General features: G+C 36.5%; 2 protein-coding genes across 5 annotated transcripts in view; both read left to right on the top strand.

Moving 5' to 3' along the window:
- The window catches only part of LOC149794413 (uncharacterized), a 22,077-nt gene extending 17,253 nt beyond the window's left edge, over positions 1-4,824 (top strand). The window contains exon 2 of the mRNA XM_089968608.1: positions 1-4,824. This exon is cut by the window's left edge and continues 6,814 nt beyond it. The gene's annotated coding sequence lies outside the window, so the exon portion shown is untranslated.
- Positions 4,825-20,362: 15,538 nt separating this feature from the next.
- Positions 20,363-68,638, top strand: LOC149794412 (lathosterol oxidase-like). Of its 4 annotated transcripts, XM_089968603.1 has the most exons (5): positions 26,186-26,329; positions 26,490-26,542; positions 28,622-28,841; positions 48,497-48,629; positions 67,205-68,638. In XM_089968603.1, the coding sequence occupies exons 3-5, from the start codon at positions 28,632-28,634 to the stop codon at positions 67,747-67,749; spliced, it is 888 nt and encodes a 295-aa protein (XP_089824729.1). In that variant the 5' UTR covers positions 26,186-26,329; positions 26,490-26,542; positions 28,622-28,631; the 3' UTR covers positions 67,750-68,638. The 4 variants fall into 4 exon arrangements, with proteins under 4 accessions (XP_089824728.1, XP_089824727.1, XP_089824729.1 ...); XM_089968602.1 differs by lacking the exons at positions 26,186-26,329; positions 26,490-26,542 and adding an exon at positions 20,363-20,910; XM_089968601.1 differs by lacking the exon at positions 26,490-26,542 and having other exon boundaries at positions 26,176-26,329.
- The last annotated feature ends 3,451 nt before the right edge of the window (positions 68,639-72,089 follow it).

Below are 72,089 nucleotides of genomic sequence, written 5' to 3'. Positions count from 1 at the left end.
TACATTAACCACCCCATCCCTTGACCAGATAAGTTGTAGTTGTATAACTACGTCTGGCAACATCATATTCCTTGGCAAGTGTAACATGGCCAGCCCCTTTTTGTTTTTCAGTACATACATTATTGAACCAGTGCTTTTGGGTTTAAGTACATGTCATCTGATGTAACATTAATCATGACAGGTGTACACACAACACTAAATTGCACTCAATAACACTCCATTAGCACAAGTGTAATTGGACAAACACAAACTGTTCAGGATTCTCCTTTACAGTCTGTTGATATTGAATATGTTTGTTTCATAACCTGTATATAATTGGTCACACATGTATTGTTGTTCATTACTATATTGTGGTATCCTGGACTGTGTAATACATACATAGATATCTATATGGTTCTTTTTTAGAATAAAAATGTTATACAAGACAGATTTATCAGTCTAGTGTGATCTCTTGATTGTCTCTGCTTGCTGTGGTATATTTTGTTTTGATTGGTCTCTCTATCAGTGGTTAAAGAGTTATATGTTTCTTTACATTTACTTTTAGGTTAACTGCTCTAGTGGCCTAGTGGTTAGAGTGTCCGCCTCGGATGCGGGAGGTCGTAGGTTGAACCATGGCTGAGTCATATCAAAGACTTACAAAAATGGTACTAACAGCTGCCTCGCTTGGCACTCAGCATTAAGAGTTTAGTGTTAGGATACTTTGGCCTGGTGTCAGGATAATGTGACTGAGTGGGACATCATGCTACATGTCTGCGGCTTGATGCCCCAGTGCTGGACATCAATATAAACTGCCTCACTGCAGACATCGTAGTGATACGACTGAAAAATTCTTGAAGCTACATTGAAAATCTTAACCAAACACACACACTATCAGTGGGGTTTTTTTATAAAAAAAATTGAAATAACTATTGCAGCACCCCCTCCCCTTCATTTTAACTCTGTTCCAGCTATAAGAAATGGTCATGGATCCAGTTTCATTAAGCCAAATTATGTGTTACTTACTTCATTATTAGGTGGTATAGTCCATAGCGCCCATGGACAGTGTTGTTATGATCAAGTATGATACCGACATGCATGTAAGAAACTAATATTAACTAAAAATGTTAACAGTGTATAATAAAAAAAATATATTTACCACAAAAGAGAGTAATTTGAGGAAATATTGTTGTCATAAGTCATCATAATTTTCCAGTTTTCAGTATTTGGTCTACACAGAACGGTGAAATAAAGTTCTGTTGACTTTAAACATATTTCTGAGTGAAGATATAATGGTAGAGAATGTTGACGTAGTGTATGAAAATAAACTTCGTTATGGCAACTTTATTTGGCAACCCCCTGTTCTTATCACAGGAGATGTACAGTTTTGATTGTACAGTTTAAGATGTACAGTATATAGGTTGGTTAAAGTTAGCAGTGAGTTTTATTGTCATTTGTGTCATAAAATCTGTCTTACTTAGTAATAGCATTTAGATAGATTAATAATAGTAATAAAGTTCAATGCATATTGTGTGATGTATGTTTGTTAATCCACTTTATAATATTGATACTTAAATTGTATATAAACCTTTTCATTTTGTAGATACTCCTGTAACATGGTTCGGTTTATATCCATTAATCTAGCTGTTAATTTTATTCAACATTTTTGTTTTGTGTTATATTTCTTGGTGAAGTCATAAAGCTTTACCCATGTCAGTCTTTCTGCATATGCATTCAGTATAAATGTCTAGCCTGTTTTTAGCTTGCCCTAGGTTTTGGTATGGCCCTGTATCATCATCATCATGTTATCTTAAACTTCTCATAAACCACTGGACACATTTCAAAACAAATTGACTTAATCCCAGATGGGCCTTGTCAAGTAGATGTCACCTTGGTGGTTAACTTAATCCCAGATGGACCTTGTCAAGTAGATGTCAGCTTGGTGGATCAACTTAATCCCAGATGGGTTTTGTTAAGTAGATGTCAGCTTGGTGGATTGATTTAACCCGAGATGGACCTTGTCAAGTAGATGTTAGCTTGGTGGATCGACTTAATCACAAATGGGCCTTGTCAGGTAGATGTCAGCTTGGTGGATTGACTTAATCCCAGATGGGCCTTGTCAAGTAGAATGTCAGCTTGTTGGGTAGACTTAATCCCAGATGGACCTTGGGAAGTAGATGACAGCTTGGTGGATTAACTTAATCCCAGATGGGCCTTGTCAGGTAAATGTCAGCTTGTTGAGTAGACTTAATCCCAGATGAGCCTTGCAAAGTAGATGTCAGCTTGGTGGTTCAACTTAATCCCAGATGGGCCTTATCAAATAGATGACAACTTGGTGGCTTGACTTAATCCCAGATGGGTCTTGTCAAGTAGATGACAGCTTGGTGGCTTGACTTAATCCCAGATGGACCTTGTGAAGTAGATGTCAGCTTGGTGAGCAGACTTGATCCCACATAGGCTTCCTTTTAATTTGTGCCTTAAAATTTGGTTATATCTAATGTTTTATTGTCTTACTGAATTTACATGTAAGCCAAATTTGATAATAAGTCTAAAGATAATTTGTCTATCTTGGAGATTGTCAGTTTCAGCCAGTTTATCTTTGCCAAAATTTACCTATTGCGACACATTTTTATATGCCAGTCACAAAGTGGAGTGTATTTCTGTCCATCCTTTACCAATCTGGTTCCTGTGTAGCAACGCAAGTTGTGCTGAATATACACCGTACCTTCACATGGTTGGATTCCATGTACAAGACCCTTTGAATTTGGTGGTCATAAGGTAAGAGATCAAGGTCACTGTGACTGACCATAGGAAAATTATTTACGTGAAGTAAAATTTGTTCAGTTTGAAATACCATTACCAGATTTTAAACACTGGTTGCCTTATGGAAAAGCATATTGATCTGGAGTGGAAAGGTCTGTGGTCATAGTTTTGGTTTGGTTAACTGTTTTACGGCACAGCAACACAGGTAGGTTATTTATTACTGAAGCAATTGTAGTAAAGTGCGTTGACCAAGGACACATTACGGTAGCTGAAACATTCTGGTCATATAGTAGGATTCAAATCTGCACCCTTTCAGTCCTGAGTCCAGTTTGCTAATCATGAGCTCCTGTTTATGGTGATTGTGATGGTGATAATGATCTGAGACAGTTTCCATGCAGTAACTCTTTTATTAATTGTCACAGCCTCACTAAAACTTGTAATGAAGGTCAAGCTCACTATCTGAGAAAGGGAAGAACTTTGCACAAAGACTTTAGTTGTACTAAGTATACCTTTACCAGACTTCAAAGGTGTATAGCCATTGATGTAAAAAAAAGCTAGACAGTTCCAGGATGAAATGGCCCAGGTCATCTTGAACACTAACAAGATGACATTATGCATGTTTTTGATATTTGTATTGATATAGAAATTGGCCTTTGCACAATATTACATTGGCATCTGGACCACATGGTCATGTCTGTTTTCTGATGGAACAGATGTCAGTTCAACAAGACTAAATAGGTATTAAAATAAAAGGTCTTTTTTAATTTTATTTGTTTTTATTGATGATTTTCTCTGCTTCATCTAAATTTTGTTTATACGTTTTCATAAATCATGTGCAGCATTATGCACATTGCAGAGTACATATTGGATTACTAGAAGCCTTCATATGTGTCAACATTATGCACATTGCAGAGTACATATTGGATTACTAGAAGCCTTCATATGTGTCAGATTTGGATAGGAAAATCCCACATAATGTTCATAATTTTGCATCAGACTCCAGGCTTTGCCAAATGTCTTTGCAGAATTCTGATCCTGCATGGAAATTTTTGTAACAGTATCGGTCATAGTGGAGGATTATTTTACTGACATTGCTAGTTAGGAAGCACAGGTTATAAACAAAATGGTGACCACTAAGCACAGATAAAGCATGAAAAGGAAAAGAATGTGCATTAAACATGTTTGGATTTTTAAGGTGTATAATGTTTGGTTTGTAATGAAATTTTCGGTGAACATTTGGAAATGTGCTTACAGTGCAAACAGATTTGTTAACTATTGAAATTTAAAGCAATGGAATAATGTATGATGTTGTGCAAACAAGACAGAAGTGTCATTACATCAATCAGAATGTAATTTTAACAAGTGATAAAAGAGATGCACTTGTTAGGTTTACATAAAAATATAATTACACGCAATATAGGAATGTGAGAAATGCTTACTTTCATCTGTAATACAGTTTGTATATTGCTCATAAACAGGAATGCTGGCGAGTTTCAAGTTTTATCTCCCTTTTTTGTGAAGCATTATACATGTGTTATGGCCACTTTTCCTTTTATCAGGAATATTTTATATAGTTTCACAGTGAATAACAGTTAAAGTTGTCCATTTTAATACCAAACACCTCACACTTCTTACGATTAAAGTTGGTGCTGGATCCACCCTACAAAGTGGGCAAAAGATCTTTAATTTTTCTTTATATTTTAAAATTACAGGCAAGTAACAAAAAGATGTATGAGAGCAACAAAAATATTATGTACTGATGAGTTAAGATTCAATCCCACTGTCCCCTAGTAGGAACAAAGCAGTGAATTGGAAGTGTTTTTATATTTTTATGGGGGAGGGGCGTTTTTCCATTTTAGAGAGGGTGGAATGTCTTTTTAAATTTAAAAGCAGCTGCTGTAAAGTTATTAAATAGTCAAATCTGTTTTCATCAGCCTTGAAACAGTGGCCGTTTCAGATGGGTGGTTGTTGAATAATAGATATGATATGTAATGTTGGTTTGACTTGGTTTAATTTTTCCTATATGTTGTAAATCTTATATGCTGATCATGTTGCAATTCTTATTAAAAATATGGAAAACAAAAATAGCATTTTTTTTTTTATTTGTACAAGCTGCAAGTCAGAAAAAGGTTTGCTTTAGAGGTGTATGTTTATGGGAAAGTATTATTGATAAATGTCTTTTGAAAGAAAATGTTTGAAAACAAATCCCTATACGGGTTGTGTTAACAAAACCCATAAATTTGCATTGTTTATATCATTTTATTTTCTGTTGATAGCTAATCCTGGCTTAAGGTTGCATAATTAACTAATGAGGTATACCTCAAACAGGAGAATAACAATACTTGCAACTGATGACACTATTAGAACGACAAATGAATATTATACGAAATGATAAAAGCATCTATTTTTATCTAATTTGGACATAACTATTACATAAAATAATCGATAATCTCTCCCCACCACTCATTTAAATGATGTCCTCCACCATAATTGAAATCATGGCTTTTTAAATTGATTCAGGAATACAGTATATTTTTTAAAAAATGCAGTATATAGAGGTATGTAGGGAGGCAGTTCTGCTAAAGGGAAAAGAATGCGAACTTCAAATCAAGGTACTGTGTCTTAATTTCATACATAATTTTTTGTTAATATGAGTCTTGAGGTAAGTGTTTGAATTTATTTGTCTTAAGGGATATATTAATTATGTATGCTAAGAATTGACCATTATTCTGTAGAATGCTTTGTGTGGATGAATTTTTATAAATAGTACAGGCGAAGAAATCAATTTTGTTTGATTTATTTTTTATCTACAAGGTGAATTATTTTATCTTATGATGGAATATACGGCTATTTCCTGTCAGCCATATGTGTGCCTGTGTTAGACATTTATTTAAAGACTGATTAATAGTTCACACTACAGGGGCTTAATTGTCATTAAGCAAGAGCAGACTGTTATCAATCAATTAGTAGTAGTAACTAGTTCTGTCTGAGAAATATTTATTTTACCTGTACTATGTCAACTGTTTATGGAGAGAGATAAATCAAGTATGTAAACAAATAGGACATGGTTGTGTTGTAGGGTTTTCTTGTGAGTTATGATACTGGCTAATTTTGTTTTGGAGAGGGAATATATACTCAGTTCAGTGCGTTCGAAACTATCAAAGAATTATGCCGCATTTTATTTTTAAAAAAGAAATCACCTCCCACGGCTGAATGTAAGAGTGAGCGGCTGAATGTAAGAGTGGACGACCAATAAGATACAACAAAACAGAGGCCATGATAGGTGGTGATGCAGGAGTAGGCCAAAGGGAAGAAGAGTGCCGTGTTCCTGTGCAAGTCGAACCCATCCGACAAGTTATATTGATTTTGGAGTGTGACCAGCAACCAGTTATCAGGTTATGCCAACATGCCAGACAATAGTTAGAAACGCGTACTCGATTTGGTGATGAAATTTGCCATATCTGTGAAAATGAACTGCTAATTGTATATTCAAACATTGAGATTATTTTTCTGGCAGAGGTGCATTCTACAATTGGTCTTGTACAATTTTATTTTGCTTAGCTAATAATTAGATTGTTTTTTTTTTCTGTATATGGGTGCTCATGTTGTTCTGTTCAGATTTCCATTTATCCCATTCATTAATTTCATATTTATTTTACATATTCGCTCGATCCTGGTTAAAACACCATGGTCATTCAATTTCTATACATGTACATCAATCACAACCATGAAAAGAATAATCCACTGCAAACAACTGCAGACATCACATAATCCCCAGAGGTCATCCATGAAGGTGCTTTAGTCATTTGACTAGAACGCAGTTTTGCGGGAACAGGCATGAAATTCTGCTTAGGTCTTAATTGATCGTTAGCTATTATGTTATTGGTGTTTGTTATCATGGCTACAGACATGATTTGTTGTCCCGATGAAAAATTCTCCAGTTGGCCACTATGAATTACTAATTTGTGGCGGCGGTGGGCCTCCTGACAGTTGTGGTCCCCTAGAATTGTGTCTTGTCCTACCCTGTCCGCAGCTCTGGTTATGCGTATCTATATTATGTGTATTATTTTCATAATAATAGTTTTGTAAGGGTTATTTAGTTAATAACAAATTAAATACTAACTTTCCCACAATGATGATAGTACTTTAAAGATGAGTTATGTGTGTATCAAGTATGTAGATTTATTCACAAAGTTCCAAGGTTGAGATGTACTAAACTTCAGGTAGACATCTCATCATCCAATTTCAGGACATGAATTCTAATGAGAGGCCAAACTGACAAATCCCTGATTAGTCGGTGTTAAAATAGCTGATCTGTTTGCTTACAGCGTGAATTTAAAATGCGAAGATGATTCATTCAAGCCACGTTTTGCATTCTTTCTATTGAGATTTAGTAATCTATATAAGAGAATTATTATGTAGAATTAGGCATTCTTATTAGTAACCACCAGCCTTGTAAGTTATTATGAGAGGAATTCATTTATTTATTTCAGTCATTCGTTGGAATTACTGTGCTCGAAATATTTCAGATCATTCCAGTTACTCAGTACTTTCGGAATTGATGGAATATTTATGACAAAAGGATTTCATTGACAAAACTAAGTTATGTTTACTTCGTAGTTCGGGAAATAAATGAATATTTCCAGTTATACAAAACTTGTTGGTTTTCGCTCTTTCTTGTTACTTATTTTAAGACCACAGAGTCTTACTAGAGCTATCAAGCCAGGTGTGATCTAGTACTGCAGGGTTGTTATCATTGCTGTTCTCGGTGTGCTTTGGATTAATAGTTCCAGACTGCACGGCAGCATGACCACTCCTCAGTATCATCAGTTGCACTAGACCAGCAAGTAGTTGTCCGCCTTTTTGTGACATTACTCATGGCAGAGACCAATGTTGCTTGGCACTTTTTGTGCTGGAGTTTTCATGACACATGGTACTAAATGTATGAAGGAAAAATGGGAACCAGTCTGGAAATGGGTGAACGTAAAATAGAATATATGGGTTTGGCTGGCCCTGATTGTTTAATAATACATGTTCTTTTTTAGGAAAAAGAATATTTTGAGACCTTATCCTAGTTGTAACTGAAAAAAGTAGAAACACTGTTTTATTGGTGGAATTCAGTCCTTTAACAGTCTTGAGTTTGGAACACCCAATTACTGAACTTAGCTCCGCTCCGGTGGCTTAGTGGTTAGAGCGTCCGCCTCGGATGCGGGAGGTCGTGGGTTTGATCCCCGGCCGAGTCATACCAGAGACTTACAAAAATGGTACTAACAACTGCCTCGCTTGGCGTTCAGCATTAAAAGGTTAGTATTAGGACTGGTGTCAGGATAATGTGACTGGGTGGGACACCATGCTACATGTCTGCGGCATGATGCCCCAGTGCTAGACCACTATAAACTGGCACATTGCAGACATCGTAGCGATATGACTGAAACATTGTTAAAGCTACGTTAAAAATCAAAATCACATCACACACACATCACTGAACTTAGCACCTGACTCTTTGGTGCGGAATTGAAAGCACATTTATGTCCAGAAAATGCTGCGGCTCATATCCTTCTCTCTACACAGAAGCTGACATCCATGTTTCATCTATACTGATAAAAATGTTTGCTCATGAGCACTCAGAAATTTAAAGTTTTTGAATTTTTAATATGGTGTTTGCATAGGTTTACTACTATGGGAACTGTATTAGTACCGTGAGCCCTTCAGCCTTTGTCTCTCGCAAACTACACTGGACAACAAATTTTTACAAAAGTCATGTTACTGAAATAAAATTAGTCAATTCTTATCAATTTTTATGTGCTGAACACGAATATGACAGTCAAATTGCAAAATTGGCTCTAGTTTTTTTGTAATCTGCAAGAAATTAATGTTTACATAACGAAATGCATTCCAATAGTAAAAGGTCAACTGTAATAGCCTACCTATAAAAAATCAAGTCATTGACTACATCTTAGATTTCTTCGCCTGTCTCTTGTACAGCTGTTCGGGAGCATCTCTGAGGAGTGTCCAGCAGTAGTCAGCCAGCATTGTAGTGGACCATTTTCCCTGGTATCTTTGTTCCATTGTTGCGATATCTTGATGAAAACGTTCGCCGTGTTCATCACTAACAATACCACAGTTGCTAGGAAAGAAATCCAAATGGGAATGAAGGAAGTGAATCTTTAGAGACATATTGCAGCCAAGTTTCTTATACTTCATCAACATGTCTTCTACTAGTTCCTTATAGTTTTCTGCCCTAACATTTCCGAGGAAGTTTGTAGAAACTAGGCGAAAAGCATTCCATGCTTGTTTCGCGTCACCTTCCAGCAAGTTGTTGAACCGGTCATCTTTGAAAAGCTCTCGAATCTGAGGACCCACAAAAACTCCCTCTTTAATCTTTGCTTCGCTGAGTCGAGGGAATTTTTCATGCAGGTATCGGAATGCTGGCAAAGTCCGGTCAATGGCTTTCACGAAGTTCTTCATCAAACCTAGTTTGATGTGAAGGGGTGGTAGCAAGATTTTCTGAGCCTCAACCAGAGCTGGGTGTTGGATATTCTTCTCTCCAATGGCTACATTCTGCCTGTGAGTCCATTCCTTCCTCATGTAGTGCATTTCCCTTGCTCGGCTATCCCACTCGCATAAGAAACACATGTATTTTGTATATCCTTGCTGCAGTCCCATTAAAAGGGCAACTACCTTCAAATCATCATAGACGTGCCAACTGTACTTGTTATACTCAATGGAATTCAGTAGCTGCCTTAAGTTATCGTATGTCTCTTTCATGTGGACAGCATACGCTACTGGAATAGATGGAAGAATGTTTCCATTGTGCAAAAGCACAGCCTTGAGACTCAGTTTCGAAGAGTCCACAAATAGTCTCCATTCTTGTGGGTCATGAGTGATTTTTAAAGCATTCATGAGGCCCTCAATATCGGAACAGAATATCAGATTACTTTCCTTTCTGAAGAAAGGCTTCAATTGCTGGTGGCGCTTTCGATATGCAGTAATTGTGACATCTTCTTCTAGAAGATTCCATTGTTGGAGTCTTGATCCTAGCAATTCTGCCTTGTTCTTTGATAAGTCCAAATCACGAATCAGGTCATTTAGTTCTTCCTGTGTTATTCTGTGTGGGGTTGATGATGCACCACAGTGAAAATCTGGATCACTGCATGCTGATATACCAGGAGAAGAACAGGTCGACTCACCTTTGTCTTCGTCAGATGAATCAAGAGAATATTCTGCTGGAGGTTCTGGAATAGGAAGTCCCTCACCATGTGGAACTGGTCTCAATGCAGACGGAATGTTTGGGTAGACTATTCTCGACTTCTTTCGCTTCGTTATTCCGCCGGAAAGAGGAGGAACCAAGCAGAAGTAACAGTCATTTAGGTGGTTGCTTGGCTCTCTCCACACCATTGGGACTGCAAACGGCATTGATGACCTTTTGCAATTCAACCACTGTGAAAGCTGTGTTGTACATGTAGCACAGCATATATGCGGAGCCCAAGGCTTGTCTTGGTCACCAACCTTGCATCCGAAGTAAAGATGATATGCCTTCTTCACTTGAGAATTGATACTTTTCTTCTGGTTGGCAAATGTCACTTCCCCACAAATATAGCAAAAATTGTCCGCGGTATTAACACACTTTCGAGGCATTACTGTTCTTTATTGTACGTAAATGGATAAAATAATAAGTTTTATGTAACAGTAGCTTGAACTGTCTCGCACAACGTCTAAAATATTTTAAATGCTGAACCTATCTGATTGGGCTTTATATAGTACACTGCTTACGTCAGCTTCAGCAGCCGCCTGGCATTAGTATAATAGGCCTACACATGTATAGTACACTGCTGACGTCAACTTACTTCAGCAGCCGCATGGCATTAGTATTGCATTGCATCAGAAAATGATGCAATCAACTGTGGATGATGTGAGCATGATGGTATTATGCAATGTTACATCATTATTCCGGATGTTGCTGCAGTCCTACTGGAGAAATTTACACAGTGAAACATAGAAAATGAGGTATATGAATATCTTCAAAACGAGAGCCAATACAAATTTTTCACGGTTATATTCGTGTTCGGCACACCAAAATACTACAGATTAGGGCCTTTTCAAGTCAGTAATGATTTCACTGTTGACCAGTGCTATCGGGCCACTCGCTTCTATGCATACATCAACAATTTAAAATTCGTACAAAGATTCCCTTCAGCCTTTGTTTCTCGCAAACTATCGGGCCACTCGCTTCTATGCATACATCAACAATTTAAAATTCGCACAAAGCATTAAATGATGGATACACATGTGTCATGTTCTGAATTGGATTAATTATATATATATATATATATATATATATATATATATATATATATATATATATATATATATATATATATATATATATATATATATATAATCATTACACTTTTAGCCATGAATAAAAACTACACATAATATAAACACAATCACCTGACAAATTTCACTGTACATCTGACACTAACAGATTTCACATATATATCAAACATTAATGTAACAAACTTTACATGTTCATCAGACACCATATTGAAAACAACATGTACGTCAGATACTAAATTGACCAAAAAAATCACAAGTATATCAGATACTAAACTCATGAAATCACTATTATTTATAGTATTATGCTGTATTAAGGATATACCACAAGACGTATACATTTTTCATTAAAAGGAAATGAGGCTTGCCGAGTTTCCGTTCAATGATAAATTTACACAACGAGTAGTGTATCATTCATACAGCGTACATACTCTAGTTATATTTTATTTATATCACATACAAATACACATATTTGCCCTTTGAGCGGAGTTAAGTTATCCTCCTGACAACTGTGTAATGACCAAAATGAATGAACTCCTCGCATCCTGCGAGTGTGTCCGCTACAAAATGCAGTTCGTTGCCTTTTCTTGTCTAGAATCACGTTTGCAAATTGATAAGTTGATTGTTTTCTTTTTAAGCTTCTATTTTTAATCACATTGATAAAATCAATATAAGAAACACTTTATGATTTCAAAATGAAAGATTGTTTTTATGAAGAAAGTAGAGCACTACAAACATGTTAGCTTTTTGTACAAACCGAACGCTCAGGCATTCACGTACTGGCGTATGGAAATTAGCATGGAATAGAAACTAAGCTAAATGACAAATCAACAAGAGGTAATTAAAATATTTTAATATATTTACAGTTGATCTAAGTCATTATTCTACCCTAAATAACATTACTACTGACCATAAAATTCTCTCTCTCTGTCTCTCTCTCTCTCCCCCCCCCCTCGTTTGGACGGTTTGACTTGACTTTACCATTATTCGTAAGTCCACATCATTGTACGATACAAGCGAAAGTCTCCAGTGCTCGTATTTTCATGGATTTTCGCCTGTATCTTGCTACGATGGTCCAGAGGGGTGGGGGTAGGGGGGTGGCATTGGACATTTTCATATTTAATTAATAATAATTGATTTTTAGAACAATATAATATGTTTAAGAGGCAACAACACCAATAAAGGATTAAATACCTTACATTATGTGTGCCTCATAACCGACAAATTTAACATATCGTGTCGACAGGCTATTGCAACGATGTATTATTGATAATACAAACATTGTAGATAGATCCCGGGTTAAGTGTAAACATACCGTTACGATGAACCATATTCTTGTAGGATGCATGGTGCATGTTCAGATTTAAGGTTTTCGGCGAAACCAAATTGTTTTTTTTTTCTCTCACTCCATAGTTCTACATATGTTGCTCCTTATGCATGATAGGGGAGAGGGAGCGGAAAAAAGAAAGGATTGCGATGAAATTGTGTAACATGTTAAATTCATTTAGAAAACAGGCACTATTCATACTTTTTATCGATATTTTTATACATCATTAATGATTTATGAGTGGAAATAAATCATTGACCTATAGGCCTGCAGTTGAAAGAATGTTTATATATTCGTATTATTGCGCCATAGGCGGGTCACAATTTGATATGCCAATATTACTGGTCTATCAATTTGCTCTATACCAACATAACAACGCTTTAAATGCCATGTAATTTTTAATGTATTTTGTATGTATGTATATATATTCTTATGTTACATGTTTAGGCTCTAATCAACAGTAACAAAGAAAAAGTGAAAACAACAAGCCTTGTAAAATTTAACAAATATTATGTATATTTGATTTAATTATATCTGATTTAATATATATTTATTTCAATTTAATTGTATCAGTTTTAATTTTTTTATTTTGATTGCATGATATTGTAATGTAAATTTATTCACTAGAGATGATACTTTTTTTTGAAAATAGTATGACCTTGACTTAGTTTATAAACACCAGGTGTTGATCTAAATCATGACCTTGTTTCAGAATTTGTAGCAACCGTCGTAAACAAGTTCTATTTTATTTTAAAATGATTGGTTGTTTCCAAGGTCATGCTGGGACTTTGTCTTTAAGATATAAACAATTTTTTATTTTTGTTATTTCTTAGAGTGAAAATGATTGTTTTCGTCAGGGTCACACTGGGTAAACTTGATCTGTAACAAGCACTTGCTCCTATAAATTTCCAGAAAATGATCACGTGACCCTTGTTTACGTTTTAGAAAGCCCATATAACCCATGTTTTGGAGAATAAATCTCAGAATAAGCGTGGCTGTTAAACTGTTAGTTGTATGTTGTGCTGTTTGGAGTTATTTCAAATTACTTGACTCAAAATGAGTAATTCCATTGTTTATCTGGAAAATACGTGTGCTCATGTAATATTGTGGAAGAAGGACAGTTTTTTATTATTATAAAATTCTATTCAGCTATCAGAAACCGGAGTGATAATTTTTATTTCTACAAGGAAATGTAGACTTCAACACTACAGATTGCAGCATACGTCATCGTCTTCCATCTTGGACTCTTCGTCGGGATTCGAACGTGAAATCAGTAGAACATTTTGTTATTAGGACTACTAAAATTTTATTCTCGGATTATTTTTGGATTTGATTCTATAAAACCTTAAGTTCATATTTTCTTTTTCTTCATTTTTACAGAATTTTTCCAGGGAAATAAATTATTGTATTTTTAAAAGCTTATTGTTTTTACTCTTTCTTGTGTTACTGTTTATTCGAGCCTAAACAAGTGACAAGAAATTGGGCGCTCTTCCTAAGGATAATTTTGAATTTTGGATAGAATATTTCCTAAAGCTTTGTTGTTTTTTTTTAATTTGAATTCCCCTAGTTTTTGAAATTTTTAGTGAAATCGGCAAGCTTTTTCTAAAATGTCGTCAAAAGAAGAAATCTTTCTTTCACATCATACCCAGGAACAATTTTTATTCAACACGCCAGAAAATACGACCTTTCTGAAGTAACGGCTTCTTTAACGAAACAGAAAATGAGAAATATTTTGGTTCAGTATTTGGAAGAAAGAATGTTTTGGATAAAAGTGCTTTGGTTTCAATCAGTAAGTCTGTATCAGACTCTGACAAAAAACTGAAGGAATTATAATTAAAATACAAAATGGAATTGGAGTAGAGGAAGCTGGAACTTCAGAAAGATAAAGAGGAAAAACAAATGCAAAAGGACGAAAGAGGGAAAGAGAGAGAGATGCAAATGCAATTACAAGAAAAACAATGCAGTTACAATATGAGAAAGAGGAGAGAGAGAGAGACTGGAAAGAGAGAAAGAAAGACAAATGCAGTTACAAAAAGAACAAACACAGTTACAGAAAGAGCAAATGCATTTACAGTTGGAGAAAGAGAAGCAAGAGACGGAATACCAATGTAGAATGAAAGAAATAGAACTATCAAGTGAAAAGCACATTCATACTTCAAATCCAAATTTAAGTTTTGATCTTGCAAAGAATATTAGATTAGTGCCCCCTTTCAGACAAAAAGAAGTAGACAAATATTTTACTCGTTTTGAAAAAGTTGCTGAAAACTTGAAATGGCCAAGGGATCATTGGTCTCAGTTATTACAATGTGTACTCACTGGTAAAGCTAGTAATATTTACCGTTCACTGTCAGTTCAACAAAGTGGTGACTATGATACGGTCAATTAGTGCATCTTAAGGGGTTATGAGTTAGTCCCTGAAACTTATAGGCAAAAATCCAGAAACTATAGAAAAGAAGCTCGACAAACTCATGTCAAATTTGCTAGAGAAAAAGAGCAGTTATCTGATAGGTGGTGTTTAGCCAAGAAAGTTGAACAAGATTATTAAAGTCTTAAACAACTTATATTACTTGAAGAGTTCAAAAACTGTGTACATAGTGACATTAAGTCTTATCTTGACGAGCATCAGACTGAAACCTTGGGAAATGATGCTCGTGCTGCTGATGAGTATTCTTTAACTCATAAAGTTCCTTTTGTAGATAAGACTTCTACTCGACAGTCTTTTGGCAGAAAAGTATTTATGCCTAATACAAGCCCTTCTAAAACTCAAACTGGCACAACTTCTAAAAATCAAACTTCGGAGAAACTTGATTCAAGAACTTTGTCTCTTCCTACGTGTACCTATTGCAAGAAAAAAAGACATGTTTTTTTATTGCTACCAATTGAAAAATAGACATCAGAATCAAGACAGACCTATTCCAAACGCTCTTATTTCTAAGAGGTCAAGGTCACGGTCATGTATTGAAAGCAATACATTTGTTGGGTCTAATAAACCCCAGTCTGATTTGATTATGGAGAATTATGAACCATTCATATCGAAGGGTTCTATATCACTCTTGGGTGATTCGGCCAATCCTATCCCTATTAAATTTTTAAAGGGCATAGTAGCTTCTCAGTCTTTTATTGTCGGGTACTTTGCCTTTTTCTGAGAAGTCTTCTTCTAATGAGAGTGTTCTTATTCAGGGAGTAGAATGCGGCTTTGTTAATGTTCCTCTCCATTGTGCAAATTTGTCATCAGACTTAGTCTCAGGACCAGTGACAGTCGAAACGGTCTCTGTTTTACCCATTGAGGGCATTCATTTATCACTAGGCAACGACCTAGCTGGATACAAGGTTGTGGTTAATCCACTTGTAACTGACAAGTCTTGCTCATATCGGAAAGTCGATCCAACTGAAAAAGAATTCCCTGATGTATTTCCAGCTTGTGCATTTACCATTGATATGGCAAAGAAAGCTCTTGAGAATAATGTTGATAAGGAAAGTATTCCTTTAGCTGACACATGTATTCGTCAGGCTTTTGATGAGTTATTTCAAATTATTTGTTTGGAGTTATTTCGAATTACCTGGATTCAAAAGGATTAATTCCATTATTTTTCTGGAAAATAGTGTGCTCATGTAATATTGTAGAACAAGGATAGTTTTTAAATAAAAATTTATTCAGCTATCAGAAACCGGAGTAATAATTGTTATTCCTACAAGGAACTGTAGACTTCAACACTACAAATTGCAGCATACGTCATCGTCTTCCATCTTGGACTCTTCGTCGGGATTCGAACGTGAAATCAGTAGAACATTTTGTTATTAGGACTACAAAAATTTTATTCTCGGATTATTTTTGGATTTATTCTATAAAACTTTAAGTTCATATTTTATTTCATTTTTACAGAATTTTTCCAGGGAAATAAATTATTGTATTTTTAAAAGCTTGTTTTCACTTTTTCTTGTGTTACTGTTTATTCGAGCCTAAATATGTGACATAAGACAAATAATTTTTTTTCCCTCGAAAAACAATGTAAAAATGAGGAAAAGAATGTACGGTTTTAAGAATAAGATCTAAAATTAATCCAAGAATAATCCAAGAATTATTAAATTAGAAGTCCTCATAATAAAATGTTCCAATGAAATTTGAGTTCGAGTCACGACGAAAATCCAAAATGGAAAGCGATGACATGTACCGTAGCTAATACAGTGCTGGTGTGTCTACAGTTCTTTGTTGTCCCACAGACAATAATATTCCGGTGTTCGAATTCCCCAAAAATTTAAAGAAATGTCTTTGTCCAAGAATTCTGTATAAGCACTAAAATATTTAAAGGAAAATGAATTCATCTTTTAGAATCCAAATAAATTGAATAAAAATTAAAATGTAACTCGAAACGGGTCGCAACAAGACGAACATCTTGACATCAAGTGTTTAAACGCCCAAACTGACTAAATTCTCTATGCACATCGGTATTAAACCTGACTACTGTGCAATTCCGGTAAAACCAGAATTTCGAAATAGAGGCTGTTTACATCTAAAGTCACGTATTCCCAGTATGAATTTGACAACAACCAATCCATTTACTCTAAGAATATGATAAAAATAGAAAATTGCTTGCTTGACTCACTGGTTTCTGAATCAAGGTCAGGAACTAGGTCAGTTTTAGGATTTTACGACAAAAAGTTCAGGTCAAACTTCGTTCTAAAGTCTACATATATTTAGAGGAAACATCACCCAAGTCCACGCCCTATCAAACTATAGTCAAGTCCCTAACTCTGTCAGTCATTATAACGAAAATGTTAAGAAGACGGGCCATTTATAGTACTCTTATTTCAATCTGCTAGCTAGCATACATTGATTTATAGGTTTACCTTTTTCGTACAGCATCCATGTTAGATAGAAAGACAATGATATATTGATTTTAAAAACTGATTATCTGCTTGATTTTAATTCCCATTTAATAATGATTACTTCCTAAATTTTTATGCAATTAATTTTAAATGTTGTTCGAACTTACCCTTTTTCTGGCACTGCATAGACATTTCTGTGCCCAGGTTCCGCAAAATACTTCATACATTGTAATAGTGCAAAATTTTTTTAAATATTTGTCACAGCACATCTTGTCGTGGTCAGCGTGACACGTAAAAATTAAGACATACGTATGGGCAAAGCTGTCAATAAATTGGTAGCTTGCGATGGTTAACCTCTCTTGTTTGGGGTGGTGGTGAGTGAATTTTAATTAGAGTGCGTCCGGATAACGGTCAGAGAGAAAAAGTTAACGTAAAGTCAAATAGCGGAAGATGACAAAGATGAGACAAGCCATAAAAAATCTTGGCATTTAGAAATAGGTGTCATAAAAATTAAATTGTCCAGAAATATTTATTAATAAAGGCGGAGGATATAATTTGTCTGACTTCGACTGGAGTGTTAATGTTTTGGCGGTTAGAAAAAGTTAATCCTGACTGGCTAAGCTAAACGGAGGGGGAGGGTCCCAGACGAGATTCAATTTTTAGTTATCTCTCACGCGAAATTAGTCAAAGTTTCTGTGGGAAACCAGAATTTTTCTCCGGGAAATAAGAAGTATTTCTCGTTAAATTGTCCGAGGGACGGAGGTATGGAAGAATTTGAGAGGCCAGGAACCGGAGGGAGATTCGGCTGCATAGAAAGAGCGAGTCTCGAAGGGGCACAAATGTATTGTCTCTATCACGTACAATATGCTCATTGATGTATTTTTGTGATTGGCAATTATTCGTTTTAAATTAATACTTCAATTTTTCTTGACTTAAGAAGTTAATCGTGCATTCATTGTCATTAGTGTTATACAATTCATGTCTTGTAAGAATGTCATACAATATTTCATTGAATCAATGTTCTTGGATTTAGTATTTTATATGTAATAGAAATCATGTATTGTAGGAATTTCATGCCTTTCTTTGATACGACTTGTGAGAATTTATTTATTTGTCTTAAATGTTATGTTGTATGTATGCTAAGAATTGGTTTTATTATATCTATGAATCGCTAATTAGCAAACATTGTAGTTAAGACAAGACGTGAAGTCCGTTAATTCATTTGTGTAATTAGGCAATGAATTTTTTTCAACCGAGAATCGATGGCGTTAGCATTAGGACCGCATGTCGACCGAGAACGTTTAGCTAGGGATTTATAGCCCAAAGTTGGACGTAGCAGTTTATCTAAGAGGTTAGTTATGTCACGGCTAAAGTTAGGAGTGCGAGTAACCGCTAGTGAGAAATTAATTTTATGTTATGTTAACAGGATCGTGTATCAGTATCAGTTAGCGAACTGACAATATCATCCTTGTCTGTTGAGGGACGTTAAGGCTATATCTGTCGTTGAAAGACGGAGAATATTGTCAGATCACAGGAGAAGAAAAGCCGGACAAATACTTTGGCTGCGCTTTATATTTATTTGAAGGGAGAAAATAGCCCCATACATTATGCTACATAGTGAGAATGAGTACAGAGTACAACCAAGTTACAGTTGATGACCCAAAATTGTGGACAGTGAGAGAGAAGGAAAAGAAATAAAGCAACGCTGACCTGCCACCAACAGTAATTTGGAAAGGACCGAAAACAACCAGGTTGTGCTGACTTTCCGACAATTTTAGTTCGATCATTCTCTCGAATCTATGATGAAATTTGTTTCATCAGAACGGATAATTGCATTGCGCATAAATTTTGTACTTCTATTTCTAAGAGAAAGTGAAACATTCAAATTTTGTTTATGTAATTGATTAAATTGTTTAATTTACATAGGGGGGCACATGCTGTTCTATTCTATATTTTTGCTCAGATCTCTGTTATTCCATTCATTAACTTCATATTTGATTGTATTATTTGCTCGATCCGGGCAATAACACCATGGTCAATCATCTCCTAGATAATGATAACCAAAGCACCATAACAAGTGGGGGATCCTATCACCCACCCCCGAACATACATACATACATACGTGCGTACGCACGTACGTACATGCATACATACATACATACATACATACATACATACATGCTGTTACTGTATATTCCCAGCCAATTTTTTATGTTCACCTAAGCTAGGGCTCAAAGACGACTGCCCTTTACAGAGAACACTTTTTTTAGTTTTACACCAGGGCAATAGTTTATCAAAACAACAGTGATGACAAATGCAGACTCCAACTCCTATGGGTCAGAATCTTTATCAGTATCACATGTGAACTAGGTAGAATTTGTTTCTAACATTACCATATCTGACCGCTTAAAATCCGTTAAACTAAAACTACCATGTACACCACTGTCTCTTATCTTAATGATAATCAATATTTGTACAATAAATTGGAGGGAAATGTTAAGCATTAATATGACGGCATACATACATACAAGTCTTTCTCCAGTGAACATTAAAACCATTACAATTCCAAAGTATATATATCACCAAAGAGAATAAACTTTTTTTGTTGTATTTGGCTTTTACAAAAGGGAAAATTTATTTTTACGGCAAAGTCATAAATAATGGCACCAAATATGTCCTTAATATATAATGCTATTTCGACAAATAGCGATACGTGGGTACGTGAGAAAGCTTGCCAGTAGCTTCTCGTGGGTCGGTGGTTCTTCCCGGGGATTTCCAGGTTCTTCCTCCACCAGTTATACTGGTCGCCTTGTATAGCCTATCTTGTACTGAAAAATGGCGTTAAACCCTACAACAACAACAACAACAACAAATAGGTATGTGAAGCCCAACCCTAAGATTACTCTCTCTCTTTATCTTGTCATTGTCCTACAGTTATTTTTAACAGCGGTGCTTATGTAGCCCTGCGCCGTGTTGCGAGTACGTGCCTACGCTCATTAGTGCTTGCGTGCTTAATGTATTGTAACTCCTCCTTCACCATTTAAAGTCAAAGGTGTTATCATATGAACAATTATTAAACAGGGACGTAACATTGGGCACATGACTCAAGCAGAGGGGTGATTGGCAAGGGTGGGTGGATGCGGTAGACTGAGAGAAGCGTCGGGTTATGCTACTTTGCAACTGTTTCATGGCTCAGAGGATAGAGTGGACAGACACCAATTACATTTAAGTGCAGATTGTTTTGTTAGTAATAATCGCTGGGTACACAGAGTATCGAACTGCAACTGAAGCGCTCTCAATATACATTTAAAACTGCATCGAGAATGGAAACTGTTAAGATTAAACAAATAGTATTCTTTGTTGGAATAACTGCAAACTACCCAATTGCAATGTTCTGTATACAAAACACATTTTGGTAGCCATGACCCGGCGATCATATAAAAAGCCTACGCTTAGTTATTGATTGTATCGTAGTACAGAAGACAAAAATAGTCCCGACTAATTGTATAACGTGTTGACCGAGTCCTATTCAAAACGTTGTATACCTGCTTTCCACATGGGTTCATCTTAATAGTTATCAACGCAAATCCAGTTTCTTATGTCCGCCTTGTGAATAATGGCAGCGACAGAAAACAGGACATTGTGCTTTTGAAATTTTCAGTTTGGAGTTTTCCTACAAGGTGAGTTCTACTTAGTCACTATTGTTAGAATTCGACAAATAGGACTGCTAAATCTCCCTTACCAGATGAAAGGTTTTTGCTGGCATACTTAAGACTTGAGATATCGTGGTTCCTTTGATCCATCAGTTATGATACTAAAATATGGAGTAAAATGAACGTAATTAATCCGCTTGATGCCATTACAATTCAATTTTACTAGTGCTATCGCGTAACCATGACGATCTTATTTCCTCAATGTCGCGGAAGCTCCTTTGAATTAAAACTTCAAAATAGACATTTTCAGTTAATTTTGTGAATAATTTTCCGAATTTTACTGGAATGAGTTGAATATATAAAGATGATAATAAATAAATTGCTTGCTATGAAGACATGTCAGATACCACAACAATGAGAGTACATTATAAATATCGGATGAGGCTGACTCTTAAGTGGAATGACATACAGACGGATGGGCGAACACTGAGGCGGACGGACACCAGTACCGATTACAACAAGGACTATCGGACGTATATTTATTGTGTATGTTCTTGAATATAAGTTATATATATATATATATATATATATATATATATATATATATATATATATATATATATATATATATATATATATATATAAAGTTATTCCTGTAAAACAATAAATTTTGATGGTTTGCTATTGCAAATCACCATGCCTTTAACATCAAGAAGAGCAACAACTTTAGAGTATAAAGATTGAGGTTTAAAGTTTTTAAATTAAAATTCGGAGTTTTAGAACTGGAAGTTTATATATTCATATCTTCAAAATTTTGTTTATGCAAGTTTTGCATAGTTCCCAAATTTGAAGGTATCCAGAAGCTATGTCACACACAGAAGACACACATACGTGTGTGTGTGTGTGTGGAAAGTTTGATTTAGAAACAAGATATGTCACAAAACATAGATTTAGTTATATTGTGCTTCCTTACTTTATATACCAAAAGTCAGTTTCGTTCGGTCGTTGTTTAAGAAGTAACCGCGAACCTGATTCTTATTCTTTGTATGAACAAGCACATGTACATCATAACCAACATCTTGCTTGCCCTACTTTTCACAAATAATTTGGCGTCAAATTACACAAGGTTACTTTGTAGAACGTGCAGGGAAAAAATATGTCGGATAAGTTCGTATACAGTAAGTATGGTTGTTATTGATGGGAAACAATGTACACTGGTGTGAACGTTGGTGAACACCTAAGAAATTATCTCTTACGATGAGACCGCTTTAAGCCACTTAATTTAGAACAAATTGGATTAGGTGCCAAAAAACCGTATGTTACAGTACAACTGTGTTCCACCCTCTACCCAATCAACAATTATTCTAGGCAGTGCAAGAAAAACGTACTTACACCTCCGCAAAGTAATCGAAACCACGAGTCTTATATATGCACGTACGAGACTAAAGAGACAAAATCAAACACTCAAACTGCAATTCAACCAGAAGGTATTCAAATATAGTCATTTAATTACAGAAAAGGAAAACTGTTATTGGAACAACATCAACATGGTAATAACTGAGTACAACGAATACATTGCTAAAGTGAAAGAGATGTATTCTAAAAAAAATAAAAGAGAAAATACAATGGTTTTGATACATTTTAATAAAATAATTTTATCAGAATATTTTCGTTTACATTTAGCGTCAATCAGAAAATCACAATCTGAGAATTTAATAGAGTAAACAAGAAAACAATTGTAAAACCCAATCTAACCAATTCATTATATGAAATTGATACGCATCCAAACCTTTATTGAATAATCTCATTAGAAACCCATATAGAAAACAAGGCACGCGCATTATCAAGTTCAACCATACACAGCAGGTCAATCTGATTAAAATCAGATCTCCATTGTTATACATGAAGGGGTCATGTTCTGGTGACCTTTGAGTCAGCCAGTACAAATGCAGCTTTCAGAAATTTTGAAGTGAATCAAATCGTTCGGCACACACCAATGCTCCTCAGCTATACTGCTCAGTCTCCTTAACGCGAAGATATAAGAATTCATCTGATTGGTTGAAAAATCAGCGATTATGGTAATAACATAGGCCACCAGAACATGACCCCTAAGCGGTCGCTGTCAGATCTTTATAAAGGGCAGTAGAGATGATTTTAAAACAGATTGGGAGACATGATGAAATATTACTTAATTTTGTCATATTTTCCTGCTGCACGTGACTGTATGACCTCTTATGTCACTGGCATGTAGGTTGCGAGAGTTGTGTGGTCACGTAACAAGGAATCCACATGGCCAGATCCAGGTCAAATTTCAGTAACGATGTACTTTCGTTTCGTCTGTAAGCGAATTAAAGATATAACGAATGCTAATATCGCAATTTCTGAGAAAAAAATCACATTCCTGTCGATTTCATGCAGGTATATCTCGATGCAAGGTCGTTCAAGTATGCTGGGCCGGCTGGTATGCGGCTACCCCATGCCGACACCAAATGTCGGCGATTTCCAACTTTTCGATAGGGAATGGACTCTGACCCAACACCCCAACATAAATATCTAAATATCAAAAATGGGGTGACAAGGGTCAGAGCAAACTCGGACTAGCAGAGATGAGAAGGACAAGAAACTTTCTCCCAAAGACTGGGAACAAATGACCTAAGAAAGAGGTCAAACGCGTGTATCTGCTTAACAATATGTTATATTTTTTTTAATCAATACATTCCCATATCATTTTTGGATTTAAGTTCTATTTTCAAATCAAGGCGACCGAAATAATAATAATAATAACAACAACAAGAACAACAACAACGTCATCATTACAACCCTCCCTACTCCACCATACCACCTGGTCTATGTTCCTGGACATGCATGTTATGTCTGGACTGGATTCAATGTAATGAATGCTTCGTCCAAGAGGATGCAGCTGGCATCTAACAACAAGCTTCACTACTGAAATAAATGTACAAGAAAAATTCCTATCCAAATGTTGCTGTCCATCCCCGGTGTCATGTTTACCCCGACCCAGAGTAGCCCAGTTTGAAACATGTATAATCAAGGCAATTCTTACGGGTCATTGTTTGATGTCGAACATTGCCGAAGACTAGCACTAATCCGTTACGTAAGATTGTTGTGGCTAGAATCGAAGGACCGGACACTGGAGTTGCGAAGTCACAGACAGCCAATTATCACCTAGGTGTCGAAATGTTTCCAAGATCAAAAGAAATTGCCTGAAGAAGTGGGAGTGTCCTAACTTCTTTCCCCTGCAAACAGACAGACAGGTTGAACTGGCCGCTAAGACGATTGGACAGGGGCACAGCGCCACCCAATCAGAATCGAGATAGGGGGAGACCTTGATTTGGGTAGAATGATATCCCTGCGTTTTCCGGCAAAAGTTAGTTCGCTGAGAGAAATTACCCAGAGAAGAGGTTAGCGTAACTCCGAATAGCCATTCGTTATTGGCGGGAAAATCTTAGAGCAGGAAGGTCTAAGTACAGAAAGCTTCAAAAGGTCAGTAGATATTTGTTCGGTCTTTGTGGAACGCGACTGCATTTTAATTGTAGGTCGTATGTATACTTTATTATTACTAGAATCGTAGTACGAAGAATTACTTTGTTTTGTTAATATGTTTGCATATTTTGAAGAAATGAGTTGATATTTGTAAAGAATTATATAGCTTGCTAGCCGTCGTAAGAGTTAATATTGTAATTTACTATGTGGGTATTTTATAGTAGACTAACACATATGTTCATATGTTTGTAGATTTTGCCATTGTCGAATATTTGTAATGTACAGACATGCGTCTGATTTTGTCAGATTGTAGTACGATGAGATTAAATATTTATGTGTATATACTGACGTGACGCAATGTATTGATGTCTGTATAACCATTCGCTGATACTGTGTTATTACGCCATTGTTTACCCAGCAAGAAGTGTGTGGGAATTTCGATGTGTATGCATGCGTGGCCGAAACCGTGACAGCTATCTGATGGTTAATTGTCGTTATAGTGTGAGGTGAGGTTCGATAAAACATTTGTTAACGCCTTGTGGTTTTTCACAGGAAGCTTTGAGGGACAGACCAGTTAAAGTTTGGTCCCGTTGTCTCGGATAGAGAGACGGAGGAAAGGAGGGAAGAAGAGGGAGAAGTTGAAGTCTGGGAGCGGAATTGGAGGAGGAGATAATAGAGAGAAAAAATGAGAAGTTGAAGTCTGGAGCGAAGCTGGAGGAGATAGTAGAGAGGAAACAGAGACAAAGGAGTTAGAGGAACGGAAAGAAGGAAGGAATCAGCGGGAAGAAAAGATGAGTAGATGCAAGGACAGGGGGAAAATCGAACTCACACTGTAAATCACGGGATGAATTAGGCTGCCACTTGGTCGAGGGAAAGACGAGTGATTGGAAGTTATCGTTTTAAATTATCACATTTATTAAATTGTTATTGATTGAATTTGATCTTCGTGTTCTCTATAATTTAACCGTCGGCATTGCTGACTGGGGGCTCAGAGCTGTAAATCTACATCACTAATTTAACTTTCTAACCTAACGAGCCAGGGTGGAACTTTCAATTTAATTTAATTAAATTATATTGGGAGAACCCCACCCCAATACCCCAGAACGCCACACCCAACCCTTCTTTTATGTAAGTTGTTTAGACTTTGTTTTGGAAGGAGTTTATGATGAGTTCGGACACTTGTCATTAATCACAATTTTCTATTTATCAAGGCAGTAGAGCACCAGTCTAGCTGGGGCTGTATAACCATCAGATAGATCAGCGTTGGTCTGGAGTGTCCTTGGGCAAGGCACTTGACTCCTGTGGCCTCGATACTAAACAATCTGCATGTGTTGCCGTGCCATAAAACGCCAATCAAAAACAAAGACCAGATTAGTGTCTAAGTAAATGAATAAATAATTTCCAAAGTCTCCATGTTTGAAGTTTCTAGTCACTGATAATATAAAACTGGCGAATTTTTTATCAAATAAAAATGTAAAATTAGTTGAGTAAGGTATGAACAAGACACATTCTATTTCCGGAGCAGTTGGTTTATATTTGCGACTACACTGAATGAAATATAATTAACCCCCACCTCCCGAAAATGGTGACTGTACCTCCCCGAGAGAGTTTTACTGGCAATACAAAATTTGGGACATACATACAGAGAGAGAGAGAGAGAGAGAATGGGTGATTTGGAGCACACTTCCCTCATCTCATAGATGTACTATACTCTGCAGGCTCAATATTGATTTTCGGTAAAATGCCCTGTTTCATTATAATATTAAAAGGATGTGACGTCATGTGTGAATTACTTATGATTATTCATGCAGCACATTCGGTACAAAGTGTAAGCGCGTGATAGTTTTACATATTCACGAAAACACGAGGTATCTGCAGGCAGTAGTCAACGTTATCAAGTAACCATTCTCGTAAGACGATGTCAACATTCGATTCGTGAAAGGTATCAGTATTTATAGAATGTAGATCGTCAGTTGAATAATTATTTACTTGTGACAGATCATATACCGAGTAGATACATGTATAACATGTGTTATATATGTTTCAGTCTCGAGTAATATTGTACTAGGTTCTCTCTCTCTCTCTCTCTCTCTCTCTCTCAGGAATGGTGGTGCATGACAATATTGAAGCAGATATACTTGCTAAGCATCTGATGGTAAGATTTTATTGTTCTGTTTTCATATAAATGTTGATTCAAGTTTTCACTATACATTTTGCACCTTACATCGCAACTTGAACGACTGTCTTTTAATATTTTTAATTTGTTACTGTCGCGAACTATCGAAAGGACTCTATCATTATGTTAACTACTGTTCTGCACATTTTAATCTGTTCAGTTTTTTTCTCCATGACTGACTGATTTGGGGGTTGGGTATGTAATATGTATGTGCTTATGTGCTAGAATCGTTTGTTTAAATACATTTAAAATAACCTTTTATAGAGGCCCGGGCGGCCGAATGGTCTAAGGCGCTCACATTTACCTATCACTGCCATCTCACCTATGTCCCCCCGCGTGGGTTCGAGTCTCCGGTGTGAGTCTGTGTGGGAGAAAGTTGCCAGTGAGTTGGTGGTTCTTACGGTTTTTTCTCGCGATCTTTTTCCTTTTCTACCATTTATATTGGCCTTTTTAGATGGCCTATCTTGCGCTGAGAAATTGCTTTAAACCCAAAACAACAATATCGACCTTTTGTAACAGCTGTCACTTACCTGTTTTACTTATTACTCATTAGAAGCATTATCTTGAAATTGAAACAGAGTTAATCTCATAAATTTCAAAGTCCAGCTTTCCATGTACTTAAATTTGGCCAAGAATGAAAGTACACACAGCACGCGGCCATTCACACTGTTGATTATACATTTCGCACTTGGTAACATGCATATGCAGTCGGATCATCGAACGGGCAGTTCCGTCAAGTAGAGAAATAACCCCGGATGCAGTTGTATGAATACACACACATTTGATGAGCTTAGGTGATAAGCCGGAGTGCATATGCTGCGACAGAAAGATACACAATGTTCTGATTTCATCTCCTTCCGCACCCATATTATACCATGTAAACAAAGTGGTTTCGAATATAGTTCTCAACTGCGGCGAATTACATTAGAGGATTCATTCAGTACTTGACCGAAAAGGCCGAAAATGTTTCATTTGATAGGTAACAGTTGTAAACTTGTATAAATGACAGAAGCAAGTTAGACAACACAGGTAAGCCATGCTAATTAACTATATGATGAACCGACGTATCTGACATTCCGATCAGCAACATGTAACGTAGTACAAAAGTCAGATTTAAAATCTGCCTTCAAATGCGCTACATAAATATGACCTCGGGTTTGTGATTTGAAAAACTTGTATCGGAAGATCTGGGTCCTTAAACAGCAGTTTTACTGTCTGCAGCATGGGCAAGTTCTCAAATACAAAACTTTTAGCCCCAATAAAACACATATAGTGTTAAACTTTAATTTTAGTGTTTATTTTATTTTTTCGGGTGGGGGGTATTTACTTTTAAAAATGTAGCTTGACCAAATATTCTTTCTCCGATTTTAGACCCCAAAATTATATCCATTCTGTTAGTTAAAGAAAATAGATTACCTTAAATTATTGAGGTAAAGTAAATTGTTGAGGTAAAGTAAAAATATTTTGGTTTGAAATAAAATCTCAACCTCCCCAAGAAAATTAAATGGTCGGGCCCTTATAACATTCTGAGAGGAAATCGCAGGCGAAATAAAGTCATACTTGTATCATTATCTCACAGAGTGTCATGACCTCACTATGGTCTCCATTATTTTTCACAGCATATCTGCTCTACGTTTGACTTGAAACCAATCGACTAGAGCTTTTGTGTATGTTTTGTAATGTGTTGTTGTAATTACTAAGCTATTGTCACATAGCACGAATTTGCTCAGGACGAAAATGACACTGATATGGCATTTGTTACACTGTGGCAGCCATTACTTTTTACCGCTTTTAAGCTGATGTCCGTCTCTACCACTAATGATCTGATACACATTTGCTTTATGATCACGCTTTTACTTAGACCAGTATGTAACTGGTACTTAGTTTTTATTAATACATTTCATTAGGATAGTAACTTAATTTTTCTGTGCCGTTTTTATAAGTTTTCCACAATCACGTTTTCTAAAGGCAGATTATTTTTAAGATGCGGTATTGAAATCATCATTGAAACATGAATAACGTTTAATAAAAAATATAATTTGTTTTCCTCGTGTACAGCTAATGCAGCATGGATATTGTCTTGAACCTCGCTGACTACTACGTCCTAACGCCGTACGTGTACCCTTCCACGTGGCGGGAAGATGGCTCCCTTCGACAGATACTTAGTCTCCTTCTCATTACAAACATTGGCGGGTACCTTCTTTATTTCTTCACTACCACACTGAGTTACTTCTTCATCTTCGACAGGCGTCTTATGCAGCATCCGCAATTTCTAAAGGTAAGAGCAATCGGAACACCCTTAGGTTTTTCCTTAACTGATACAAAAATACCTCAGATATACAACATTAGCTGCCATGGTACAACTATCTCTCTCTCTCTCTCTCCATATATATATATATATATATATATATATATATATATATATATATATATATATATATCCAAACCTGTAGCTTTTTTTATACTAAAATTGTCTTCATGTGCACATCACGCAATATCATAGAGTACATTGTGGTGTGGTCGTCGACATAGATGACTTTTTCTTGGCTGAAGCGTTCACGAACTCATCGTAAAACTTCATTTTATTGAAATTGTTCAGATCATTCCAAAAATGTATCATCATGCTTAGCGCGTGACTAAGTTCTCCACCATGTTCCAGGGAGTATTTTTCCTTATTACGCTGTATCACTCCATCGAAGTATTTCTGAGATGGAATATTGTTGAAAAGCGACAAGGTGTTCTGATTAAAGGTAAAGGTTCAGCCGCAACTACTTTCAAGAAGATATCACTCCACCGTTCTTTACCATCATTGGTCTCGTTTAACCAAAGCTCTCGCATGGCTCTGAGATCTTCACCGAACGACCCCAGGAAGTCACACGAGAGTATGGTTGAAGTGACTACACTATACAATGCCACAGAACAGTGGGGGCTTTCTTAGTTCACATCATTATGTAAATACACCTGATCATTACGGACAAGATTTAAATAAAAACACCAGGTTTAAAGTTTATACTCATTTCACCTCTGTATACTGGATATATTGGATCAAAACAAATTTTGTTGTCACTTGTGGCTTTAACAATGGACCCTTTTTGGCACAGTCAAAGCAATGTGGGCCTTTTTCTGTCAAGCTAGTAAATATGTTGAATGCATGAGGTGCATTGATTTCTCCATTTGTGGCAAAACAAAATACCAACCACAAAGCCATTGTGCCTAAAAGTGGGGCGTAGCCTCCAGTTTGTTTCTTGGCTTTATGAAGACTTAATTATCGGTCAGTTAAAGATATTAAATCTAAGAAACGTATTTTTAACTGAAGGTAACTTTCCATCCTTATTTCATTACTTTAGTTTTCATAGCGACATCGACGTAGTATTTCATCATGCGATCTCGTCATGCTATAGGTTTGTTTTTATGATAATCAAAATGACTGCCTTTGTGCCACATCGAACATCTCTTGGCCATTTCCATAACCCAGTGGTCAGTGTGCAGGACTCACGATCGAAAGGGCGTGGGTTCTAATCCTACCATTGGACTAGCCATGGTTTAGCTATTGGGTGTGTCCTTGGGCTAGGCACTTTACTCCAATTATCATGTCATTAAATAGCCTACTTTTGTTGCGTAAAGCGCCAAATCTAACCACAAAGCCATTTCCATAAAGTTGTAAACTAACATCAGATGTAGTTGAAAAATAAAAAATAAAAATTTATCGGTTTGGTGATGCGGCTCTGGAGGAGTGAACCACCGTGTTTCGACTGTGACTTTGTCTCCCAATTGGAACATTCTCGACCATTTCCACCGCATGCCAAAAGCACCATCTGATGCAAATAATTTCCATTTTTAACTGCTTCCGAGCCCGTGGTTTTTATTACATCATCATAACTTAATAACTTCACAGTGAATAGATGACGCCTCATCAATAACAGCAACGCAAGCAATTAGATGTGTTTTGTGGGTTTTGTTTATATTTTTAACGTAGTTTGAACAATATGAGTCCTATCGCGACGATGTAGTGATGTCTAGCACTGGAACATCATGCCTCAGACATGTTATATCATGTCCCACCTAGTCACATTATCCTGACCCCAGGCCGACCAATTCTAACACTAGCCTCTTAATGCTGAACGCCAAGCGAGGCAACTGTCTGTACCATTTGTGTAAGTCTTTGGTATGACTCAGCCACAGTTGGAACCCGCGATAGCCCGCATCCGAGGAGGCTCTATCCTCTTAGGCCACCGGATCGGTTTTCGACTATTGAAACCTAATGATTCTTCAATTTCTTTTTACAAAGTTGCAGGAATTAAATGTGCAGGTATCTCATTATTGTTTAAACCTAGTCGAGTGTTATTTTTAAAGACCTGAAATTTTATAAGACTCTACGCACATCTATCTAGCCGAATGTTCGTTAGCGAAAAACATGAAGAAAAGTGGTTCCGAATATAGTTCTCAGTGGCGGCAAATTACATTTGATTTTTCTTTCTCGACTTTACGGAAAAAGCCAAAGATATTTCGACTTCCGAATGGGGTTGGATAGGCGGAAATGCCGAGGATACTCCGATGCCCTTTTAACAATAGACTGTCCATATCTTGTTCTCTCAGACAGAGCAAGACTATTAGGGCACATACTGTATGGAATTTATTATATCTTTGTAACTTGATTTCCTCGCTTCTTTCCTTCATTTATTATGTGGTGAAGAAGGCAGGTGCTAGAACTACTGGCACATAGGTCTGTATTGGATGTACAGTGCCTGTACGGTTGTCCATATCGGATGTACAGTGCCTGTACGGTTGTCCATAGTAAAACTATTTTCACAAATTCCAGTTTGAGCATCCTTGGCTTTGTCGTTCATGACAGGTGCTTATCGAGAACGAGGCTAAAGTTTGAAAACCACTTCGTTTCATCATTATGACGCAAAGAATACATGAAACATTACATTTTATTTTCATATAGTTCAGTATATTCAACATTAAATTATTGTCCACTTAGTTCATTAAATCAATTTTTGTAATAACTGTTTATCCAAAACTGTTCTATATGTAGTAATATATATGCACCCTTCCTCCAGGGAAGTCATTGTGTTGTCTTAGAACAATTTTTTTTAGAGAAAAATTTAAGTTAGGATATGCAATATTATATTTGGTCATTTGAATATTATGCTTGCATTAACTTTGTACGACATTCAATGAAGGGAAGGGTGAGTCCATACCAGAGTCCATACAAATTATTAGCTTCACAAAACGATGATCTCCCCGTATTTCTCGTGATCTCTGGAGGCAGTTCCTTTTTTCTTTCAAACAATTTTTGTTCCTTATCTATTTTTTATTCCATAAATTAATATATATTATCCATTATAGAATCAATGGAAATTTCAGTTTCGGGCAGCAACGCTCATTGTCATTTAACCGTATTTTCCAGTCACTGCTAATAAATCAAACCTTAGGTGAAAGTTCTTCTGTGCGCACAATTTACGGTTATTATCTAATGTAATTATAACATTTGAAAGGCCATTCCATGCAATTTGAGCACGTAGAACCCAACTGGCTTGCGCATTTGTTTTGATGGTGCATGTCACATTGACTTGATTTGTTTGTTTTGGGAATGGGATCATGCTATTAGAATGTATCTATCGTCAGACTTATATTTTTTCTCATTCCATTTTAAAGGCTTTCTTCCAAAGTAGAACCATGAATATGCAATTACAGTTATATGTAGGCTGTTTGGCTATAATAATCTACCATTATCTTTAGTACACAAACTTTAACCCAAAGCCTCGTTTTCGATCAGTGAGATAATGACATAGCCCTCGTGACCTTGCATTATCAGTGGTTGTGAAATTGGGAATTAAAAAAATGCATCTTTATAATGGTTGTCTTTTCAAAACCGTTTCAAACCCCGATGTGTTTTTTAACAGAATCTTGAAAGGGCTGATATTTTTGGTTTTTCAAAAGTCGCTCTTTTACATTTACGGCTCACTTAAAAGTGGAGCCATATCGTTGCTCATTTAGGTTTTGATTTAGATTTTATGCCAGTATCAAATTATAAGTCAGCGAAGCAGGTTGCAGTTATCATCTTCTAGTTATTGGTACTAAAGTATAACATAAAAGAGTAAAACAAAAGTTCACTAATTTCTGTTGTGGTCCGTATCTCAGACGGGTCGCTCGACACTTACTATGACTTTCTGAGAAAATGTCAGGTGAAAGGTGAAGTTGTTTTCATTTGCAACATATACAGCAGAGAGAGTGTTGACATACCTGTATGCTACTTTGATGTATTGTGGTTATAATCTCTCACGATATTATACTTGTGGAAATTGTACACGATCTAAGCATCCAGCTAACCAAAATGACTGCTTACACGTGCACAAAAAATCAGCCTGAATTGGTCTTAAAGTAATTTTTTTATAGCAATTATTACAATAGGGAAATGAGTTTTACGAGACTTGACAATATCATCTTTTAAAAGTGTAATGAATGAATTACTAAATATGTAAACTGTTAAAATCTTACCCGCTGTTTTTTTTACAACTTACCTCTTAAGTCAAAGAAGTGAAAATGACCACGCGGAGACAGCAGGTATTTAATAAATGCATATCTGAAGTAAGGCCAAGCTATATATACTCTGTAACCCAAATTAAACTCAACAATCATACACCAAATAAAGGGAATTAAAAGTTCTTGGTGTTTTACGTCATTTAAAGAAATGCATTGTTGTTAATATTAGGTTTGCGCGGTATGACCGGTACACCTTTTTAATCGGATATTTTTTTCTGATGATACGTACTACGCTACTTTCTTTTAACTGTATCGCGACTTCGGTAGTTTCGATCATTGAGGAATCTACGGAAATTTCCGAGTAATCTTGTTATCAAATTTAATATTAACAGCATAGTTTCATTTTTCATGACAAAAAAACGTATCCTTTTTATCTTTAGCAGTTGTATTTGCCCTTGTTGAATACAGATTCTATTCAAGATCGTTTAATCACATTTTTGACTCGTTATTCTTTTAGTTACTTACCAGCGTATGTTAATGTGTCACCTAGATACATTAGTTTGTTAGACCGCAAATTATTCTAAGGTTTTCAGGAGAGCAGTTTTCTGTTGTAAATTTACGTAATTTCTCAATTCTACGAAATATTTTCTCGTTTGTTTAGTAAGTTTGTTTTATGTATTCTGGCCCTCTCTGATAAATATCTTCCCCAAGTGTTGGCATCCCATCTCAATGTAATTAATATTTTCAGATAATATAATGGATATATTATGCTATTTTTTTGCTATAAATCAGAGCAAGATATTTTACCGGCTGTTGACAGTCGTCTTTTCCTTCTTCAAATGTGTCAGGCCCCTGATCCAGAACTTTAAATTGTTCGTCCCTAATATAATTGTGGTATACCGTGGTACGTATCGCGGTATGTTCAGAAATACCGCCGTATACCACGGTACAAAACTTTTCGTGGTTCCCAGCTTTATTTTCTGTGCAGTTAATTAGATATTCTACTTCGTAACAGGCTGCATACCTTTTGAGTTAAACCGCGTTTTGCAGGAAATAAATGTGCCTGGCTACAGCTAAGGAGCACATCCTGGTTGGTGGAAAAGTGCACAGTTCATGAAGCACAAGGCACGCGAGAGTGTGAAATGTAAGCATGCTGCAAGTGCGTTGTGGGCATTGGGGAAGATTTTGTGCTTTGTCTACTGTATGGTGGCATTATAATGTCAAGTCACACAACATGATTCGAGAATAAGGCAACCTAATGATATCATTGTAACTATGGATGGACGCCTGGGGGAGAAAATTTCAAATTTTATTTCTCGACCCACGACCATGGATCCATTACCAGACATTGTATTCATCAAACTGGGTGAGAACGATATTGGGACCAGCCCAGTGTGATTGTGGGTCAAATAATTCAGTTGAGTCGACAGTTGTTGGAAAGTGGAGTGCAGTTTGTTTTGGTTAGCTCCATGATGCCTCGTTATCATCCCAGAGGGATAACACCATCCCAATATGGACGAAGGGCTCGACAGGTCAATTTGGAATTAGCAAGGGCTGTGTCTGCTAGTACTAATATTAGTACCCTTACTCGTACCTCGTGGACAGGGTACTAACATGAGCATATACGTGTTAATGGAGCAAGCCGGGTGTGATTCACACCCGGCACTCTTTTAGCCTAATAATAACACTTTAAACATAGTCCTTCCATATAATCCAATAAATTGAGTAGTCCTCTTATTTAATACCGGAAGTATCGAAAATCATTGTAGAAATAGTTGTAAAATCTCGTTTACCTTTTTTAGCCGATATTTTCGTTTAGATCGTCCGCCATATTATTTCAAATAATGATTACTTCCGTTCTCAGCCTCGTTTATTTGTGTGCCATATAAGGACATTGACGCCATATTTGGAAATGTAAACAAATCGTAGTAAAAATTTGGCGTCGTTTGGTTCAGAAATTCTGCGCATTAAAAGTAAATACGGTTTATCGGCAACTTTGAAATTCCACCAAGAAGCGATTATTCGCACTTAATTGATAATAATATAGCCTAGAATATCCAAAATATGGTCTGGCGAGCCTTACGTAGAAAAGGGGTCACGGCGAGAGTCTCGCGTTATCTGTCATGGCGGACAGGATACGGTTAGAGTAACCATGCCAATTTATTTTATCGTGTAAGGGCTTAATAAATTCAAAATAAGCCAAACTTCTTTCACAACATGATTATACTTATGTAGTTGATTTCTACACTGTTTGTTTTTCTGACTTTAGTGATGATTTTTGTTGCTCCATTACATGATATGGGATCAGTTCGTAGCCTCAACCACAACAAATCAAGTTGAGGCTACGACATCGTAGCTATGTGTCTGCCAGTTCTCGGATCATATTTTGCCGTATTGAAGGATTTCGTGGAGTCTATATGGATTCAGATGGTGTGCATCTAAATGCACGGGGGTGTCGATGGTTCTACACTCGGATGTTATCCTCTGTGCGGAGACATTTCCTACATTGACCTTTGACTTTGAGTTTGATATACAGCGAAAATTCGTGAATTTCTCTACTGTATTTTTTAATTATATAAGGTTTCTTTTTAAATTGCATGTATATTGAGTTTTGAACTGTAATGAGGTAGTCCCAGTTTGGTTGCCCCTCATCACATTGATATAAAATTGATATTTTTCGCATTTATATCCAAATATAATTTTGAAATGGAAGCCATATTTGTTATTCTTTTGGTTGTTTGATGGAGGGGTCCGTGTGTCGACCTTTTGGTTGTCAGTATATGACTTACCCATCACTATACTCCTCCACCAATAATTTGCTATATGATCTAGATTTCTTTGTTGATAGTTGTTGAGGTGAATTTTGGATGGTACATGTATATTAACATGTAGATAGAGAGGCTACACCGGCGGATAGTATTTATTCGCAGATGCAGTTTTCCTCTATTTTTTTACTTGTAAAAGGGATTGGAAAACATCCCTGGGTATAGAATATTTAATTAAAGTGGAGAGGCAGGGCTTTGGGTCCTCTTTTAGGCGTCAAGGTTTGACATCCCCTTGTCCGACCCCGCCACCATTTGAGAATATTTGTTTCATTTGATAGACAATGAATTTTGTTTGATTTAGGTAATATGGTAGAGAGGCTCATGCTAGGGTCCTTTCGGATGTCACAGAATGACTTTCCTATACATGCAGTCCCGCCACCAGTTTGTTTATCCATAAATGGTCGATTATTTTATATTGTTTTCAAAGAGTTTACAATTGTATCACTAGGTTGCTGACAAACTGTTGGTAGCCACAAATATCGAGCCATCATGGCGACAAAACTATGTCCGATAAAATGGATATTCATCTTTATTCTAACGTGAAAGAAGCTGGACTAAACGACTTATGACATACATCAGATCAAAACTTACAAAAGGCAGGATGTTTTCCATCACGTCAGCGTGACTGAAGTTTTCAATCCGTTTTTTACATCAAGCTCAACCATACCTGAAACTCTGAAATACATCAACCCTGATCCAAGAAACTAACACATGCATATCATTGCTAAGGCACAATACAAACAATATACATATATCAACTATAAAACAGCTTAAACTGACTGATGGATACTCGAAAATAATACGATTTTGGTCTCTTAAAACTACCACCCTAAACAATATATATTAACAATAATTTGACAAAAAATAATAAGTGCTGAGGCACAATTAAATAAAACCAAATGCATGGAAGTACCCCACATTATTTATAATGAGGGACAATTCCAATACCATGAATGTGGACTTGTCATGTGCTACGGCACATTCAATTCAAAACTTAAAAACAAATAGGATGTTTTCCATCACGTCCGCGTGATGGAGGTTTTCAATCCCTTTTAGGAGTATCCATAGCCCACCCCATATGGTAAGGCATATATTATTTACAGACACACAACATACACGCAGAAACAAACAAATAGACACATTATTTTGTAAGGGATTTCTTTTATAAGATAGATAAGGAAAAAAACTTTCATGGATTCGATCTAAAAGGCTGTCCAAGCACAAAAATACACAACATTGCACCAAATACTTTACACACATGGACATTAGACGCTGGCAGAGTCACTAAATGCAACAACAAACCAAAGGGAGAGGGAAGGAACTTATTCCATAGCCGTACATAGCTAATGGAGTAATAGTACGACCCTAAATCTAAGTTACTACGATGGAAATTAGTCCCAATGTAAGCTCTGACATAGGGAAGATAGTACATCAAGTAGCTATATGGGCTAAGAAAACTAATTTACTTGATAGATATAAAAAAAATAAAGCAACCCTGCTAAAATTTTACCAATTATTGTTTTTATACAATAATACTTATACACCAACGGGAGGACAGGGGAAACCCACACTAAAACACATCTTTTGAAAAACAGGGTGTCATTTCTAAGTTCTAACCAGCCATATAAGCTGGGATGGAGCTAAGAGGTGTCAACAAAGAGAATAAGGCACGCAGACAGTTTGTCAAGTTTATTGCTGTGCTCAAGACCACGTAAAGTTTCCCATTAGAGATAGTTGTTTAATTGGTTATATGTCAAGGTTATCGCTAAGCTTAACAATGCCCCCAAAACTTATTAATTTTGAGATAGTTGGCTGATTGGCTATACACAAAATATGTCTACTATGACACGTTTAAACGAGTTGCTTCGCAGAGAGCAAAGAACCTAAGCTGATTATGGGGATCCGCTGGACGCACTGCTTATGAGCTGTGTTAATCAGTCAGTTCGGCTTTGCGCTGCATGAGAATGATATCACACCCGATGAATATATCGATATGATTCCTGCTTAGCTTCAGCCAGTAGCAGCTCATTAGCGACTTCGAATGAGAAGAAAAGCGATGCCAAGATCAGGCGGCAACTGTAAGCCTCACTGGAGCCGAAAGGCCTGCCAAAGGAGGATAATACAACGTGCAAAGACTACTGCATGGGCTCAGAGTCGACATGTCTATATTTCTCAATGCTCTGGCACATAGCGTAAAATCTATACTATAACAGGAACTGAAAGCCAAATTGCCAACTGGCTGGAAGAAATAAAACATGTTCACAGTAAGAGGACGATAGTAACTCATAGCCAAGTTCGATGCGTTCCGCAAACCAAAGGGTTTTACTTAATAAGGCTCAGTTTCAAAGCGAACAAGTCTGGCTCCCACGAAGTAGCATTAAGGGCTAAACTGGATTCTGCTAACATACAGCAACGACCCAAGTAAATTCTGGAATGTATTAACATTAGAGCGCCAGGATGTAGAGTTCCTCCGAGCAACTGTCTCCAAAAGGAGATGCTACTGGTACCAAGGCGGAGGCAGCTCAGAGCGGCTATAAAAAATATTCCGGCCAACACAAGTGGGTGTCAAATTTGGAGCTCTTCAAGAGTTGAGAGCACAGGCACCTGAAAGCCTCCCGATACTATGCTGGTCGAAAATATGTCGATGCTTGTCAATGTATTTATATACGGGGTCTCTGCCACTGTCGGAATGACCAAATTCAAAAAGTGATTTTCTTAAATCTTCTCTTTTAAAAACCAAACGGTTTCAAGCCACACAAGACAACCCTCTACCGTCTGTTTTGTTGGCGTCGTGGTCTGCCACGGTTGTTAGCTCTACTGGTCATAAACCAGAAGAGCCTGTGCAATGGTCTGTTATCTGTCGTCTGCCTTCCGACGTCCTTCGGTCCGTTACCACATATTTGTTATCAAAACTTCTCCTAAACTACTTGGATGATTGCCATGAAACTTTAAATACATATTCATTCCATAGTCAGTTGGTCCCAGATGAAAATGGTGTTTCTCGCACATAAAAATGGCTGCCACAGCGGCCACCTTAAAAAGTCTTACTATCACTACTCTTCTTCAATGGATGGTCATATCAACATAGAGGTTTCACAAAAGGACTTCTCATGTCTTCGTGATATTAAATGAAAATGGTACTGACCTGACGTCCATTATTGCCATCACAGCAGCCATTTTGAATATATTGTTATGCTACATCTAATGAATGGATGATCATATCACCAGGTTGTTTTCACTAATAGATTTCTTATCATGTCTAGTTCGAACTAAATGATAATGTTGCTGATCAGTGGTCCGTTATGGCCGTCACAGTGGTCATCTTGAAAGTCTTGTTATCGCTACTTCTTCTACCTGGATGGTCATACCAAAATGAAGTTTTCACTGAAGGACTTCTCGTTATGTCTACTTGTTCTCTTGTGAAAACGATGCCCATCTTACGTTCAATATGGTCGCCATGACAGTAAGTTTGAAAATCTGGTTGTAGCTGCTATTAATGAATTGATGGTCATATCAGCATGGGGGTTTGACTAAAAAATTATGATAAAGTCTGCTTGTTCGTGAATGAAATTGGTGCCAATCTGATGTGCAATATGTCCTCCATAGCAGCCATCTTAAAAATCGTTTTATCGCTCCACTGCTTGAATGGAAATTCATATTGATATGGCGTGTTCACCAAATGACTCGTTATGATGTCTAGCTAGTCCTTTTGGCTGCCACATTAGCCCGCTTCAAAATTGTGTTATCAAATACTTCTCCTGAAAGAATGGCCATATCGTCATGGGGTTTTCGTTAAATGGCCTCTTATGATGTCTACTTGATCCTAAATTGAAATGGCTCTGATATTTGGAATAAAATGGCTGCTACAGAGGCCACCAAAAAAATATTATCACAGCTTTTCCTGAATGAATGGTCTCACCAAAAGACTTCTTTTGAGGACTTGTTGATCCTAAATAAAAACGGTGCCTATCTGATGTTCAATATGGCCGCCAAGGTAGCCATATTTAAAACATTATCCAAATTTTTCCTTAACAGAAAGTTATATTGTTGTGGGTTTTCCACCCAAAATATTATATAATGTCCACTTTGGCTTAAATGAACATGGTGCCGATGTAACAATATGGCCGCCACGCAGCGGCCGTCTTGAAAATCATATTGTCACTACTCTTCCTGAATGGATGGTCATATGAACATGAGGTTCTCACTAGACCTTTTATGATTGTTTACTAGGTCGTAAATGAAAATGGTACCAATCTGACTAACAACATGGCCGCCACAGCAACTGTCTAGAAACTCTTTTATCGCTACTTCTCTTGAATAGAAAGTCATATTGACATGGGGTTTTCATCAAAAAACTTATTATGATCTCTGCTTTGTTCAAAATTACAGCGGTGCTGATTTGAGGTCTAATATGGCTGCCACAGTGGCTAGCTTGAAAATCGTATCACTGCTTCTCCTGAATGATTGGTCATATCATCAATGGAGTTTAAAAAAGACTTCATATAATGTTTTGTTGATCTAAAATTAAAATGATGCTGTTCCGATGTCCAGTATGTGGCCATCTTCAAAATCTTGTTTTTGCTACTCGTCTTAAGGGAAATTTTTTTGACATGGGGTTTTCATCAAAATGACCAACCCTCATTACGGCTACTATGGTGGCTATCATGCAGATATTGTTATCTCTACTCCCAAATGGATGACTATATCAATCTGGGGTTCGCACCAATAGACTTCTCATGATATGTATCTAGTTCGTCCTGTATGAAAATGGTGTTAGTCGTACATCCAATATGGTTGCGATCACATCGATGGCGAAAATCTTGTTATCGCTAACCCCACCCATCCATAATAGATGCTCATTACGACATGGGGTTTTCACCACTGAACTTCGGAGCCCCGGGTGGCCGATTGTATTAAAGCGCTTTTACCGATCACTGCCATCTCACCTCACCGTTTGGGTCGAGTCTTGAGCTTAGCCAATGTATGTAAGGAAGCCAGCTAGTGGCTTCCCGTGGGTAGGTGGTTCTTCTTCCACTAGTTATACTAGTCGCCGTGTATCGCCTATCTTGCGATGAGAAATGGCGTTAAAAACAAACAGAAATAAAGACCAATAGACTTCTAATGATGTTTACTTTGTCTTAAATGAAAATGGTGTCAATATAACATCCAATATGTCCACAAGCGGCTAATTTGACAATTTTGGCATCACTGAATAATATCAGAGATGGTTACAGCATTTAACAGGTAAAGGGAAGAAATGGTCTTATTTTGAATTCCAGGAAATTATTTTCGCCCGGTAGATCGTCAGTTCCTTCAAGGGACTCTTGTTGTTATTTTGTTGTGGCCTCAGCTTTAGCCTTTGTCCTCTGTTTAAAGTCGACCTTCATATGCTTTGTTGCTGCATTCGCCGTTGGTACCTGGTACTCAGTTGTCGGCTGCCACAACAATTCCGTTGTTATACGCCTCAGAAGTATCCGTGCTAAGTTCGATGTCACTTTGAATCATGTAGAGGCCACCCCACCCCCCAGAGGTAATATAACATGCTCCTGGCATATGGGAGTATGTATTGGCACATTTTGTTATTGACTTTGAGGGACCTTCTACATCTTTGCCGTTTGCAAAATGCTGTTGTTGGGATGTCAACAGCGGTCATTGAAGGTTCTCCATCCCTCCCTTAACTGCCGACCCCATTCCCTGCCTGGCCGGCGCAAATATTTAACTTGAATTTTGAGAGTTCGGCAACAACGTTGTCAGTTATTGTTGCAGTGCTTTTCCGCCTGTCAGAGTCCTTTTCTAAACCAAACTCGTTGGAAAAGCTCTCGTAAGCAGCCATGTTAATATCAGTCTTAAATGATGTTGGGACGAAAGGGCGCACCGCATTTAGTAAGGATCTTTATCGTTTGGACATGGTCGTTAACACTGAACGGGACGGCAAAGTTTAGGTGATTTTGCAAAAATTTCATAGGGCTGTCAGATCAAAAGGCCACGACCTTTGACAAGACAAATGTCAATACATACTTATTGCTTATGTCGATTAATTTGGTTTTAATATAAACGACTTCTCGCGCAAACACGTTAGGGTTGAGCAATTCGCTGGGTTTTGCTGTCTTCACATCATGATAGTGAAAGATGCTTCCCGGTATATATCTACATCTCTCTTGAAGGGAAATGCTTGTGGCAATACCATTTCATATACTAATGATAATGATATTTCAAGATGAATTTCTCCACCTCGTGCCTTTTTCAAACTGAATTTTTACACCTTGTGCGTTTCGCGATGATTTTCACCACCTTGTGCATTTCAAGATGAATATTTACACTTGATACATTTTAAGTTGACTGTCTCCACGTCATGAATTTCAATAAGAATTTCTCCACGTCATACATTTCCAAATTAATTTCTCCTCCACATGCATTTCAAAATGAATGTCTCCACCTAGTGCATTTGAAGATGGACTTTTCCATCTTTTCTCCATCTATTAAAGATGAAATTCTCCATCTCATTCTTTTCAAGATGAATTTCTACACGTCATGTATTTTAAGATGTATTCCTATACCTCTTGCCTTTATTGATGAGTTTCACTGAGACCGAAGATAACTATCATCATCCATCTTTAGTGAAAGTTTGGAATATCTACCTTTTTCCCGTGGAATACCGCGATGAGGCGAAGCTACCAAGCCTACCAGTGCAGTTCATGGCACGTTTTGTGGAAATGATGTCATTGTTATGCAAATGATGTCACTGACTAACCAATCGGTAGACACAGATTTAATAGTTCCCGGCGCATGCAAATTGGCTTGCTATTTTAGACCAGGTACCAGTGATGTGGATGATCCTGTAAATTTTCCAGTTATTGGAAGTTGTTGTTGATGTAGAGCTTAACACCATTTGTCAGCACATCATAGGCTATACATGGCGGCCAGTATAACTGGTGAAGGAAGAACCCAGGAAAACCCCGGGAAGAACCACAGACCCACGGGAAGCTACTGGCAAGCATTCTCAAATAAATTATTGGGCATAACATGACGTCAAAGTTAACCTGTTATAACGCAACAGTACATAAAATCACGTCAAATCATGTCGTGTATTCATGCGCGATTCAGCCATACAGATAATTAGAGCAAGATTTCTCTGAAAACATTTGCTTTCGCTTCAGTTCTGTGAGGAGCAGTTTAAATAAGTTTATTAGTTTAGAAATGTGGGTATAAAATAAATGAGTTACTGCGTTGTTCTGCTGGATAATGTGGTCTCGCCTGATGTACAAGGAGTTTCCAAGTTTGCCTCGTTGTACTTAGTTCTCGCACACACTATCCGACAGTACAAATACTATAATCAATAATTATGACGTGACGCGGTTTTACGTCTGTTGCTTCATGATAGAGCTGCTTTGGTGTCATTTTATGTGGCAACACACTTACTGGGTCCTACGTGAACTTCGGTGGCCCATATTTTAAAACTTAACACTTAATGTGCAACTGGAAATCACCCAATCTTTGCAAAATGACGTTGCATTGTAAAAGAAGTGTATCGTAGTGCAATGAACTCAGAAGGGAGATTTGAGTAGAGATGACATTGTTGCGATATGTCTCCTACTTAATACTGATAAGAAGATAACTTCTTTGCAAAGTTAGTGATAGAAATCCGATTCGTATTAACGAAAATGATAAACGCATTAAAAAAGCAACACATTAAGCCTATTTAAATCTCTAGCGATTTACGACCTGCGGAAAATCGGCCGCGTACTCATTCTATCCAGCAACACACCCATTTTTTTGTTCATTTGATAATAGTACGTTCGTCTTAAATCTGTGAAATTTGACCAGCATACTAACTCAGCGTTTATTTTGTGGGTAATTAATGACAGGGTACATTTACCACATACTTTTCCTATGTGATTGCTCCAGCTTGTTGGTAGAAGAGTGGTCAGAGGCGCTCGTCATTATATATCACTGACATCTCAACTGTCTGCATGGGTTCTAGTATCAGTCTCGGCCAACATGTGTATGTGAAAAAGCATGCCAGTAGCTTCCAGTGGGTCGGTGGTTCTTCCCAGTTTTTTTTCCCCTCGGGTTTTTCCTCCACCAAATACCCTGGCCGCCATGTTTAGCCAGCCTATCATGTGCTGAAAAAAAATGGCGTTAAACTAATACCGATTCTTGGGGACATCTGTTCAACTATGAGCAACGCAAGAAAATGTAAACCAGCCTCAATATGTTTGATAAATTTTGGATTCCTTTGATCCTGAGTTAAGTAAAAATATCAATTTAAACATGAATTAAGACTCGTGATTTGAAGTGTACTGGCAACTTTGTCGCCATGGTAATTTTAAAAGGATTATCGGGCAAAATTAAACTGCAAATCAAATAGGAAGCGGTTGGTCAGAAATGTTCATCGTTAAAGGCTTCTAGGACATCTGACATTGTGTTAGTTGCATGTGCATACTACGTACGTTCTCGAGATCATTTTGCATTTTTATTTATAAATAACTGCAACAGAAACTGAACACCTCTCTATTTAAAATTCAATGTAAAAATTTGTGTAACTTATCAACACTTCATGTTCATTTAGCTCTTTCCATCGATCGATCTATCCACGGTGGGGTTACGTACGGTCAATATGGTACTACTGTTAAAGGGTACAGTTAGGCTTACTTCGCTATGGAATAGAGGGCCTAAAGCGAGGATTTATAAAAAATTAGGGCCTAAGACTTTATCCCTATTATCCTATGTGTTAATCCGGCCCTGCGTTTATCTGTTTGTCTGAATGTCTGTATTTTGTCTAGCCAATTGTAAATATTTATTTACTGAGCACTGGGTTCTCAGTTTGTCCGTTTGGTTGTATATTAAGATGAGGACGATATTAACGCTATCTTATCGATTCTACATGGGGGTTTTGAACTGAGTAAACACCTTTTGTTCTTACGACCTTTTCCCTGAAACTGGTAGAGTGTATATAACATTCCCGGAGCGTACTAGATACATCAGCACAATATCTCGCCCTTTTATTTTTTTTACTTATGATATGATCAGGAGAGAGAGAGAGAGAGAGAGAGAGAGAGCACCTCCCGCATCCGAAGCGGACGCTTTAACCACTAGGCCAACGGAAAGGTTCGATTCCCTTGCTAATGTTATGAAAGTTTATAAACTAATACAGGACATCACGTTTATGTTTATCTTCTGGATAATTACGGACGCAATGAATATGAAAGGTTTTTTAATGTTATTGAAATAAATGTAGAAGTAAATATGTGTTATGGCCCTTTACTTAATAATTCTTCATTTTAGTTATTTTGTGTTTTGCTCCAGTAAATTACTCTCTCTTTCTTTCTTTATTTCTTTCTTTCTTTCTTTCTTTCTTTCTTTCTTTCTCCCCCTTTCTCTCTTCCCCCCCCCCTCTCGTTTCACTTAAGGCCCATAAATGCGTGCTTATAAGACGATTCCACCTGGAAAGTGCACTATCCAAGATCTGCCAGCGCATCATGTACCTGTAGATCTGGATCTCTGCAGTTTGTTAGCAGTAATAAGTAGAATAATCAACATATGCCTTGATCTGCAGGCGCATTATGAACCGGCAGATCATTATCTTGTTGGTTGACTCCACGTATAAGCGATATATATATATATATATATATATATATATATATATATATATATATATATATATATATATATATATATATATATATATATATATTGCCGTCATATTAATGCTTAACATTTCCCTCCAATTTATTGTATAAATATTGATTATCATTAAGACAAGAGACAGTAGTGTACATGATAGTTTTAGTTTAATGGATTTTAAGCGGTCAGATATGGTAATGTTAGAAACAAATTCTACCTAGTTCACATCTGATACTGATAAAGATTCTGACCCATTGGAGTTGGAGTCTGCAGTTGTCATCACTGTTGTTTTGATAAACTATTGCCCTGGTGTAAAACTAAAGAATTGTTCTCTGTAAGGAGCAGTCGTCTTGAGCCCTTGCTTGGGTGAACATTAAAAATTGGCTGGGAATTTACTTTGTGTTGGATGTTATTGTTTGCAACTTTTGTAACCCGTAACTATATATATATATATATATATATATATATATATATATATATATATATATATATATATATATATATATATATATATATATATATATATATATATATATATATATATATATAAATCACCAGTGTGCAGTCTGTTTCAGTTGTTCTAGTAGAAAAGTGGAGATTCACGCCCAAAAATGTAATGTTTTGCCGTCTATATTCTCTTGTAAGTCCAACTGCAGCAATATATCCTGATCCACCGTTGCTTAATGCCCCTGCAGAACAGGGTCTTTGTTGCTTTCTTCTACATATTACTCCCAACAAAATGCACAGACCCTGATCTGCCGGCGCATTAGGCGCCGGCAGATATGAGTCTGTGCAGTTTGTAGTTGGACTATTCTTATAAGCGTGTGTAATCGGTAAATAGTAGATTGGGCCACTTTTTGAAAATACCATTTTTTAAAAATATTTATTACATTAACAAAATAAGAGCGCAAGAGGATTTGACGATCACGGAAATAATAATTGGGTTGACATTCAGAATTTATACACCATGAGTACTGTGCATGTGTACCTCACAAATACATGTAATATAAAGTGCGCATTAAATATCGACACATGGTATGTAATGTATGCTCTAATAGGTGTATTTATATCATGCCTTATGTTATCATTATTATTATTATTATTATTATTATTATTATTATTCAAATCACTTAATTGCTAGTATACTCAGTTAAAGGTTTGGAATTCTGGGTCATTAGTAGGTTGTTTAGTCATGAGGCAATGGGAGTCAAGTACTTTGCCTAAGGACACTCAACGGCACCACAGAGCGACCTCAGATCCTACATCGCCTCTCTCACACGTATATAAACGTAAATCAAGTAAATCATATTGTCAGTCCATGTACCGCTTCCAAATACTTTTTGCTACAGAGTGTACTGCGTGGTCCTTTTCAAAGTGACTTGTAGGTAAAATACCTTATAATGGACTTAGTTTAACGAAACCCAAAGTATTTCTGTGTATCGTTGATGCACGATGATAAATAATCATCACATAGGTGAAACAGGTAAATGTGCAACTCACATGGCATATCAATTCTCCATGATCCAACTTTTCGTTATGTGATACACAAATCCTGTTACACTCGTGTCCTTATAACAAAACTTTCAAAATTGGAAAAAAAATAGCAATTTGAAACAGCGGAATTCTGACTGGTTAAACAAGAAGTGCACCTGCTCAAAATATTTATGAGGAATTAAGCTGATCCACATTAGCAGACAGGCGTAAATTGCACAAACGTTTATGTTTTCATAAAATGTACGAGTACATGGCCCCCCTTACCACCCTCCCCTACATGTCGTTAATGGGGGGGGGATCAGCAAGTTTCGAGGAGTTTATGGCAAGGAACCCAGAATATTTCGCATGATTCGCGTTTATTTTTAGAGGCGGGGTGTGCTTTCCCCTTCCCACATCTGCAAATATTTGTCTAAAACAATATATAAATTTATTTCTAATTTCTGCCATCCGTCCATAATTGGAATAATCTCATGACAAAACTGAATGTCCTGCATGCCCTAATTTGGAATAAAAGTGTTGATCTGCATTGTCCATAAACCATGTAAGTGATAATCCTCTGTGTTTCTATAGTGCAAACAAAGAAAGCTCTCATAAGCTGATTCAACGACCTAAAGTAGTTTTCACATCAATTGATCAAACTTATATAAAAGAAACCAAAAGCTGAATCTAAATTGTACACTATATTGTCATTTTTAATATTCCCTTTTTTATATATAAAAAATCATTCAAGCAACTGAAATGGGCAAACTAATACTCTCTCTCTCTCTCTCTCTCTCTCTCTCTCTCTCTCTCTCACACACACACACACACACACACACACACACAAATCTGCACGTTCGATGATACTTTCTTTGTTTTGGACAAACCAGTAATCCGGATTAAGTAGGATCAGATAAACAACGCTGGATTATATCAATTTGCTCATGATACATCAGGATTGATGTCGTACTGTAATGCATCATGATTGATGGATGTATCATCAGAAAGAGTAAATTGCCTGAGGAATGCAGTACTCGAAGTATTCTTGTTGTTAACGTGATTATAGGAATAAAGTCTGTCATTTTGTTTTTGTCTCAATAATATATATATCAAGGCTGTGGCATCGATCCTTTGAATACTCCAAATAGTTAATCTCCTGAGAACAGGACTTATTGCTTTTAATGTCAAGTATCATGATGTGTGTCCTGTATCCCACGCATCACCTGGAATACTGGAATATACCTGTCACCCACACGTAGTCCTGGAATACTGGAATATACCTGCCATCCACATGTAGTCATGGAATACTGGAATATACCTGCCACCCACACGTAGTCCTGGAATACTGGAATATACCTGCCACCCACACGAAGTCACAAAAATCAATTAAAAATGTTGAACTTTGCTGTCTTTAATATTTTCCAACTGCGCTCGTTTTTAATGCCCTCGAATTATTTGGGATGGACTTTAAGGTATTCAGATGGCAGTTTTATGTTGATTTTTTTTCTCACTCTCATTTTAGGACCAGGTATGGTTGGAGATTGCCTACACGTGCAAGTCAGTGCCCCTTATGAGTCTTCCAACGGTGGCGTTATTCTTCATTGAGGTCAGAGGGTACAGCAAGCTGTATGACAATGTGACCGACACAAGGCTAGGTATTATTTGTTCCTAATGTAAAAGTAACAAACAAAATCATACGATTAATTGTAAAGGAGGGGCCCCGAGTGGCCGACTGGTCTAAAGCGTTCTCCGTTACGAATCACTGCCATCTCGCCTCTGTCTGCGTGGGTTCGAGTCTCGGATTCGGCCAATCTGGGTATGTGAGAAAGCTTGCCAGTAGCTCCTCGTGGGTAGATGGTTCTTTCCGGGATTTTCCCGGGTTCTTCCTCCACCATTAATACTGGCCGCCATGTATAGCCTATTGTGTGCTGAAAAATGGCGCTAAACCCCACAACAACAATTATAAAGAAGCAGTTGTCGTGACGTGGTTAGCATGCTGCATTTACAGTCACTTGGTTGCTGGTTGGGATCCTGCCCAAACCATTACTCTGAACCCACACTCCATCCTAAATGTCCAAATGTGAGCAGCAGGGAAGTCGTACAGACCAGGTGGCTCAGATAATTTTAACCCTCCCACACAAACTTTATCCGTAGAAGCCTCAGAAAGCAGAAATAACGCCTCCTGCGCAAATTAATCCGCAAAATTTCAACCCAAAGTGCATTTTCAGGCATAAAAAAAACCAGCATTTTTTGGGGGGGGGTATTGTAAAATTTGTTTGCCATAATTGAATTATGGTGGGCTGCAATTTTATGAGTAAATCTGATCAAGACCGACTCGATATCTACTACGCGGATCATGAAGATTAATCGTGACAAATCCGTGTGGAGTCGCTTGAGCGTGACTGAAGAAATTTTTAAATTTATTTATATCCATGTCGCCATTGCACCAAGTTTGATGGATATTCCTCAGCGTGTGAGTATCAACGCCATTGAAAACTGATAAAATATTACAATTATCTCTAATAACCTTTGGAATTTGCGTATATCGCTGCGTCACGTAAATCACATCGGTGTTCTTGTGTCGGCCACGCGAGAATATCCTAGCTGGGTTAGTTTGCTTATCCAGCATCACATCATCGAAAACAACAAGATTATTAGTATCACCGTCTAAATTTTCCACTGATGGAGTTTCATTGATATCCGTTATAAATTCTATTGTGCCATCCTCAGTTTTATCGCTAAATTCCTTTAGTACTTTATAACATCGCTGATCATCAACAGATGGTGCAACTAAATATAATTTATCCCATTTTAGCCATCGCATTATCAAATTTAGTAATAGTTGTGTTTTTCCAGATCCCGACGGGCCAATGATTATCATTCTTATCGAATTTGGTAATGCCTCGGTGTGCTTTACTTGCTCGCGTTTCTTTGTGGCTGAAAAATCAATTACATTCATGTTATTAGAATATTATGGATTCATATTGTGTTAAGTGTCGCACTCGAACTGCTACGATAAATCCAATCGAAGTCGTTACACGCAACAACAGAAATGCAATCAAGGGAGAATGTGAAGTTTGCAAGACAATTAAGTTTAGATTTGTAAAAAAAAAAGTAGAACCGGAGGAGACATCGCAACCTCCTTAACAAATCTGCCTGGAACTCCCTGGGCGAAATATCCCGGAGAGAAACATTTACCAGGATATAATTACTGCGGACCTGGTACAAGGCTAGATATAAGACTTAACGATAATAATCAACCAAATCCTGGCGAGGATCCAGTAAACGCTATCGATAACGCATGCTACTATCACGATCTTGCATATCGCAGCGGAGATTTACAACAAAGACATCTCGCTGATATTAAATTAATTCACGCAATAGATGCTATTCCTGATAAAAATTTCAAAGAGAAATTGGCAACTTGGTTGATAAAAGGAGCAATGAAAGGTAAATTAGTACTAGGTGCTGGTAATTTATAATGGAGCAAATATATTATTCTCCGCGAGGATTTTGGCGAGGAAAATCAGCAATAGACAAACTTGCTAAGGCAGCAAAAGTAAAGCAATCTGTCGCTGAATCGTGGCTATCGAGGCAAGCAGTCTGGCAAATTTATCTTCCTCCGCCTAAGAAAATATCATATGCGAGTTTCTCTGTCAGCGTCCCTAATGAAGTCCATCAGGCTGATCTTATGTTTCTTCCTTACGATACCGTTGACGGAGTTATATACAAATATGTTCTGACGGTTGTTGATATTGCAAGTAGGTACAAGGAAGCGGAACCGTTATCGAATAAAACAGCAACAGATATTGCTAAGGCGTTTAGCGAAATTTATTCACGATCTCCATTAACATGGCCGAAGCTTCTCCAGGTTGATCCAGGACGAGAATTCCTCGGTGCGGTTACTTCACTGATGAAAAAGAATAATGTTAAAATCCGTCGCGGTATTGTAGGTGTTCATCACAATCAAGCTATCGTTGAGAGATTCAATAAAACTCTTGCAGAACGATTATTCGGATATCAGTACGCGAGAGAATTTATTCAAGATAAACGATCTCGCGATTGGGTAACAAGATTACCTCACGTGATTAACGCACTAAATAACGAAGTAACACGAACAATATCAATGAAGCCCGCAATTGCAATTACAAAGACAAAAATACCACTAAAGCGAGATTCTACTATTCCACCTGTGTTAGGTAGCGTCACGGTCAGATATTTATATAAGGAGGGAGAAGCCGAGGGTGGCAGAAAAAGAGCAACTGATCCAAACTGGAGTGTTACGACACATAAAATATCAGCTGTAACAAGATCATCAGGAAGGCCAGCGATTTATTTTCTAGATTCACTAGCGCCACAACGCGGATTTACCAAAGAAGAACTACAAGTAATTCCAAGAGATACTCAATTACCGCCATCTTCGTTAATGTGAAATTTAATCCTACCTAACTGAGATAATTTTCTTACTCGAGAAACTGCTAGATAAACTAAATTTGACCAGGAAATTCTATCATCGACGATCCAAACTTGACCATCTACTGTTAATCCTTGTGACGAGTGAATCGTTGCTGCATATCCAAGTTTCCACGGTGATCTTTCTGCGTTTATTGCATCATTGACAAGATTAATATCAACGAAAATAATATCATTCAAAACTAATATTTTTTCTTCTCCGCATGGCAAAGTAACATTAATATTTTGTTTCCTAGTATCAGTTGGCCTATAACACAACGGCACCTGCAACGTTGGAAATTTCTCACAGTGAAGCTTAAATAGTATTTCTTGAATATTATCACGAATAATTTTTCTGCTAGCAACGATCAAATGATCAGGACGCCACAAAGTTAGAAAATTATCCATCGAAGTTTCGTCGATTATTTTTCTCATCACATCACATTGAAATTTATTAGGTTGCAATCGAATCATTTTTTTAAATTCGGTTAGTAAAATATCATTAGATCTATAATCAGCATCAATCTCTTCATAATAATCCACAAATTTTCTAAGCCACCCGTGTGGAGATTCACCATCAATAGGATCAGGTTGACCATGATCTCCGCACATTATTACAGCGGTATTTTTTTCTTCTAGCCAACCCAGGAATAATTTTAACACAACTAAATTTACCGTGCAAATTTCATCAAATATTATAATCTTGTTGATATATTTATTTCCCATTCGAGCTGAATCCCACAATCCACCGCTGTACTTGAAATAACTATGATACGTACAAGAATTAACGCCACGTTGTTTTATTTCTCGCGCTAATCTGTGAGTTGGAGTCAACACGATCATATCAGAGTTTGAAAATAAGTTTATTGCTCGTGTTGTTTTACCACTACCGCCAGGACCATTAAGATAAACAAATTTATTTCGTGAAATCGGATCAAACGCAGATGCAGCCGTTGATACTTCATCGCATTTATCTTTATGAAATTTATCGCAATCTTCTACATCCGCGTCCTCACAATAATCTAGAATATCCTCGTTTTTTATTCTCCAAGTTCCCCAGGAACCATCGGTGATTAAATTTTCCAATCTACATTGAAATTTCTTATCAATATAAAATGAATCCGTTGCAACCCTTACCGCGATATCGGCAAATTTATTTATCATTGATAGCAAATTAATACTCACATAAGCGAGCATCGATGATCTTAAATGAGTATACTGCGCGGATTCTCCATCGAGATAAGTGATCACTGTACCCAATTTTTCTCCATCAATAATAATATTTTCTCTGTTGCAAAATATTCCACGCGATACCGTATCAGCAATAATAAAATCCATCTCAGCATCATTGATAAATAATCTAGCGTGGCGATGTTTATGATCAACTGATCCTCCTTGAGTAAATTTACCAATTATTTTTCTTCCAATATCTTTCGCGTTCTCACAATCTGTCGGCAACCACACCTCGGTCTGCTTTCTATACGATATAATTGCTTCACTTACCGTCAGTGATATCAACATCGACGAATCCAACATATATCTCAACAATACCGTAGGGACCCATCTTCGCTGAGATAAATGCCGACCAAACCAAATATAACAAATTTTATGCAAATTTTCAGCAAGTTCGAATGAAGTAACATGAGCGAATCCTGTCATTACAAAATCGGGTAACGGTCCGTTAATTGCCACTCTCGTCATCTCGTTGGTGGGATGACCGAATTTAGCAAAGTAATTTGCACAATCACCATATCCAAGGAAACTTCCAGGATAGCAAGCGCTCATATCAACGGAAATCATATCTTCGAAATAATATTTGGTATTCCATAATCCTCCATGGCCGTATTCGATACAACTAAGTTGAATATCATTGAGAAATTCATTTCTTGTAGGTTTCCACGAATTTCTCTCTCTAGCGGCGTGAGCAGCAACAGACGGAACAGTAAAGCAATTTGTCAGCAACTGATTTGGATTTGATGAATACTTCTCCGCGATATTTCTCATTGTTTCGTGTAATATTTCATCTCGGTAAATATATCCTCGTGGCAGGATAAACTGATCGTATCTTTCTTCACTAGAAAATAACCAAATCGATATTGGATCGGACTTGGCTAATAGTTTGATATATCTAAACATTGCATCGGAACTATCTTTCCCAGATTCCACGGGATAAAACTTAACAACACGATCTCGCGGGAATATCATTACCGACTGACTCCACGCATGTGAATTATGATCAACAATTTCGATTGGTGTTCCTCGAGAATTATACGGCGATGAATATAATATTTCTCCCGATAGTGTTTTAACCGTAATAGGAAATTTAAGTTTCTTACTTAACGCAGCAACATCATCGATTGATGCGCCATCAGCAACTGTCTTTGCCCATGAATTAATTTTATTCAATCTCAATTGAGTTAGACCAGATCCGCGACGAGCATTCCTCATATGTTCGATAACTCGCTCAGCTACGCAGTTTATTTTCGGAGATTCCCTCATCGCAGGTAGATTTTTCACATCAGGATTATTATTCAGCCGATAAATTCCATAAACAACAGCACTAGAAGGATACGCCCTAGCATAATAAGGACCATCAATCCCCAGCAGCAATCCTGGTTTCGAATTTTTATCAAGAACAACATTTTTCTTACCGCCACGTACTGGATCTCGTTTATCACGAATAATCCAAATGTCATCGGGCATTTGTGCAATAAATTTTATTCCGAAAATAAATCTCTCTTCTTTATGTGAGTTTTTTATATGTTCGATTATCTTTTTCGCTCGCTCTAGATTCATTGTAGCATTAACGAAGTTAGTTTTCCATGTCGACCAAACATGAATCGCTCCATCATCAAAAAATTCCTTCTTCGCACTATCAACTTCAGGAATGATATATTCTGCCTCATCAAGATCAAATAAATCCATTATTATATTTTAGACAAATATCTAAATATAATGAATCAATGTGCGTGGATAATAGTTGGATCAACAAAATCATGTAACAAATCCTGCAGAGGTGAATATTGTGGCGCTCATATATACGAAATTCGACGAGGTAACAAAGGACCACAGCGATGTTTAATTTGTCAAGTTGGCATTCGAGGAAAAACAAGATTATGTTTCTCTTGTGGAGGAAAAAAATATCGTGAATTACGAAGATATTATGAAAAAAGATCCTCCTCGGTAATAAAATGCGAAGAAGATTATATTAATCGTTTCAAAGCAAATTACGATTTAAACAAAGAGAATATCATATATGGAAATGAAATCAGCGATTCCCACAATGAAAATCACATGCGAGTATAAATCGCATCCCATCATCGAAGGTTACGAAGCATCTGAGGATGGTAATGTCAGAAACATCAAAACAAAGAAACGTGTTGGTAGTATTTGTAATTCGGGATATCTCAAATTTACAGTCCATAAAAGAAATGAAAGAACAGAATGTTATTCGAATCATAGATTTATATTCGAATGCTACAAAGGACCAATAGAGAGAGGACTTGTTATCGACCACATTGACGGTAATAAACTTAACAATAAACTTTCCAATCTGCGCGCGGTAACCCAGAGTGAAAATTCAAGATTTGGTAATAACCGTGGATTTCCTAATTATTCGAAGACTGTTAAATCAGTGAATCAAGCAACAGGTGAGGAAATCGCGTTTACATCGATGAGTGCAGCAGCAAAACATTTCTTTATTGAACCACGATCAGTACAATTTGTGGCAGAAGGAAAATATAACGCAACATTTTCTTATGATGCTGATTCATGGATCAAATTCTCCTATGTACCAATAATATTTGATTCGGAGAGTGACGAAGAATAATTGAATATCTCCGCAAAACAAAAAAAAAAGATTAATTTTTTGAAAATTCTCCTGGGTTTTATTTATTTTTTTCGCCCATTTTTCCCACGGAGACAGATTTGGAAAATCTCACTTGCGATTTAAAAATCAGAGATTCTCACGATTTCACCAAAAGATTGATACTTACAGTTTCTCCTCGTATATCAAGTAAATTTCCTTTCTGATCCGTTAGTTTGAAATTTATTCTTGTCAATAATCGATTATGACATCGCAGGTAAAACGGATTCATTGGCTCCTTGATTATCAAATAACCAGGAGATGCGCTAGGTGAAAATGAATACAATATAAAACCCTGATGGGCTTGATTTGACTCTGACGCATCAACATTATAACTACCCTCGACAACGTCCGCGTGAAGATAAATCGCGATAACTTCCGTTATATTAACGATACCCGGCGATATATGTCGTCCACCTTTGTCAGGATCGTTATTGTGTTTAAGAATCAATTCTGAATGTATTTTTTTGGTCCATGCGGCATGTAATTTCGGAAATAAATCATCGATGATATCAGTGACGGATTTTCTCATCGCATCAAAATCAGAATTGGGAAATTTGAAATTTGGCAGTGTTTCCTCGGTTAATTCAAATACTCTCATGAATTTTTGTTTCTCACCCGAGTTCTTGATCAACTCGAATTTGCTGATAGGAAGAACATAGTCGGCAATTGATATATCGTCGACTATCGCCCGAATAAACATATCATGATAATATTCAATATCATTCGCAAGTTGATTTAAAATTTTCACATGTTTTATAATTTCGCTACATGAACTAGATTTATTTAGGATGCATTCATGAAATGATCCGCGCAATAAATTTAATTGTAATTCGTGTTCTTGAATAAACTCGTCTAGTGTTCTTCTTACCAAGATACCGTCTATGGGGGCTATTATCCTGTTAATGTGGGTAGCGTCGAAGATTTTCACATCTGGGGGGATTTTAGGAAGAGGCAGCCATGAGAGAATTCTTTCGTTAATAAAAGTGAAAGCGAACATTACTAGGTTAAATTTGTGGTTATTCATGAGATTGATGGCGCTGTGGATCAGAGGCTTGTGTTTGATATCTCCATACCATCCTTCGTTGGTTGTAAAATCTTCCTTTTTTGGTTCCGGTAGTTCTGGAAGAGTTTCATCATACCAACCTGGAATAATAACATCCGATTTCTTTGGTTTTATCAGAGGTGCGACCTCGGGCCAACCTAATATATTCCTGATCGATGATTGGTAAATATCTACCACGTACGGTGATTTCACTTCTATCATTGACGATAGTGTTGGATCATGTGAAGATATCTTTATTCCCGGAGTAGCATCGCCGGTTAAATTTGATATTCTAGTGGTAAACTCATTATTCAGTTGATCAATTTCGTAACTACCGGTTGGTATACCAACGACGATCCAATCGGGTGTTCCATCGGGTTTATTCTTATTTGCAAAAACAAGTGAATTATTTGGCATCAAATTACCAAATGATTTTGATCTAACATTAGGCCAGCTGTTGTAGACGCGTAATTGTGTTAATGCAATTTCGTTAACGCTAATTGGTGTTGAAAAATTAATACTAAACTCGGGTTTCGTTGAACTTAGCGATATTAACGTTGTTGTCGGCGGCGTCGTGTTTGTCACGATCTGGGCTAACTCGGACATTATTAATATTCATTTGTTCAATCTCCGAGTAAATACTGATCATTGCGGAAAATTCTAGATCGGATATAATACCGTCGTTGAGACTTTCAGAAAGTAACAATGATAACTTCGAGTACGCGTCACTGATCTTAGTTAGTTTACTTTTGTACGAAGATAGTTTCTCACTTGTGCACGAGGATATCTTTTTCGCGATGATATTAAGAACACCCGCGATTGCTGTTGTTGACGAGATTATTATTGTTGCTACGATTGGCGCTATCATTGTTACCGCGGATAGAATTATTCCTGCACCAGCGACTACCGCAGATACCGCGTACACTGCAACATCAATGATAACTAATTTGCGCTGGTATTTATTTATTTTTGTTTGATAATCGTCAAGTTGTTTTCGCAACGAATCCTGCCATGATCGCGCCTGATTGTAACGGTAATCCGATGCGTTCATATATAATATAATTCTCTGAATAATTCTGGGGATGTTTCTGATAAATATTCGAAAACTACAAAAAAATGAATTGGGGTTGTTATGGTTCTATCTGGTGGTACCAGTTCGGTATAAATTATTTGCCCTTCAGTTAAGGGTACAATAATAAAACCAGGATAATATTCAATGAAAATTGCATTAGTGGTTTTTGCATTAAATTTTATCCTGGAGATAATATATATTCGATAAATACCCGTAATTGGCGCTTGAAGGAAAAATGGGTCAAACCCAGGTGTCCATATACCTTTATGTGTATTTACCACAAATGGCACACTACAGGTAACATTTTTTATTTCTACTTTTTTTGGTATCGAAATTCGCGATAATCCTTCAAGGTTCATTGACGATATTTTTGTGTTGATATCGTCAATTTCTTTACCTAATTGCTTTACGTCAGTGGCGTGACCAGTTTTATCGGCGGATTGATCAATTTTTGCTGTTGCAGCAAGAAGTTTCGTGTTTAAATCTTGAATTTTTTCGTCGTACGTTGATGTATCGACCTTTTGACGCGCTAATTCACGTACCACGTTAATTTCATCGTTGATGGATTTTATTTGTCCTTGCATCGCGTTAATTCCCTTGGTAAATTCAGGAACAACAACATTACCGAGTTTAATAATTTCCTCGTTGATTTTTTTGTTGAGATCGTCGATCGATGGTTTCTGACCCATCGAGATATTTACTTCGTTAATTTTGGCAAGAATATTAGTAATTTCCTCGTTGATTTTTTTTATTTTTTTGTTGAGATCGTCGATTGATGTTTTATCGATTTTCTGACTTATCGAGATATTTACTTCGTTAATTTCGGCAAGAATATTAGTAATTTCCTCGTTGATTTTTTTTATTTTCTCGCTAAGATCGTCATGTGATGCTTGATCTGATACGGAGGAAGTATCACTGGATGTTTTTATATTCTCGTCAAATTTTTTGCTAAATTTAGCTAAAATATCGTCAAGTTTTTTAAGATCGTTATTTAGTTTGTTAAGTCTTTTTGTCATTCTATCTTGAAGTTCGTCGTGTAATGTTTTATCAGCCTTCAGGGGTAACTTTGCTATAATATCGGCGATATCAACAACAGATTTTAATACCATCTCCGATTGGCGAGTAAATTGACTAATGTGATCGCGGTATTCGTCTCGCTTGATTATGTCAGTTATTTTAACGTTACTAGTTTGTAATCGCCCTTCTGTATTTTGAAATACAGCAACTTCACCAGGATCAACTTCTGACAGCGATAAAAGATTATTAATATCACTCTTGGTTGCAAACTTTGATGTATCGATGTCGACTGCATCTTTTTTTTCTTTTCTGAAGAGAGATCTACCGTAAATGTCAACCATGATATTTATCTACGGTATATTCAAATAAAATTTTGCGATAAGGATTGGATGATTTTGAAATTGCATCAAGGACGTTAATTGATTCTAAACCGCATATTGGTGGATCTGCTAATGTTTGTGTTGGAAGCGTTGAATACCAAACTGGAAGTTTTAGTTTTGACACGTATTTGATAAATTCATTTGGCGGTGCTAATCCATATGAGTCGAAGTAAATGATTTCGCGAGGATTAATCGCGTAGGCAACCCAGTGAGTGCCAGGACCGGAATTTTTATCGAGATTTATTATTCCTGTCTCGGTGAGATTTGGTTTATCTGGTAGTTGATCTCGCATAAATACGCCTCTGAAAAATTTTATTTTCTTTTTTTTTGCTTCACTGATTAAATCTAAATTTGAGGTTGGTAGGCTCGACTTAGACCGGATCCGTACGGGGGTCGTCTTAGGTAAAGGCCGGATCCTTGTTGCGGCAGTAATAATTTTGTGAGAAGGGGAAGAAGCGGAAATATCCCTCCCTTTTTTTTGCGATATCTTCCTCCGACGATCTTTTTTCCTAATACGGTACCCATCCCACTAAGTGCACCTAATCCTATTGTTTTTGCAATCATGGGGGCCGCTGCAGCTATTAATCCTGGAATAGCGGCGAATAAAGGAAAAATACCACCTACTTTGATCATATCTCTGATTGCGCCTATCGAGAGATTCAGGCGAATACCAGTATTTGCTGATCTGGCTCTGGTGAAATGTCCGTGTTGATTTTTAGTTAACGATAGTTTGTTAGGTCCACCGTGAAGTTGATTACTTTTTAAGGTTAAACTTAAACCTCGTCGCGCTGTTGTTGCTGCATGAAGTTTTTTTATTTGACCTGGGGTCAGAGTTACGCTGACGTGATCGTATGGCATATTAATAATCACTTAATCTAAATTTAGAATTTTGTTACATGTTCTCTACGGGTGCATCGATGACTCTCATTCTTCCACTAATACCTTCTAGGATCATTGTTCTATCGCTGAGAATAACCGCGATTGCTCTTGCCGGTCCTCCTGTGTTAATTCTGGCTTTGAAATGAATATCGACAACCGACTGCTTTACCAAATCGAGATGTTCCAGGGAAAAGTAATAGATGGGATAGAGAGTATTAAAATCTAACTGTGATATTTGCAATCCGGTATCAATATTTTGATCACGACCCATAAAACTTAGCAAGCGATGATACGCGCGCGCCGTGGAATAATTTTCAAAATCGATGGCTATTTCCTCAGATGGCTCCTGTTGGCCATTTATTCTCAACGATACGTTTGTTGCCTCTAATCTATCGAATATCATGTTACTATGTAATTGATCGTCTCTAATCATGCTTTGCAGGGCAACAAAGATATGTCTAGGTGCGGAAGAGCCCTGCTGTGACGCAATTCGCCAAGTAAATATTCCGTCCAAATTAACATTTTCGTTGGAGTCAGTCATTGTTGTCAACCAAGACATGATGGATTTTCCTCCTTGATTCATAAACGACAGTAATTTTTCTTCTATGATCATTGATGGAACTATTGCTGGCATCCACAAGGTAATTTTTTCAAGGACAACTTTACCAGGATCACCAGGATCTCTCCAAATGGCTCTGTCATCATTGGCATCTCGAACGAAAGATATCGTATGCTTCGCTCCGTAAATAACTTTTCTGAAATGTCTGCAAAATCCAAAAATATGAGATAATGGAATTGCACAGGAGAATTTTCGTTCAGCTCCCTTCAACATATTTTTTCTTATGGCAAATCCAAGATTGTAATTGCCATTGGGGGCAATCACCACTGAACGAACAGCAGCGGGAGCGCCATTGGGGTCTACCGGTCTACCGATATCAAATGGTAAATGTTCAGGGTAGTTGGAATTATCCTTGGCAAACATCATACTAGGACCGGCTGATCTGGTAAAATCATCCGAGTATCTCGCTAGACCTATGATAGTCGTTGCTATATCAACGTTGTTCGTAATTGATTCAATCTCTCTTCCATCAATCATGTAAGTGGCATTCTTGAATAATGCCATGATACCATTATTGACAAAACCAACACCAAAATCCGCATCGTAGTTGGTACCATCAGCTGCCTTTACAATTTTACCAACAAATTCGATATACGCCTCAGATGGAAGAAAATATCTTGTTGTATCGTGGACTTGAATTTCCTTCCGATTTCTTGAATCTGGCTCAACTACATCGTACGAGAAATACTGAAAATCTCGCACTGATGTGTCCCTACCTACTGGCTCGTCCATATCAAATACTTCATTTGACACTTGTGCAAACATTTATTATTAATAATATCGTCTAAAACGAAGACCACTACCTGAAACAAAACTTGTATTTGCTAAATTTGTATTAGCAACATTCTGTGCTGGATTTATATTAGCAACTTCCTGCACTAGATTTGTTATAGCAGCTTCCTGTGCTAGATCATTTATTTTTTTATTTGCCGCATCATTTATGACCTTACTAACTTCGGGTGGCATTTCTCTGGTGCTAGGTAATTTAACAGGTTGCTTTTTACGTACTAAACTTAATATTTTATTTTTGATAGCGTTGAAGCCTTTACTGGCCAAATTACCGATACCAGAAATGGCAGTCTCGCCGATCTTTCCTATCGCTTTCAACCCAAATTGCTTAATCACGGGTCCAATTTTAGGTATTACTCGCGTGACAAGACTTCCAACGATATCGCCGAATCCATTACCGTGAATATATTTGTATACTGGCAATCGAGAGTTTACTATGCGGACCTGATTAGGTCTGCGTTGATGTTTGTGAATAATCATATTATTTCAATTGTATTGATTTAATCGATGAGTTCATCGACAAACTCTTTATAAATGTGAGAATCGATGATACCACCACGGAATAATCGCTGACAAATATCTGATGCTTCGTTGACTATCTCACGGGAGTTATTTCCGGCTCGCTTTCCTCCGATTAATACTTCGAGGCGAGATACATCATTGACAACACTGTCGGGACAAACTGAATATCCACTTCCTGTTTTTTTTGTTTCTGGAGATTCCAATGGCGTTACGTAAAATAAATCGTCTGACGGTGTTGAAGATTTCTTCTCCTCTGATGGTGATCCCGGCGATGTCCCTGACGACGTCCGTGGTGAATATATTTCTGGTGGAGATGGGGGAGTCCCAGCCGGGTGTCTTTCTAGTTTTTTACCCTCAGGATCGTATAATAAATATTTCTCAGTGGGACCCCTGTAGTTTGAAGCTGTTGGTTCCGGAGGTGGGTCCATATACCAGGGGCGTTCTACGTGAGGATAAAACTTTTCACGTATTTCAGGAAGTTCAATGGAGTGGCGAATATCAAAGGAGGATGAATCAGAACTTTCATCTTTAGGTGACGAACTTTTACTTTTAGGTGACGAACTTTTACTTTTGGGTGGCGAATCCTCAAATTTGGGTAGTGAACCCTTAAATTTGGGTGTTGAAATTTTTACATCTTTCCTTACTTGATAATTAACAATATCCGACAAAAATTTTGAAAAATCATCATCTTTAAAATTTACTGGTTTTCCTAAACTACCAAAATAAACTATCGCATACCAAACAAGATCGTTGATTTTATCAACATTAATATCTTTTTTCAAATAAATTTTTTTAGTTTTCAAATCAGCTTTTGAAGCAATTACAACTCTCGCAACATCATCTTCACGAATTGCATGTATGTTATCTTCATCCAAATAATTATCAGCAGGTAAACTAGGATCAGGAATAAACCAACCAGATTCATCGTATATGTATTTAGGTACAATTATCGGTTCATCACTCTGATCTTTTTTCTTTTTCGATTTTCTCTCTTTTTTCTGTGGTAGAGTTCTCTCTTTTGGTCTAGCTCCTAATTCCTCTGGTTGAAATATTGGCTCCTGTGGTTGAATATCTTCCTGTGGTGCTGCTTTTCTTCCTCGTTTTTTAGGTGTTGGTCTAACTTCTAATTCCTCTGGTTGAAATATTGACTCCTGTGGTTGAATATCTTCCTGTAGTGTTTCTTTTCTCCCTCGTTTTTTAGTTTTTTCCTTCTTCTCCTGTTGTTTTCTTTCTTTCTCCTCTTGTTTTCTTTCGTCCGCTACTTGCTTATTAAATCTTTGTGTATCTCTTGCCGCTTCTAAAAATCTTCTGTAACGCGGATCCGTTACTACACTCACATGTGTTTTTCCCGTATAAACTTTATATACCATGCTGTACCAATTATCACGAGTTCCATATCTTTTTTTTCCTATTGGAGTCAAATATTCATTTCGATCGCTAAAATAATTTTCCGCAAAATCACCAATTTGTTCTATAGTATACAATGCCGAGAGAGGTCGCGATATCATATCCCATCCCTCCTCGGTAAAATTTTCTCTTAAATTCTCAATATTAAACTTTCCTTTTATCATTAAAGGTTTTCCTCCAGGTTTTTTTCCTCCAGGTTGTCCTCCATCATCAATTGCAAGTTGTTGCGCCGCTGCTGCTATTGCTAATCGCTCGGGTAATGTTCGTGATTGATCCTCAATACCTTTCAACATAGGAAATATTCCACGTTTTCTGGCATCTGGATCTTTTTCGTCGCCATATACAACCTGCTCAATTGTTCCGGTCACTGGCTTCAACCATTTTGCCGAAGTTTCTGAAATTCCATGCTGCATATCTTCGTAACCACGAACATTTCTCTTAAATAATTGTTTTGTCGGAATGAACTTCTTTAATGCCGCTAATTGCTCTCGCGCTAATCTGGCAGAATGAGGTTCTCCAACTGTGCTAACTTTTCGACTCATCTTATTTTCAACGATATTGTTTTAATGTGAAATAAAATTAGTATCCGCAGTCCGAATTTGCAATCACAAACAAATTTTACAATACCCCCCCCCAAAAAATGCTGGTTTTTTTTATGCCTGAAAATGCACTTTGGGTTGAAATTTTGCGGATTAATTTGCGCAGGAGGCGTTATTTCTGCTTTCTGAGGCTTCTACGGATAAAGTTTGTGTGGGAGGGTTAAAATTATCTGAGCCACCTGGTCTGTACGACTTCCCTGCTGCTAAATGTGAAAAATGGGGTTGGAATATTCGGAGGAAACCCGGATTAGGAAAATGTCGAATCTCTGAGCTAAACTTTGGTCCGAAACTATTACAGTGACATGTAGCTTGAAGCCTTGGTTTCAGATCTTAAATAGAACGCAGGAGAAATGGGAAATTGTCGTCCCTTTATTTATATATTAAGCAACAATAAGAGCCCATGTATCAATACAGGTTTTGTGACTGGTTAACTGAACTACAAGAAGACAATTTGATTTTACACAAAAAAATCAGTCCTTGTTTATACCACAGGAGTCTGACATTTTATCAATAATGTACGGCGAAATCTCTGACAACATGAAATCACATTATCGTTAATATAAATGAAGTGTTCATTTATATTACAGATAAGGTGATTTCATGTTGTCAGAGATTTCGTCGTACTTCAGGCCTACTGATAAAACGTCAGACTCCTATGGTTTGTACAACAATAAATAATTTTGAAGGTCTACTGTCAAAATTTAAATCAATCCTTTTGCAAATATCTTTAAATGATGGAATTTGCAACCAAATCGTCTTAAGCAATTTAGGTTGGTTGAAACATCTTGTTTGGGAATCATGTAAATAGAAACATTTCAACCAAGGAAACACATTTTGATGAAGAAATTTGAATCAACACCGTTCAAGTCTCTATGAAGCTATTTCTCCTTACTTCCTTGACAACTGGGTTGAACCTGCTACGATGAATTACTGAATCGGCCTTGCCTTGTAGTCAGATATTAACAAATGGTTTTAAAAATTTGACAAATATAATTTACTGCAACAAATTAGGTCATCCTAGTCTTACCACTCTCTTAAGCCACTGATATTTATTTGACCATCCTATGAAAGCGAAGTGAATTCATGAAAAAGGATGGGGTGCCGAAGAGTGAGCTGAATCTTCTAAGCTTTGACTCTAGATCAAGTCTGGTTCGTAAAAGAAGGAAAATTTTCTTTTCTTGCATAAATACCAGGTATATTTTGTTTTATAATAACAATATTGATATATTTCTTTGCCACTTATTAAAATATCATGTTTTTGTACCACATGATAAATTATAGGCAGTATTTACACAGGAAAAAAATAAACTTTCCTCTCTTTATTGTAAAGGAGATTAGTTATATAAACCGTTGGCTTTCATTCCAGTCCTTTTCTTTCTACGTTGTACATTTTGTAATCTCCATCTTTAAATTATTGAAAGTAAGTATAAGAGAGTGTTGTCAATTTCTAAAAAGAGGATTTTATAACAGAGGAAGACTTTTTAATAAATATATAAAACCCATCTTTCTGAATATTAAAATTCATGCCCTTACAAAATGTAAATATTTGTTATTTGTGGGCCCTGTATTTTTGTCTGAATGAAGTGCTGTCATAAATTAATTACATCTCAGTAAAAACATTGTTTACTTTGGAAACATAAATGATATTAAATTTTCTCCTTGTAAAATGTAAATATATAAAAAGCTGCAGTTATTTTTAATTAGATATCTGAGGTATTAAGAGTTCAACTGGGATCGCTACAGAAACTGTATATTTTATAAAACAGCGATTATCTTTTCAAAAAAAGAACATTGAATTTAATATCTTCTTCCTTTCTCCTTTACTTTAAATTATTTTCTGTTTTAGCATTAAGTAACTGTACCCAGCACCAGCGTGTATATTGTATACAATTTTTGACATGAAATAGTAGTAAAATGTATAGACCTAAAATACAGGCATGTATTGCATTTAAGATTGCATTAACAAAGATATTTCTCAAACGAAGGCTTTTATTATTGATTTCATTTGATGCATCTTAACAGTAAACAAATTAATAAACACAGAATGGCACTGGCAACAAAATCACTTGAAACTCACTAACTACTACAACTCTACTGAGTGGTCAGATGAGTCCCTCGAGATACAACTCTACTGAGTGGTCAGATGAGTCCCTCGAGATACAACTCTACTGAGTGGTCAGATGAGTCCCTCGAGATACAACTCTACTGAGTGGTCAGATGAGTCCCTCGAGATACAACTCTACTGAGTGGTCAGATGAGTCCCTCGAGATACAACTCTACTGAGTGGTCAGATGAGTCCCTCGAGATACAGCTCTACTGAGTGGTCAGATGAGTCCCTCGAGATACAACTGATTGAATCTAACCTGGGGTCAAATGATATAGAATGCAAGTCTAAGGAATGATACTGGACACTACATTTGAAAACTAATGGGGAGTTTGGTCTAGATGGAAAAATCTAACCTTCCAAGAGCAATCTCGTGTAAACTACAGCCAAGCATCAGTTTATTTGACATATGCAGTTTTTGTGATAATATTTACCCCATTAAATATTCTGTAATTCGTGACAGGTATTATTATTATTATTATAATTATTATTATAATTTAAACTTCTGCCCATTATTTCAGTTATACCATTCTCTTCACATATTTTCGTTATTACCTCCATGAACAACTTTACCAGGATATAATTTCTTTTATAAATTTTGTAGATGGCATTGACTTTTTACCATGCATGTCTGTCCTTTCTCCCCAACCTGTAACTAGGTCTAAACATTTTGGTTCTGTGTGCAATAGGAATGATGGTGCCTTCTTTGATATTTGTTATACAACATTGCTGGCAGATGACAGCATTTTATATATATATATATATATATATATATATATATATATATATATATATATATATATATATATATAGTTTACTTATTTTAAGACTGATCTTCAGTTGTTTTCCTTTCTTGTATTTTTTTTAACTGCTCTTGAGTTCCCTCCATCATTCAAAATGGCCTTTGTGTTTAGTGTTTGTTTTGTGGATGTAAGTTGTTTCTGCCAGTGAAAGATTATCCATTGTCACTTGCCTTATACAGAAGCCAACTTAGGTTATTTCCCCTATGTAACATTTTCAGATAATTATTCATTGTCTAATTTCTAGCAAAATTCCATGGAATCTGTCATGGATTTCATTTTTGAAATACTTCAAGCAAACATAGTTCATAATAGATTGTACTGAATGTTGTCAAAAGACAACACTTTTGTTTGCCATCTGTCCTTCCTGACCTAAACATCGTAACAAAGAGTTCAGAGGACTAGTCTAGAATAGCTTTGTCTTGTCTGTGGTACTGCTAATACTTATACATTTTATTCACAGTTATTATATGCATCTGTTCTTTTTTATACACTAAACCACCATTTCCTGTAGTTTGAATCCTGCGAACATTTGAGTTGCAAATTATAATATCACCATGTGCAATGAACTTATTGCCATTATTATTGTTATTATTATTATTGTTATTATTATTATTGTTATTATTATTATTGTTATTATTATTTTTGTTATTATTATTATTGTTATTATTATTTTTCAGGATGGATTGGAGTCCTTGGAAGCATCGTGACTTTCATCTTGTTCACAGACATGTGTATTTACTGGATCCATCGATGTTTGCACCACAAGCTGGTATACAAATACATCCATAAGCCGCACCACAAATGGAAAGTCCCTTCCCCCTTTGCAAGTCATGCCTTTCATCCCCTGGATGGCTTCCTGCAGAGTTGCCCGTATCATATCTACCCCTTTCTCTTCCCTTTACACAAATACACTTACTTGATGCTCTTCATTTTCGTCAACATTTGGACTGTGTCGATTCATGATGGAGATTACCATGTCCCATGGCTGCTTAAACCATTGATAAATGGAGCTGCACACCACACTGATCACCACTTGTTTTATAACTACAACTATGGACAGTTTTTCACCCTTTGGGATCGTATTGGTGGATCCTTTCGATATCCCAGTGCTTTTGAAGGAAAAGGCCCAATGGATGACATTCTGAACAAAGAAAAGGGCAGTTATAGTCAGATTGGTCATTTACAAAGCAGCGGTCATGTACAGCATGCAAAGAAAGAATAAAGACCAATTACTGAATCTACTTTGTAGATTTTCTCTTGTACTCTTCTTCACAGATCAGTGATCAATATGATGTTTTTATGAATTTGGTACTGCAGTGGTATAGTCTTCAATTCAGTTTTGTCACAACAAAATTTAAAAAAAAAGATATGATCAAAATATTTATGCTATTGCCTAAATAATTCATAAATTTAATATTTAGAGAGTTTATTTTTGTCAGATTGTCTTGTAAAGAGAGTGTGCATAGAAAGCATTACATTTGACTGCAAGTATTGGATTACAAGATTTTGTATGATTTGTCATCATGAATCAAAGTTAACAGAGGTTTGAAAATGCGAGTCAAAATATATCTGGCATGCATGGAAATCGAAGGAAAATCTTGTCATTGTTTAGTTGCACAAAACAATAAGTATCTGGAGTGAAGGTTTGTTGAGTACCAATACTGCTCAGATCTCAATGTTTGTTGAGCACAAATACTGCTCAGATCTCAAGGTTTCTTTAGTACAAATAATGCTTAGGTTTCAGGCTGTTTCTCTCTTGATATTATACCCTGTTAAAACGCTCATTTAATTTTGATCAGTACAGAAAGACTTGCGTTGTATAATAGACTGTCTGATTTAAGTTTATGTTGTTGGTTGCCAACGGTGCATGGCAAAGTTCCGCTACAAAACAATCTAGATTCAGTGTATTGAGTAAAAACTATAATGCAATAATGAATGTGTACAGGTTTTTAAAGTACATGTATGCAATAAGAGTCTTTATTTGACTGAGGTTTGGGCGTACACAGTTTGCACTTGGGTGCTTATTATTTATGAATGAATATTGTAATATGTTTACAGAACTCCAATAGTAATGTGCATATTGAAAGAAAATATTTTTTGGGAGAAAATAATTATTCAGAGAATTATTTGAATAGAAATGAAGTCATCACTATCTCTCTCTCTCTCTCTCTCTCTCTCTCTCTCTATATATATATATATATATATATATATATATATATATATATATATATATATATATATATATTGTATACTATTCATTATCTGTTTTATTAGTTTGAAACTGGAGGAGACGAGTATATATAAAGCATGTTTACCAAGTTAAGATGCAATGTTTACATATGCAAACAGTTGAGTTTACTGCCTGTAAACATTTGCACAATGAACATGCACATGAATGCTGATGACACTGGTTTATGAATGCTGATGACACTGGTTTATGAATGCTGATGACACTGGTTTAAATGAAATTAAGAATATTTCTAGTACTGTAATAGTTGACCAGCTTGTCTAGCACTTTCAAATTACCCATTGCAAACAAAAAGGAAGTCTTGCATTTTCAGATTACCCCTGGCAAACAACAAAGATGCCTAGTGTTTTCAAATTACTTCTTGAAAACAAAAAAGCATGTCTAGTGTTTTCAAATTATGTAATGTAACATAAGATGCAGGGTACATAACAATAATAACTGTAACTAAATACTTTAACTTTACACTCTTTATTGGGCCCCGAAAGGCCGAGTGGTCTAAAGCGCTATCCGTTACGGATCACTGCCATCTCGGATTCAGCCAATGTGGGTATGTGAGAAAGCTTGCCAGTAGCTTCTCATGGGTCGGTGGTTCTTTCCGGGGTTTTCCCAGGTTCTTCTTCCACCATTAATACTGGCCGCCATGTATAGCCTATTGTATGCTGAAAAATGGTGTTAAACCCTACAACAACAACTACACTCTTTATAGTTTAACACATTTTTAATATGTACATGATAGCTGTTGTTCAGTTTATATTTTTTATTGTCATAAATTGGTGTATGTACATATCATATTTTAAGGGACATGACAAGAAACATCTTAATATTTTAAGTTCTTTCAGATTTACAAAACATCACAGATTAAATTGTAAGGCTTTGAAAAAATTCTTTTGCATTGAATTCAAGGGTTGCTAGCATGGTGGACCTGGTCTTTGATAAATAGTATATCAGTATAACAGCTGAATTTCAGTAGTCCAGTAGTTAAAACGTTTTCTTTCTGCTTCAGAATAAATATGAAAATAGTTTACAAAGGCAATAGTTTTAAGGCTAACAGTTCCATGTTAAGGTGTATTCATTGGGCAAGTACATTCAAGCTGAGCTTCTAGTTTCCTTTCCTTATAGCCCCATTAGCCCTAAGGGCTACTATGCTATCTGACTTGAGATTTGTTAGACCCTTGCACATATTGAGACTTTTCTTGAAGACAGACATATAGTGAGCTGAACCCATATGTTGTGCACAAGTTGTGAGAGTGCAGTGAATTTTATTTACCAGATATACTCGCTTATAAGATGAGTCTAACTGCAGACTACACAGACCCAGATCTGTTGTCGCATCATGCATTGGCAAATATGGGTCTGTGCAGTTTGTTAGGAGTAATCAGTAGAACAAGCAATATAGACCCTGATCTGCAAGTGCATTATGCTACTGCGGATCAGGATCTATGTTGTTTGGAGTTGAACTTGACTTATATGCAAATACATATGGTAGGATTGGATTCTAAAATTTATGATCATCGAAAATAATTTTTTGGGGGTCCAGAAAATAACTTGAAATTTGATATTCAATAACTGTATTTGTATCATTCATGATTAAGCTAAGCTGTTGCATTCACTGAAAAACTCAGAGACTATACAATTATAGAGTCAAATATGTTGAAATCAATGGGAGTTATGTGTAGGAAACACTTAGAGACTATACAATTATAGAGTCTAATATGTTGAAATCAATGGGAGTTATGTGTAGGATTAAAATTTATTTTATATACAAGTGCATTTTGTTATGAAAAGGTCTACTTCCTTAAATAATTCATTTTTAATAAGGAAAATGATACAAGTTAAACCATTAGCGCTGTTTTTGTGACTAAAATATGAATATTGAATCTGCACCTGTTTTCAGTTTTGTTAGTTTGACAAATATTATATCCCTTGTTATTGAATGCAATTATACATACATACATACATACATACATACATACATATATATATATATATATATATATATATATATATATATATATATATATATATATATATATATATATATATATAAATAATGTGGTAGTTGTTTTGTTTGTTAATTATTTATTTTTTTAATTTTAAAATTTCAAACTAGCTACAAATTGATTTTGTCAGTTCTTGTCACTTATATACTAAAAATTGCCATGCGATACCAGTAGAATAAAATATTCAGATTACATAAATATTCTTGTTTGTTATGTCTCACATTTCTCAGAGAGCCAAAATAGCAGAATCTCTCAAAAGGTGTTACAGAAAATCTTGTGCATTTTCTAAATTTACTTTTTTATGTCCCATTTTTGTTCAGACACAAGAAAACAGTGCAGAACATTTCTTTCCGTTATCAGGGTAAAATGATTTACAATGAAAAACCATGTAAAACCTCTTCAGATGCATGAGTGAATTTGTGTCCATTATCTGGGTCAAATGATTTGCAATGAAAAACACCATTTCAGACCTCTTCAGATGCATGAGGGAATTTGTTTCCATTATCAAAGTCAAATGATTTACAACAAAAAACACCATTTAAGATCTCTTCAGATGCATGAGTGAATTTGTTCCCATTATCAGTGTTAAATGATTTACAATGTAAAACACCATGTAAGACCTCTTCAGATGCATGAGTGAATTTGTGTCCATTATCTGGGTCAAATGATTTACAATGAAAAACACCCTGTAAGACCTCTTCAGATGCATAAGTGAATTTGTGTCCATTATCTGGGTCAAATGATTTACAATGAAAAACACCATGTAAGACCTCTTCAGATGCATGAGTGAATTTGTGTCCATTATCTGGGTCAAATGATTTACAATGAAAAACACCATGTAAGACCTCTTCAGATGCATGAGTGAATTTGTTTCCATTATCAGGGTCAAACGATTTACAATGAAAAACATCATAAATATAATACGCAACCGAAATATTTGTCAGATTTTTCTTCTCCTGGGATCAAACAATATTTCCACTCTTTTTACATCCGATATCGTCTTATCATAATTCAACAGAACTAAGGTAATGTTGTTAGTTCTCAGCCTGAAATGAATGTCTGTCTAGCGGCTACTCTACATTCCTAGCTCAACTATGATTTAAGGAGACCTCTTAGATAAACTGTTACGCCCCACTGTGGGTTATCAATCACTAGCTGAATGATGTTGGTCGACACATGCAGAATATCATGGTTACTAGAATTCACAGCTTAATCACATTGATGAATTAATGGACTTCACGTCTTGTCCTGACTATATTACTTACTAACAAGCACTTCATTAACATAGTTATAGCAATACCAATTCCTAGCATA

Source organism: Sinohyriopsis cumingii, chromosome 8, assembly GCF_028554795.1.
Source record: "Sinohyriopsis cumingii isolate HCF-2022 chromosome 8, ASM2855479v2, whole genome shotgun sequence".
In the NCBI taxonomy this organism is placed as follows: domain Eukaryota; kingdom Metazoa; phylum Mollusca; class Bivalvia; order Unionida; family Unionidae; genus Sinohyriopsis; species Sinohyriopsis cumingii.
This window is presented reverse-complemented; position numbering and strand designations above follow the sequence as displayed.

Coding starts and splice junctions, on each gene's coding strand:
- LOC149794412 (XM_089968602.1), top strand. CDS start 28,632: ATGGATATTGTCTTGAACCTCGCTGACTACTACGTCCTAACGCCGTAC. Junction 28,842..48,496: donor AGCATCCGCAATTTCTAAAG/GTAAGAGCAATC, acceptor CTCTCATTTTAG/GACCAGGTATGGTTGGAGAT. Junction 48,630..67,204: donor TGTGACCGACACAAGGCTAG/GTATTATTTGTT, acceptor ATTATTTTTCAG/GATGGATTGGAGTCCTTGGA.